Below are 72,089 nucleotides of genomic sequence, written 5' to 3' on the forward strand. Positions count from 1 at the left end.
TTAAATTAATGCAAAAGAAAAGGAGCTTAATTGCCTCATCGAGAAACATTAATGATTTTGCTTTTCCAATCAAAGTAAGCTTCTATAGGTGAAATTGACTTTTCAGAGAGCTCTTTATTATCTACAGCTTTCATCTGTTTTTCAAAATTCAGCTGTTTGCTGGATATGGGTCTCCACCTACCTAGATTAAGAAGAAATTAAAAATTATAGGAAATCATTTTGAGTAGTATAGCAAACGGTGATTAAGACCATTTTCCCTCTCTCTCTCTCTCTCCCTTTTCCTTTGAAAGAAAAAGCCTGATATGTCCCAGTGTATCAGAAACCTGATTAAAGACTTTTTAAACCGTTTAAGTAGGAGAAAGCTAAAGGTTCCTAAATCATGTTCTTAATCTATAAAGTATCTTCTTGATATGTTTCTCTCTCATTTGGAATGAAATGCTTTAGCTGTGTTTGAACTACATTAAATACAAGGTTGATAATAATTTAACTTTATACACAATATTAAGCTCCCAATATTAAACCCCCAAAGAGAGAATAATTGAAACACATAGTAATTAGTCAAAAGTAGCAGGAAGTTATTGGCAGGTGTCAAGAGTGTCGGCCTGCTCTTCTACCATGCGGCTAGACCTTGCTGTCATGTCTGATGCAACCACCTGGGAGTGTGTTACCTGGAAGCCCCTTGGCCCTGCCAGTCAAGGCAAGGCTCAGTCCTCATCAATTGGGAAAGAGATAACTGCTGGGTTTGGTGGAAAGATCCTGCCTCTTCTGGGGTTAGGGTGGGACACCCAGGGGCTGAGCTGGCGATTGGCTAAGGGAAATCTGCCTTGGGCTGCCTGGGCTGGGCCTTAAAAGGGGCAGAGGCAGAGGCATAGTTGTCTCCCTTTGTTATGGTGGGGTTTGGACCTGCTTGATGGCTGGACTGTATCCTGGGAGGCCCTTACTTTGGTATGTACAAGGATAGGTTAGCCAGCTTTTGTTCTTTTGCTTGGGTGTGTTGTTAAAAGGCTCTCTCTTTGTATTAAGGTTTCTTGTTCAAGTAGTTCAGCTTTATACCCCTCTGTACAATCTACTACCTCCATTCTCCCCTTTCCCTCCATCCCTTTCATCTTAATAAACATTTGTTCAACTTAAGGTTGGCGTGGTTCCTTCTGAGTAACCTCAGTGCCAAGTTCGGTGCCTCTTAGCCTAGGAGAGTGGCTACTGGGTGCCTTCTGGAGACCTGAGGCTGGGGTTGGCCTACTCTACCTTGCAGGAGGGTTGGAATCAGTTCCAGTGCTCCTTCACAGCAGGCCTGAACATATGAGACTCCGCAGAGTCAACTGGTCTATCTAACACATCATTTTGTGCTCTGACTGAGAAAAGCTCCCCAGGGTATCCAGTGGCAGTCTTTCCCAGCCCTTTCAACCAGACATGCCTAGAAATGAACCTGGGTCCCTCTGTAGGTGAAAGATGAGCTCTACTGGGCTGTAGACACTGGGTAAAATTGGATTTATTGCAGGTGCAAGAAGTAGGTTTTCTCAGCAAGCTATTCAATTTATTTATTTAATTTATTTATACCAGGGATGTGGAAACTTTTTTTGGCCCTGAGGGCCATATGTGACACTGGGTCAGGGGCCACATGTGCATGCACACACACACGTGTGCACTTGCATATGTGCACACACACACAAACACACACACGGATATGCGTGCACACACACAGAGAGAGACACTAGTGATCTGTATGAGGATCTCTGAGGGGAGAGGTGGAGACTACTGGCAGTAGGAAATGCAGAAGTGGTGGAAAACTCATGCCATCTTTGTGGGGGGGGGCATAGCAAAGGCTTTGGGGGCTGCATGCAGCTCCCAAGTCACAGGCTGTGCATTCCTAATTTATACAAATATTTATATCCCACTTTTGCAATCCAGCTGGGATCATGGGGAGGTGCCGGATGTATGACCTGGCACCAGCATCTGGGCAGGGAACACATGGTTGCCACAACTTGTGGGATTACAGTGGCACTTCTGTTTCTGAGCAATTTGTAAGACTCACTGCAGCTAGATCTCCACAACCCCCACATGGCTACATCATCCATACACCAACCACTTACTCTAAGAGATCATCATCCATATGAGATCACACTTACTCTATGAGAACATCGTCCCTCATTACTCCACTTACTCTATGAGATCATCATCCATATGAGATCACACTTACTCTATGAGATCATCATCCATATGAGATCACACTTATTCTATGTGATCATCATCCATACAACAACCACTTACTCTATGAGATCACAGCAAGTCTCCCGGAAGCTGCACCACGCCCGGGGGCAACAATGGTGGGAGGTGGCAAGAAGTGCATGAACTGTGCCCTCTTCTCTGTCTCTTTACAATTTTCAAGTAGCGGCAGTTGCTGGTGAGTCGGTCAACTCGGAAGTAAAAGGTCGCTGCTGCTGAGCAGCAACTGGGAAGGAGGAGGGCTTTGTGCCCTTATTGTTGAGCATTGTGAGGAGGCATGGAGGCTGCTAGGCCAGCAACATTCAGGCATGTGGCTGCTGTCTGGCTTGGAGCATCTACTCTAGGCTGCTGATGTCATGAGCTGTACCCATGCCTTGCTAAGCACTGCTAGCTAGTCAGGAGTAGACATACGGGCTGCCGGGTCAGCATTGTGCAAGTGCACAGTGCTGACGTTGCAACCTGCATGTCTCCACCACCTCCCAATGTCCATGATTACGGTTGTTGGGTCCCCTCAGTCACTACTTAACAGCATTGGCTTCTTACATCCCAGTGCACCTCATCACTGACCACTGTGCCACCAGAAGAAACTGTGTAATGAGCATTTCTTGCAGGAAGATGTTACTTCCATGTTGTACATCATCTATTATTTTGCATATCCTTCCTCTGTTCATATCCTTGTATAGGAGAGATTGCCCTCCAGAGGTTACACAGGACTACAATACAAAGGTTTTGCTTGTCCTTCTTCTGTGTAATTGCCAGGTCCAAATACAATCTTAGTATGTTGACGAATAATAATTTAATGAGAATGATGTGGATTGTTCTGAAACAAAAAATGACAGTGTTCTGAATTTTGGAGTAAGATGGAGGAGGAGGAGGAGAAGGAGGAGGAGGAAGAAATGCAGGACAAGATATAAACAGGATACAGGAGGGGATATAATACAGCAATTGACCCAACCTGGCAGCAGTCTTTATTCAACATAATGCGCTCGCCATACAAAATGGACTGTATTTGCAGAGGTAAGGGCTCTTCTCATAGAACAGTAGATAGCTGAGGAACAGAGAAGCTGTGTCTGCTGTTTTTCCTGAGGCAAAGTTAAACAAAATCTAATACAATTTGATTTGGGTGAAGGGCAGTTTATAAATGTTTTAAATGAAACAAACAAATATATCATCTCTTTTAAGGCAAAAAGCTTCCAAAGCGATATTAACAACAGGGGGGTTGCATTTTTGTTCCCCTGGCAGTTGTTCAGAATTGAATGGATTTCAGTTACTTTAAGATACAATTTGACACATGGGAGATAATCTTCACCTTTCAAATGCAATTAACACTCTCTGAGTGAATACTGCAGAGTGTGAAATGGGATTTAGTAAAACAAATGAGGTTTTTTTTAATAGCAGAAGAGCTATTGAATTAAGTATAAGTTCAGTATTGTTCTCATTATATGTGCTTTCACGAAGTCCTCAGCATTCTGTATAGCTAGACATACATCTGTCATATATGACAGCATTATAAAACTAAGACTGAGTGACAGTAGCATTGGCTGGCGTGGTGGTGCAATGGTAAAACAAAATTCCACTGCCACTGAGTGGTAACTGAAAGGGAGTGGGGTGGAGGGGATGCCATCATTGGCAGATGCTGAGTGCCAGTATTGGAGATGGAGGTTAAGTGAGTACCACGCAGGCATGTGGCTGCTGATCAGACAACATTGCCTTGTATGGGCTGCTGATATCATTGGCCCATGCCTGCATACCATACCACACCCATCTGTTGACCACTGGTGGAAAGGTAAACATTGAAGGGCAGGCATTCATCCTAAGAGTCCCCATTGCAATGTGCCCAGTTCTGGGTGCCACATGGACAAGCTGGAACGTGTCCAGAAGAGGGTGACCAGAACGGTGAGAGGACTAGAAACCAAGTTTTATGAGGAATAGTTGGAAGAGAGAATATAAAGGGAAGATAGAAGTCTGCCTGTCACACTTTAAAATAAGACAAGGAGGGGGAAGGCTAGCCCCATCCCCCAAATCTGTGTCTCTACCAGCTCCAGTCCTGATCTTCATGCACTGAGGCCAAAAGTCAGAAAGGGGATTCTTCTCATGTTTGGCTGAACATGCTTAGAATCCTTCATGTAATCCAGAATCCTAATCACATGGAAGATTCTAAACTTGTTCAGGGAAATATGTGAAAATCCCCCTTCAGACATTCAGTCCCAACATGAAAGATTGGGGAGCATTGGGGACAGAATTGGAATTGGGACTGAGCAGTGAGGTGGCCAAGTTTGCTAATGACACCAAATTATTTAGGGTGGTTAAAACAAACACAGACTATGAAGTGCTCCAAAAGGATCTCTCCAAACTGGGAGAATGGGCCTCAAACTGGCAAATGCAGTTCAATGTAAGCAAGTGTAAAGTGATGCACACTGGGGCAAAAACTCCCAACTTCATGTATATGCTGATGGGATCTGAACTAGCAGTGACTGAGAAAGAAAAAGATCTTGAGGTTGTAGGAGACAGTTCAATAAAAATATCGGCCCTTCTGTGAAAAAGGCAAATTCCATGTTAGGCACAATTAGGAAAGGCATTGAAAATAAAACTATCAATATCGTACTGTCCTTATACAAATTTATGGTTCAACCACACTTGGAATACTTTGTACAGTTCTGGTCACTGTACCTAAAAAAAGGATATTGTAGAGTTGGGAAAAATGCAGAGAAGAGCAACTAAAATTATCAAGGAGCTGGAGCAACTCCCCTATGAGGGAAGGATACAATAGCTGGGACTGGAAGGCAAGTAAGGGAAGACATAATAGAAGTGTACAAAGTATGCATGGTGTCGAGGAAGTGGATAGGGAGACATTTTTCTCCCCCTCTCATAATACTAGGGCCTGGGGTCATGTCATGCAGGTGATTGGTGGGAGATTCAGGACAGATAAAAGGAAGCACTTCTTCACACAGTGCATAGTTAAACTATGGAACTCACTACCACAGGATGTAGTGATGGCCACCAACTTGGATGGCTTTAAAGGGGGGTAGACAAATTCTTAGAGGAGAAGGCTATCAATGGCTACTAGTCCTGATGGCTATATGCTACCTCCAGTATCGGAGGCAGAGGTACACCAGTTGCTGGGAACACAACTGGGAGGGTGCTATTGCACTCATGTCCTGGTTGTGGGTTTCCCACAGACAGCTGGTTGGCCACTGTGTGAACAGAATGTTGGACTAGATGGATCTTTGTTCTGATCCAGCATAGCTCTTATTATGTTCTATATTATTAGCTAGCACTCATAGCCCTACTCCCCCTGTGGAGGAAGATGTCTGATCGCTCCCTTCAAATATCTGAAGGGCTGTCATGCAGAAGCTGGCACAGGCCTAAAACCAATGGGTGGAGATTACAAGGATGCAGATTTCAGAGAAGCTTCCTAATGGTACAAGCCGTTTGACAGTGGAATGACTGCCTTTGGAGGCGCTAGGATCTCCTTAGCTGGAGATATTTAAGTAAAGGCTGGACAGCAATCTTTTACAGATGCTATAGCAGCACCTACATTGCAGATCCTGCATTGAGTTGGACTGGTTGACCTCCAAGGTCCCTTCCACTTCTGAAGGTCTATGATGTTATGATACCTGACCTCACTCAGAGACACATGAGTGATGGGAAGAGCTTGCACAGGGAATAAAAAAGAAAGCTGTATTCCATATAGTGAAATCTTTTCTTTCAGTGTTGGTACTTTGCCAAAGCCCTCCGGGCTCTTAATTAAAAATCTGTGCAAAGGAATGAGCAGCACTGCATTTAAAAGTATTAAATGCACAGTAGTTCTATAAAACATGCAAAGAAATCATTTTTACTGTATTCCCATTAATGCCAGCACACACTCATCATGATTGATGCCGTTGTATAAATACTACAGGAATTAATGAGTAGGACATTAATTTTTGAGTGTTACCAAAATTTTTATAGAGGTCTGATGTATTTAACTCCCCTAAATTGTACATTCCAGTATACAGGAGATTTTTTTTTAAATGTTCTACACAGTACAACTATAAGTAATGTATTCATAAGATTTGCCAGCATTACCCATATTTCAGAATCCTTTTCTGCCACACATATACATATCCCCCACACTAGCATTACAAATCCTTTCCACAATTTTACAATAAACTTTAGACAGATGCACAAGATCTTAAACATACCCCTTCCTCTATTATTCAGGGCCAGAACAGATACTACTTTAAATCGGTGTCTAGCAGCTATGTCTTTTGTTCATGTTTGCTTAAGGGTAGGTTCAGGGGGGCTGATCTGGATCTTAAAAGCTCCCCCCCCCCGATAGGGACATGATCAAGTAAAAAATGAATGAAAGAAAAAAGCATAGGTGCTAGACACAGATTTAAAGTAATGTTTCTTTTGGCTCAGCTGCACAGATGGAGCTTCCAATCTGGGCGGGTTTCTCTTTTCAGAAGTTCTGTCCAAACTATGGAGATGTGTTGCACTGGGGAGGTTTTGTATGTGCAAAGACAAAAATTGGGATCGGGATTAATATTTCAACTGAAATTGCTGAATAGCAAGGAAATCGCAAGCTTTTCATTTAAAAGGTTGACTGGTAGAATCAAACCTCTTTCTTTAAAATTGTGCTGAGGGGAAACTATATGTCCATCTAATCACTATGTAGTTATGCATGATAGTTTCACTTAATTCTGAGTAAGTGTGCATAGTTACAATTTGCCTTAAAAATTGCCCCACACCTCAATGGAGGCTTTTCCCCCGTTTTTTTTTTTTTTTAACTCCCTCTACCACAGAGATGAGGGTGGAATTCCAGGAAAAAAATGGGTGTGGGAAGGTTTAACGCACCCCTCCAAGGTGCAATGGACATGATCCAAACTGTGGCTATGTGTGCTTACTCGAGAGTAAGTAAAACCATCATGCATAGCTACACTGAGCGTGATTAGATGAATGTTTACTTTGGCCCTGATTCTCTTATCCTAGAATAGGGATGGCAGAGAATTCCGCCACGGATCTCGGTGAGGCCGAATGCCAGTGCATTCGACCCCCCGAACTCCGTGGTGGAACGGCCTGCCACCCCCCCACAGATCCCCCCTGGGACGAGACCTACCTGGGGTGGATCTTCCAGGCGGCGGTGGCGACGGAGGCTGCGGCGGCGGCTGCGGCGGCTGCAGTGGCTGGTCTTCCGACCGGCTGCCGCTGCCATCTGCAGTCTTGTAAAAACAACAACAACAAAAAACGATGTGATAGGCTACGTAAAGATTTACGTAGCCTATCATGGGTGGGTTAAAAAACAACAACAACCACGTACGCAAATGGCGGCGGCTATGGCCGCCGCCATTTGCGTTCCTTATTTTTGGCCGTCTTAGTCTATGTAAATATTTACGTAGACTATGACGGCGAAAATAAAGGGGAATGCAAATAGCATAGCGGGTGCTATTTGCGTCCCTTTTTGATTCACCGTTTTAGCCTACGTAAATATTTACGTAGGCTAAAACGGCGAATCAAAAAGGGATGCAAATAGTGCCCGCTACGCTATTTGCATTCCCCTTGATTTTCGCCATCATAGCCTATGTAAATATTCATGTAGATTAAGATGGCCAAAAATAAGGAACACAATTGGCGGTGGCCGTAGCCACCGCCATTTGCGTATGCGGGTTTATTGTTGTTGTTTTTTCCCCCAGAGCCCTCCGCAGCCAGAAATCCGGCTGCGGACGGCTCTGGCCTGGCTGGGCCTGACCAGCTGCTCTGCGGAGCTGCTGCGAAGCACAGCCGGCCATGGAGGATTCCAGGGGGGAGGAACGGATCGCCTCCTCCCCCGTCGAGGATTCTGGGGGGAGAGACGGAACGCCTCCTCCCCTACCATCAACATAATCCGCCAAAAGGTAAGTGACTTTCATACATCCCTATCCTAGAAGTAAAACTTTTCTTGGCTGCTTTGCCAGTATCTCTGGTTTCAGTGCTGGAAGCCTGATGATGACCATACACAGAAGTTACCTTTTGAATTTAGTGTATCTCCACAGGGGCCTCAGAGTTACCTGCATACAAAGGAGCATATTCGCAATTCAAATTCCTCCCCCGAACATGTTCCTATAGGAGAGCTGCATCTTTCATTTTTTCATCAGAGGCCTGTGTAAAAAGGGATTGCTTTCCAGAAACAGTTGAAGATGTGCCCATCTGATCATTCGTATTAAACAGCCGGATGAGTAGGGACTTTCATTTGAATTTAGAAGCGTTGCTCCCTGCTGTAGGAATTGTGGCATCTGTCTGCATTACACAAGCTGAAAAACAGGCATTTTAGGTTTTTTTAAATGTGTTCTCTTGGGAAGACCACAGATGAGTCAAAACCCACTATTTGGGAATTATTTGTAATATCAGCGCAAATTGGGCTTGCATTTTGTGGTATGGCAAAAGAGAAAGAATTGGATTTTGTGTTTGCTTATCAAGCAGTTATGTCTTTCTGAATCAGGGCTTCACCATATTTCAAGTTCTCTCCCACTGGAACTTCTTCCTTACTTCCTCACTAAGGCTGAGCTGAAAGTGGGGGCTAAATGTCATGAACTTTTCAAAATACTTTCGGCAATTTTTCAGGGATCACTGTGAAATGGGATAACACTGTTTACCTATTCATTATGAAGCATTGCCCTCATCCTAAACAGGCATTGATTGCCTTCAGTGACGTCAGCATATAGACAAATTGATTAGCTATGTTTCATCATGACCTCTTCACATTTAATGCCTGATCCCTGATTGGCTGGGATCACTTTAGGAAAGAAAGATACACCCTGATCAGAAAAAAATGGCACTGAAACTGAAGCAAATTGGAAAAGAAATGGCAGAGAACAGCAATTTAAGGACTTTTCTGGGATATATTCCTGCCCTTGATAGAACTAGTTTTCACCCCAAAATCAAACAAATGAGCATTAGTCTTGGTTCTACTTCTGAGTAGGAATGAGAGTGCCTATGTAGCTCACCTCCAAAATTAACAGGGCTTTTCAAATATCTTAGCTGAATGCTTGAAGTTTGCAAGAATACGTGCAAGCTTTTTTTGTTTTTGTTTTTAAAGAGTGTTTTATATGAATACTAGGGAAAAAACCCCAGTTACTATTGTCTCCTAACTCTCGCTTCTCTGCCAGTCTTCTCATCTTCCCATACCTTGGGGAATGGGCAGTGGAGGCCTCAATTTGACAAGATGTGATGGTGCCGCTCCTTGGATGCAAATGACATGGGATCATAGACATGTAGTCAAATGGTAGAGGTTCAGGTGGAGCCCAGCTCAAAATGGACATGACTCAAAATGGGGCTAGAAGTGCACACTGATGGAAAGTGCACATTTTGACCAACCCCCTTTCAAAGGGGTTCATAACATGGAGCTTTTATCCTGCTATTGAGAAAGCTCTCTCTTGGAAGTTTGAGGGCTCTTTAGATGACACTGTTACCCTTCAGGCTGTCTCCCTCCATTTCCTCCAGCCTATCTCATGTTTTACCCAAACACAAAAATGTGGTATTTTTTCCAGCCCACGGAACAGGAGCATCATGACCTCCCCGTGAAATTCGCAATAGCTGAAGAAACCGCTGTGTCTGCCTGCTGTGGGCATTTGTTTTCAGTTGTTGGAGGCACGGTCAGGATGAGATTTGACAGGTGCGAGGGCAAGAATCGCCTGCCAATTGCGTCTCCCACCTCTGCATTTCTCAACTGGAGGAAGAAGAGGGTGAAATGCCTCCCTGCAATGAAGGTAGACACATCTGATCTCCCACCCCACCAAGCTCAGAAGCAACGTCCTGTGTTGATTCAGACCACCCTTATGTTCAATGGGGCTTACTCCCAAGTAAGTGTGCCGAGGGTTGCAGACTTACAGGGTGATCTTATATCTCCTCAGAAGTAAGTCCCACTGAGTTCAATGTGGTTTACACCCACATAAGTGTGTCAAGGGTTGCAGACTTACAGTACAATCTTACCTTTTATGTCTACTCAGAAGTAAGTCAGAGGTTTCCTGGGGGCTGCGAGAAAACAGTACAGCAGAACTTAAGCTATGAAAACAAGACTCCCCGCCCTCCTTTGCACACATGCCAGGGAGGAAGGCACTCCCTCAGTTCAAACTACATGGCTGCTGTGTAAAGAAGCCCCCCCTAATCCCACAAAGAAACCAAAAGCAGGAAGCTCCGGACAGGATGTGGGTTTTTGCGGGGGTTTTACTTAATGTAGAAACACCTAAAGTCTTGCCTTTAAAGAACTATTCCTAGCAACCTCTTGAACATCTGAACAAAGTCATATGTGACACTGAACAACCTGCTTTGCATGGCATGGCATGGCTTGCCATGGGTTATTTATCTAGGTTATTCCAGTTGCCATTTGCAAACATTACCACGACACTATATACTGTACTACTCTACACAATTCTTCCATGCAACTTGTCCTAATGAGAAAGTCCAATTTATATAACCAGCTCACATCTTTTACCACCAAACATTCTTCCAACCCAGCTTCTATTTTTTATTATTATCATCCTCTCCCTTTTAATGCGCCTTTTTCTATACAACACCTTCTAAAAATGTGCATGTTGAACAGCATGCGCTAATTATATTCTGGAACTCTGGTTTTACTACTTCAGCATATTGTGTGGACATTTTTACAGGTAAGCGTATGTCATACCTTTAATTTCTCTTTTACATGCTCTCTGTTTTAGCTAAATCTGCTTTCTGCCTATGCATTTTAAATTTTTGTGACCAGTGTGTGTTTCTTTACATTTGTCTATAATAAGTTTTATTGAGCAAGTCAGTAAACCCAGTTATGCACTATGATTCCAGTCCTTTTGATTTTTACTTGCTGCTTGCTCTGACTTTATAGCACATCTTAAATTTATATTATCCACAAATGGAAGTTGCTGAAGATGCTTCCCCACCTCTCTCTCCTTCTCTTTCTCTTTCTCCTCCCTCACTTCCCAACTCTTTAATGTGCTGTATGAAAACCAGGGGAAGGAGAAACTTGATCTCACCTACTTAGACTGATGGACTAGTCCTGATGATCAGAGCAAACACATCTCATATTTTAACCTTTATGAGACAGCTATGCAATAACAGATACAAAGGCAGTAACACAAATCTGAGGCATATATAATGTCTGGGGGTAAACTGGCTGTGGAGGCAGGCAAGTGGAGAAATAACCATGCTACTGTTCCCATCAATGTTTTTAAAAGGCTGCCACTTAATTTCTAGAAAAAGAGAGATCAGAACTTCAGTTTGTCTGAAAACATCCTCTGATCTGTAAGCCAGTCCTCTATTCTTCAAAGTGGAGAATACAGGAATGGCTTTCCCTGTTCAGTCATGAGGGGGACATAGATAGCAATGGACAAATCTTCAGTTTTGCTTTCTGCCACATTTGAATTTTTCATATCTCAAGCTCTTTCCATCCAATATCTGAAGAAATGAGTAGTTTTTGGTAAATTCTCATCAAAACATAATTACCCCCCCCAATTTCTCGCCCAACTGCACCAGCAAAATTCAATAGGTATAGATATTCCCAGCAGAGAGAGGACCATGGGGGTGTCCCCATGAGAAATTTGCTGCAAGCTGGCTGCATTTGGAACTCATTTGGGGCACATGACCTCGTGGCCATCCCGCAGCCAGCCTGGAGCTTTTAGCGGAAAAAACTGTTTTTCTGAGACTAGTTTTAGTCCAATTCTTTTCCCTAGTTCAGCTTGCCTGAGCTTCTGTGGCAGTGTGTACCAACCCTCCACATTTACTTCAATGTGATAGCCCTGCTGAGGGGTATGTCTCTCACCTAGGGATGTCAGGTAATTCCACCATGGATTCCAGAATCTGTGGCGGAATGGCCTCCCGCCCCCCGCAGAATCTCCCCGGGATGAAACGTACCTGGGGCGGATGCGGCAGCAGTGGCGGCAGCTCCAGCTGGTCTCCCAGCTGGCCGCGGCTGGGCTGCTGCGGCCACCATTTGCATCCTTGCAGCCGTGATAGGCTACGTAAGTATTTACATAGCCTATCACGGTAAAGGCAGCCAAGCAAATGGAGTAGCGGGTGCCATTTGTGTTCCTGCTCTTTGCCGTGATAGGCTATGTAAATACTTACGTAGCCTATCATGACTGATTGCAAAGACCCAAATGATGGCTGCTACGATGGCTGCCATTTGCGGCCGCAGCAGCCCGGCCGTGGCCGGAACTCCAGCTGTGGCCGGCCCTGGCCGGCGACTCCGCGGAGACGCTGCAGAGCAGAGCCGGCCGGGGAGGATTCCAGGGGAGGGATGGAGCACCTCCCCCCACCGCGGATGCCCCAGTGCGGAGCCAGGTAAGGGATTCGTACATCCCTACTCTCACCTGCCCATGACTTCACTGACCCCAGTCAAGGAGTCTTTTCCCCAATGTTTCCCCTTCCTGTTTCCCTGATTTTTCTGCCATTTTGCAGCTTGCGTTCAAGGAGTACTGCCTTATGGTACTTACTTCTCTTGCCTACCACTGGTCTCACACCCCCACCACCCAAAAAAAGATTAGGTGTGCTGTGCTTCAGAGCCTCTACCTTTTTTGAAAAAACCTGCCTGTTAAAGCTCAGTGTCAAGATACTGCATTAGCACTCTATCGCGAACCCAAAGTAAGTGTTCCAGTGCTAAATACCAGAATTGTCTGTGACTGGAAAGTACATAGCATCATCGTTGCCTGCACTGGTTTATCGAAGGAACTAATTGCCATCTGAATGTTTAAGTCATCTTTTTGTGAACTCACCTGGTGGCCATTCCTCCAAATTTTTAATTTGCCTTCAGTCAATACTGCATTAAAACACAACTTCAAGATAGCATGAATTCTAATTTTAAATTCCCTATGAATCGAGAATGTGTTAAAGTGCAACATCGAAGTAGTGCATTAGTGCTCTATTGCAACCCCGACGTAAGCGCTCTGGTTCCAGCTACCACCATGGCCTGGACTTTAAAGTAGTTTTAAGTGACCATTTGGACCTTGGAAGTCACTACGGTGGGAGCCTGCTAATGTTTGCTTAGCACAGGGCCCAAGAGTTCTCTAAGGTAGTTCATGTGGGAGCATGCAATTCTGAGCAGGGAAAACCCATCTATGGTTAAATGGGTAGGGTTGAATGCTGGCACTTGGGTTTTGAGCCATAAAATCACAATTGCGCACTAGTGATTTTCCCTCCAAGGCCATTTTGGGGGTTGTTTTCTGATTTCTTATATTGTCTCTCCTTTCTCTCTCCAGGGCTTCTGCCACTATTCTTGACCAGGGTTGCATGGCTTCAGTAAAGTTTGCTAGCACAGGGCATGGGGTATCCTGGAAGTATGAGGAAATCATGGATCTCCTCAACATATGGGGGGAGCAGAAGATCCAGGAGCAGCTTTGCTCCAGCCACAGTAACAGAGATTCCTATGTGAAGATTTCCCACCAAATGACCCTCAGGGGTCACAGCCGAAGCACAGTGGAGTGCAGGACAAAGACCAAAGCACTGCAGCTGGAATATAGACGGGTGGTCGCTCACAACTCCCACTCTGGGAATAATGTGGCAATGTGCCCCTTCTACAAGGAGCTCCATAGCATCCTTAGGGGGGATGCTACAATACAACTGAAGAGGGTGAGCAGGAGTATTCATCCACAGAACTCCTGCTGGCCCTGCTGCTCCTCCTCCGGCACTTCCACCTGTCCAGGCAGGATCAGAGGAGGTCTTCAGTCACACGACATTCAGACTATTAATGTGGCAAGAATCCATGGTACCACTGGATGGAAATATGGGTGAGTCTTCTTCCCAATCATTTCTCCCCCCCACCCCCACTCACTTCTGCCGCAGCCTACCACAGCTCATTTCTTTCTTCACTTAGATGTAGAAATTGCAGACTCTGGAGAAGGGGAGACCCAGCCAAATCAGCCACAAGGTGAGTGGATGGACTCAAGAGCCACCATACTGTTCACTGCCTATGCTTGCACAATCTGCTGGACTGGAAGGCACTGCTTTTCCTGAGGCATGTGTCCCTTTGTGGCAACACCACACAGCCTAACTATAACTGCCTTTATATCACGCAGCTGGTACAGCCTCTTCTGCCTCTACAGATGTGGGTGAAACCACAGAGGATGCTGGCCCACAGACTACCGAGGGGTCCAGCCTGCTGAGAGAGCACTGCCCAGGTAGGATCCCAGCCAGGTACACCACAGAAGAAATGCCTCAAAGTGAGAGCACTTGGTTCTGTATTCCCCTTACCTAGGAACGGTCTGCTATGCAGTCTGCCTTGCTGGACCTTCTGCATAGACCGAGGACATGGGGAGTGGGGAGTTACCCTGAGGGAAAATGTGACTGACAAGACTGAATTTGAAGCAGATTGCTAGGATGTGGTGAAATTGGGGTGGGGGCTCTGGAGGACTGGGTTCACCACGAAGTTTTCTAATTCAGATTTCATCTTGCCCATTTTGGAAGAGATGATGATGATGATCATAATGATTTTCCTCTTTTTGTTTCTGAGAACTCCTCTTGGAGTTGTTGGCTGTAACTCTAAACCCACTTACAGGGGAGGAAGTAACCCAGTGGGGCTTACTTCTGAGTAGGGATGCATAGGATTGCAATGTTCCCCATTTCTAGTCCCGTGACTGCCTGAGCTCTGGAGGACTGGGGATTTTAATTTCTTCAGGGAAATCTGAAGAATTATTTGGAAACAATTCCTCAGATCTCCCTGAGTTATTGCCAATGGCTGGTGATGTTTATTTTATTTCCTTTCTTCCTGGCTGTTATTCCCTGGTCAGTTGCATTTCTGTTCACAAAGATGTCTTCAAATTCAGATTTCAGCTTCCTGTGTTGGCTGCAATTCTAAACCCACTTACAGGGGAGGAAGTACCCCAATGGGGCTTACTTCTCAGTAGGGATGCATAGGATTGCAATGTTCCCTATTTCTACCTCTTCCACCCCCATTTAGCAGCATCCAGGCAATCTGCTGCAGAGTTATTGCTCCCCCACCCCATTTTTCCCCATGTGTGCACTTTTGCCTATTGCCTACTCCCTTTCTCCTCCCTGCTGCTCACAATGAGAACCCCCCCCAACCCAACCCACTGACATCAGACCCACCAGTCTACGCTGCTGAATACATTTGAGAATAAGGACTTGCAGTGCAATCCTTTGCCAATAGGCAAAAATGTTTTTATGCGGATAACTCTTTGGCATGTAAGCTGGTCAGAGTCTTCTCAACAATGTTTGAGCTATATGTCTTTTTAAATTATAGTTCTTACTTCTAAAGTTGCATCTAACTTAGCCTATGCATATTGTATGGAACACTGGGTTCTCTTTTGGGTGCTGTGTAAATATCCCCCATACTACTGGGGGGGGGGAGAAAGTGGCTTTCTCAGGGAGGGGCCCCCACTCAGATCATCTTTCCCAGAAGCCTCCCCAGAAACAGAGCCTTCATAGACCATGGTCTGGGGGGGGGGGTTACCCCAAGGGAAGTGCCATTGCCTGCCCATGAACCCAAGGCTCGCCTTCTCCATAGACCAGTGTCCCAGGGGCAGGGGGGCTTAACATGAGGGAAAGGACTATATGGAAAGACACTTACACTGTTTATTTCTTTGCCTCTTGCAAAACCTGGCATCCCGAACTACATAGCCACGGTGTCCCCTGCCACATGCCTGGCAATGGCCTGGAATCAGAGGACAGGTCGCTCTGCCTCTAACAACCTGGTTCAGCTGCTGTGACACACCACTTCTGAGAACAACAGGTTGCTCCATGCTTTTGGGTGGGACACCGAGCTATATGAATGAGGTGTTGAGGGTGCAACAGCAGATGAGGCTGAGTGCAGGAGACATGCACTTCTGGCAGAAATCAGCAGGCAACTGGACCTGCTTGAGACACTAGTGGGGACACTAGTGGGGGAGCTTGGGAAGGGAGGGGGCAGGCACGATTGGGCTGAGCCTCCCACCAACACAGAGGATGTGACTCCTGACCTGTCAGGAGCGCTCTGGCGGCTTCTCCCAGTAGATGCCAACAGCCAACTCAAGACACAGATGCAAGGATTTCTTTTCAATAGGGATGGGGCAGAATTTCTCCCCGAAACTTCGGGGGGCCGAGTGCCAACGCATTCGGTCCTCCGAAGGTTCAGGGAGAAATTCTCCGCCCCCCTGCCCCCCCCCCGGGATGGGACTTACCTTTTACAAATGTCGCTCCTGGCGGCGGGTCCCGGCGGCGGTTCGGCAGGTCTTCGTCAGGGGCAGGGGCAGCAGCCGATCTTTCGACCGGCTGCCGCCGCCGCCATTACAAGAAATGTAAAAAAAAAAAAAAACGCCCCTGTGATAGGCTACATAATGATTAACATAGCCTATCACGGCTAGATTTGCAAAGTCAGCCGTGATAGGCTACGTTAATTGTCACGTAGCCTATCACGGGTGACTTAAAAAAAAAAAAAAAAGCGCGTATGCTAATGGCGGCCCCCATAGGGAGCCGCCATTCGTGTTCCTTATTTGGTCCCTGTAGTCTACGTAAAGATTTAAATATGCAAATAGCGTTGCCCTTATTTTCGCCGTAGTCTACGTAAATCTTTACGTAGACTACAGGGACCAAATAAGGAACGCGAATGGTGGCTCCCTATGGGGGCCGCCATTTGCGTACATGCTTTTTTTTTTTTTTAAAGTCACCCGTGATAGGCTACGTGACAATTAATGTAGCCTATCACGGCTGACTTTGCAGATCTAGCCATGATAGGCTACGTAAATCATTACGTAGCCTATCACGGGGCTTTTTTTTTTTCTTTTGAAGTTCGCGGCCGGGGAGATGGGGTGCTTCTCCCCGGCCTGAATTTCGGCCAGGTGAGGCGGGAAGCCTCCCCCCCGGCCTGAATTTCGGGGGGAGAAGCGAAGTGCCTCCCCCCCACCACGAAGCAAGCTGCGAGACCAGGTAAGTGACTTTCGTACATCCCTACTTTTCAAAGCTTTAACCCTTTTACAACTTAATGACTTTCAGATGCTAATCACCAGCGACTAAGCAAGGAACAGCAGGGTAGCCAAAGTTTCAAGTAGTCAGTTGATCCCTGTTTGAAGGAGAGTCACTTGAAGACACAGAACATATGGGCTAGGGAGAGATCCACCCTCTTTCCCTTGGGTCCATGTGAGGCGGCCGTTGCTTGCGCGCCAAATGGGCGCTACGCCTCCTTTCCGCACCCTCCATCGCTCGTCACTCCCTGCATCTGTGTCGAGCGTCTAAGAAGCCCCCCTCCTGCATTCCCTCACTACCCAGGTTGCTCTCTATCTCTGGAATCTCTGCCAGGTGCTGAGCCTGTGAGGGATGAGCTAGCCCCTCTCCCATGGATAGCTGTTCCTCCTCAGAATCTGAACTGCTCTGAGACTCTCTGGGCTCAGTTTCCACCCTGACATGACCAGTGCTTCAAGGAGGTAGAAAAAGAAGCATTCCCTCTCACACAAGTAGCAGGTCTCTAGCCCCACATGCTGCCACTGCTGCTATCCAGCCAAAGCAGGCTTCCACCCCCAAGAAGTCCCCCCTACCCCACCAGAGGGAACAGAGTCGGGTGAAGAAACCCAATAAGTTTTCCCCATAACCCCCCACCAATGCTACCCTCTTGGCAGTTCCCAAATCCACGCTGTCCCAGACCATCCCCGAGCACACAGCAAGAAATGCCCAGAGGTTATGATTTCTGTTGAAATAAAGATGTTTTATTAGTTTAAAATTGAAAATGGATATAAAAAATAAATAGGATATTGGGGACTGGTGACACTATATACATTTGGGTAGATGTATGGGGGTGCAGGGGAGGGTGGGGGTATTTACATTGGTGGGTGCATATAAGTTTGTGTAGAAGATGGGGGCAGAGGGGCAGAGGAAGGTGGGGGTATTTACATTGGTGGGAGGTGGGGTGGGATCCAGGTCAGGGAGGGAGCCAGCTGGCCATGCTGGTCCCGGCACCTCCAGGCCACGTTGGTCTCTCACCTGTGCCTGCAGCTGCTCCAGGGTTCCCACCCAGTCTGTAACAGCGGTCACTAAGTTAAAGGAGGGGGGCTGGTTAGTGCTTGGCATCCTTGACATTTCTTAAGATAGTGCAACTTCAGCTATTGCACCCATGTCCAGCCTGGATCTGCAGCACAGTCTGAAGGATCTGCTGCAGCAGCGCTGCACTGGCAACCATAGGAGGATAGGCTTCCCACCCACAGGCTGGTGCAGGGCGCTCTCCTCCACCTCCCCAGGCTGTCTGACCTTCCTGTGCAGGTGGCAGTGGCAGCTGGGCATTGGGTGGCAGCAGCGGTGGCTGCGCCTAGACCGCAGGCTGGGGCACAGCCTGGCAATCCCCTCCAGGTTGTTGCGAGGCTGTTGGGAGACACAACGTAGTTACATATCTGCCCAACCTTTGGTGTTGCCCAAAGAAGGTCACCAGCACTGCCTGGATCCCCAATCCTGGATCCCCAAGTTCAATGTAAGCAAGTCTAAAGTGATGCACATTGGGGCCAAAAATCCCAACTTCAAGTGTTGCCTGATGGGATCTGATCTGAGCTAGTGGTGACTGACCAGGAAAGAGATCTTGGGGTTGTGGTGGACAGCTCAAGGAAGATGTCGACCCAGTGTGCAGCCACTGTAAAAAAGGCAAACTCCATGTTAGGGATAATTAGAAAAGGGATTGAGAATAAAACTGCCAACATCATACTGCCCCTATACAAATCTATGGTCAACCACACTTGGAATACTGTGTACAGTTCTGGTCACCACACCTAAAGAAAGATATTGTAGAGCTGGAGAAGGTGCAGAAAAGGGCAACTAAAATTATCAAGGTGTTGAAGCATCTCCCCTATGAGAGAAGGTTACAATAGCTGGAATTGTTTAGCTTGGAAAAAAGGAGAGTAAGGGGAGACACGATAGAGGTCTACAAAATTATTCATGGTGTGGAGAATGTGGATAGGGAGACAGCCCTCTCTCAAAATACTAGAACCCGGTGTCATCCCATGAAGCTGATTGGTGGGAGATTCAGGACAGATAAAAGGAAGTACTTCTTCACACAGCGCATAGTTAAACTATGGAATTTGCTACCACAGGAAGTAGTGAAGTGATGGCCACCAGTTTGGATGGCTTTAAAAAGGGGTTAGACAAATTCCTGGAGGAAAAGGCTATCAATGGCTACTAGTCTTGATGGCTCTGTGCTACCTCCAGTACTGTCACGATTTCTTTAGCCCCCACTTCAATTCATTGCCCAAACATACACAGTCGAGAGGCTTCAGTCTACAGTTTTTAATCCATTACTTCACAGTGTCATACAGATGCAAATTCTCAGAGAAACTCCATCTACAAGGAATGTCTTCAGGGGATCCAAATGAAATTTATGAGAGTTGCCCGCCGTTTGAAGAGGGAGGCGGTCTTGCTAGCCTAACTTAAGGGGGGGAGGTCTCTCCCTTGTCATGAGGCTTCTAAGTGCAGCTTCTCATGCAAGACCAATTCAGTAGACCGTCTAAGTTCCACCCCTGCCTTCTCTCTCTTTGCTCTGCATCTGTGCCTGGTATCTATTAGATCAACCTCCTGTTTGCTGCTTCTCACGGGGGGGTGGGGTGAGGAGGGACCCTCAAGCTCAGCCATCTGTATGTTTGTAACCTGAGAAGCAGGCCTACTCGTATCTGGACTAGTCTGGGAAAACACCTCCCCCATGTCTGATGGTTCTTCTTCAGAATCTGAACTGCTATCCCACTCCCTGTGCTCAGAAACACCCCTGACAAGTGCCAGAGGCAGTGAGCCTATATTAGGGGTGTACGAAACCCCGCTTACCTGGCTCCACCAGGTTTTGCTGGGGGGGGAGGTGCTCCGTCCCTCCCCCTGGAATCCTGGCTGGCTGGCTCCGCTCTGCGGGGATTCCGTGGAGCCGCCAGGAGCTGGACATCCAGCCGCTGGCTAGCAGGGATGCAAATGGTGGCGGCTGTAGCCGCCGCTGTTTGCGTCCCTGAATTCAGCTGTGGTAGGCTACGTAAAGACTTACGTAGCCTATCACATCTGGGTTAAAAAAAAAAATGCGTACGCAAATGGCGGCTATGGCCACCGCCATTTGCGTTCCTTATTTTTGGCCGTCTTAGTCTATGTAAATATTTACGTAGACTAAGACGGCGAAAATAAGGGGGAACGCAAATAGCTTCCGCTACACAATTTGCGTTCCCCCTTATTTTCGCCGTCTTAGTCTACGTAAATATTTACGTAGACTAAGATGGCCAAAAATAAGGAACGCAAATGGCGGCGGCCACAGCCACTGCCATTTTTAACCCAGACGTGATAGGCTACATAAGTCTTTATGTAGCCTATCACAAATGGGGGGGAACAGACTGCAAATGGCGGCGGTGGCAGCAGCTGGTCAGAAGACCAGCCGCCGCCGCCACTGCAGCCGCCGCCGCCGTCCGGAACATCCGCCCCAGGTAAGTCTCATCCCGGGGGGGATCTGCGGGGTGGCGGGGGGGTGGCAGGCCGTTCTGTCATGGAGTTCAGGGGGCCGAATGCACTGGCATTTGGCCTCACCGAGATCCGTGGCGGAATTTTCTGACATCCCTAGCCTATATACACCAGCTGCTGGGGAACATGGGTGGGAGGGCGCTGTTGCACTCATGCCCTGCTTGTGGGTCCCTGATCGACAGCTTGTTGGCCACTGTGTGAACAGAATGCTGGACTAGATGGGGCCTTGGTCTGATCCAGCAGGGCTCTTCTTATGTTTTTATGTTCTAAGTGGGTGACCCAGAGACATCGCACAGTGCAAAGAACCCCTCACTCGTACACCAATGCACTCACCTGGTGGTGTAGGCTCCAGCATGCCCTCATCCTCTCCCTGTGGCTCAAGGCAAGCTGGAGAAGGAAAGGGGGCAATCATCAATCCTAATTTCTCTGGCACTGGCCCCTTGCCAAGTACAGCTGTGAGCAATGACCCATTGCACACAGCACTGACACCCAGTCTAACTCTGTTTGACACGGTGACTGCTAGTGATGAAGTTTTGGGATGGTCTAGGGATTGATCCCATTTCCCAGACTCCTCCCCACACAGAGGAGTGGTTCTATGCTAAATGCACCACACACTGATAAAAATGCATGTTCCCACATCTCTATCTCTTATACAACCAGCAAATACTAGTATTCATAGCTTTTAGTAAAGACCTGGGTGGCTAAGAGAGGGGTCTAAGCACCAAGTCTATATGCAAAATATGAATACATTTGAGGTATTTTTGGCCATGCCCAATATTAATAAAGAATGCATTATGGATACCAGAGTGAGTCTTGAGAGGAAGCAGAGCAAATAGCATGCTGTTCTCCCTTGCCTGGAGTAAAACTCCTGAGAAACCTTTATTAGGGTGGGCATGTGTCAGGTTGAAACTTAAAAGAACACAGAACCTTAAGTAGGGAGAGTGGGGCCTTGGGATTACCTATCAACTGTTAGCCTAGTGAAGAGAGGAAGTGTCTACTTCCCACCCAGCCTGTGGATTTCAGGGCTGGGCTGTCCAGCCAGCACCCCGCTCCCTGAAGAAGGATGGCTGGGTGGCACAAGGTGGATGCTCGCTGTGGGGCTCCAGGGCCTGGTAGAAGGCTCCCCTTAACACTTTAAACTTTGATCTGCACTGGAGAGCACTCTACTGGTAGCCAGCAGCACACATGTCCTGAGCGATCCAGCAGGAGATGTGGATGGTCTGCAGGCAGGAGCTGGGCACCAACCGGTGGACCCATTCACTCTCCTGGATCAGCCTCAGGAGCATGTGTACTTCTGGCACCAGCCAGCATCATGCCCCCTGTGCCTGTGAGCCATCTTGCCCTGCAGCTAAGGGAGAAGATCCTGACTTCCTGGTAATGCAGGGACATAGGGCTACAATGTCACATCTATGGTTCAGCAACTTAAAGGGACACCGTGTATTTTGTGTGTGGGGGGGTGGGAGGTTGGGGGTTGTGCTTTCCCTAAGTATTCACTATGTTGGGCTGGGGTAACTTCTTCCTAAGCAGTGACACCACTGCAAAACGTTCCAAAGCACTAAAAGCATGGCAAAAGGTCTTGGGGAGGGTGCAATTTGCAGCTTGGGCTCCCAGTGAAGAGCGTTAATGTGAGAGAGCGACTTTGAGGTTTTCCAGGGACAGGGTTTGAGAGGAAAAGTTGGGTTCCAAGGCATTCCGATCTACTCCAGTAGACCAGAAGCCCTATACTCCCCCCGCCCCCGCCCCCGTAACTCTCTTGGGAATTTTTTTTCTGGGGTTAAAGCTCCGCAGTCATGAGGGCTTTTTTTTTGCAATCTTGTGTGAACAACTTCATGCTCTATACTGACAGTCTCAATCAGGAACATTTACTCAGAGTTGTTCAGATTGCTGCTCCAAGATTGTGAAGGTGCTATTTCGCTATTGTGCATTTTCGCGATCTCACGGGAACCACTTTCATACTCCATAGGGAAATATCTCTCTTCAGATTTCCATAGCTGCACCCCTTTTTGTTCTCTCCCTCCCTTCCTCTCTCTCTTCCTTTGTTTTGCAAAGGGAAGAGTAACCTACCCTAATTGCTCCCCACCCCATTTCCCCCCATGTGTGTACTTCAGCCTACTGCTTCAACCCCCATTTCTCCCATTCTCCCCCCATAGCCCCCCCCTCCCAGGAAACTATACAGGGTGTTTCAAAAAGATGGACCCGATTTGAAATTGCTATATCTCTGCAACCATGAACCGCCCATGAATGAAACTTTCCACTTGAAAGGGTGGGGCATAGAGTTTCAAATGATTACTGCTAGATGCCTCTTTCAGTGCACAAACAGTCCGTAGCCTCAGTCATTCGCAAGATGGCGACCCCACAACACAAGATGTTTTGCATTCTGCAGTTCATCAAGACTGAACCCGTAATGGCAGTGCAGCATGCGTTTCAACGGCGTTTTGGCATTGATCCGCCAATGCCAAAGAGCATTCGTCGTTGGTACCCACAGGCTGTTTATGTAAGGGGAAGAGCACAGGGCGACCATGCATTTCAGAGGAAAACGTGAGAAGAATTCAAGAGAGTTTTCAGCATAGCCCGTGCAAGTCCACTAGCCGTGCCAGCCGAGAACTTGCGATCTCTCATACGACTGTCTGGCGTGTGTTAAGGCGACGTTTAATCATGAGGCCATACCGGCTGCAGTTGGTACAGGCTCTTCATGCAGGTGACAAAGGAAAGCGTGTAGAATTTTGTGATGCGATGTTACAGAACATGGAGGATGACAGCTTCTTACCGCATTTGATTTTTAGTGATGATGAAGTAACGTTTCATCTAAGCGGTAAAGTTAACCGTCACAATGTGCGAAAATGGGGATTATGGAATCCACACGAAACGATAGAGAATTAGCGTAATTCCCCGAAAGTGAACATGTTTTGTGCCGTTTCTCAAAAAGGTTTATGGCCCTTTCTTTTTCGAGGGAAACACAGTTACGGGGCAAATGTATCTTGAAATGCTGCAGAACTGGCTCTTTCCACAACTTAATGAAGATTCCGATGACTTCATTTTTCAGCAAGATGGAGCACCGCCACACTGGCACCTGCAGGTTCGCCGTTTTCTAAATGACACGCTGCCTCAACGTTGCATAGGCCGCACGGGACCCCAAGACTTGGCGCTACACTCTTGGCCCCCAAGATCTCCGGGCATTACACCCTGCGACTTTTTCTTGTGGGGATACATCAAAGAACATGTTTTTGTGCCACCATTAGCAACTAATCTGGATGACCTCAAAAACAGAATCACAGCAGCGGTGACTTCAGTGGAAGAAGACGCTTTGAGAGGCATTTGGGGACAAATTCAACTATTGTCTCGATATTGTCCATACAGCAGGTGGAGGGCACGTAGAGCATTTATAAAATGGTTAGTAAAACTTGATAACTCATTAAACCGTTTGTAACTTTTGGTGTAATTATAACATGTTGCCATCGTGAAATATACTGCTTTGAAATTGGGTCCATCATTTTGAAACACATCAAGTGCTGGTTGTGACTTTGATTGAATACCATTCCAGGGATACTAAGTAAGCCTGGCAGGAGCACCTCCCTGAGCAGTTAATGGCTGACCCCAGAACTCCAGAGCAAGTCTGTAATTGCCTCCCATATCCACTCACCCTCTTCAGTGTGCTGCCTCTCCCCTTTTTCCAGCAGGGCACCCGAAGTGGCCAGTTCAATTGGTCCTTGCTCTTCCACATCCTTCTAAATGGCATGCCACTCTCACAGATGTTGCGGAGAATAACACAGGTGGCAATGACAGAGGTGCCTCAATCTCTAGCCTTGCTGTCAGGCAGGCACCACCATCAGCTCTTCAGTTTTCTGAAGGCCCTCTCCACCACACTGCGAACCCGCCCAAGGTAGTAGTGGGAATGACCTTTCCGCCAGTCCAGGTGGCGTCCATGCAGCTTCATGAACCATCTCCTGATGGGGTAGGTGCTGTCAGCCACAATCAGGGGTGGGACCTTTACACCATTCACTGTGATGCTGGCATTCCCCAGAATGAAGACGCCAGCCTCCATTGTTTCAAACAGGGCTGAGTTCTGGAACACAAAGGCATCGTGATTCTTCCCACTCCATCCAACCTCTATGTCAATGAAGCTGCCTGTGTGGTCAGTCACTCCTTGGAGGAGGATGGAGTAGAAATGCTTTTGGTTTTTGAAATCATCCCCCTGTCATCTCACTGAAATGATGGGCATGTGGTAACCATCCACAGCTGTGATACTTTGAGGGAACCCCAACTTTCCGAACCCCTCCATGATCTGAAAGAGAGGAAGTGAATGAGTGGTTGGTTGCTCTCCGGTGCAACAGCAGCAATTCCCTATATTGCCATTGTGACCCCCCCAGCCCCTTTCCCGATGAACACATTCTGAAGAAGTAGCCCACTCCCTACTCCAAAGTAAGCACTCTGTGGTCCCACTGAAACTGCAGGCTTCCCTTGCTCCCCCACTTGATGCACAGTGCTTCAGCAGGCCTACCTGGGCTGCATTCCTGTGCTTCACCATCCTTCTCAGCAGGAGTAGGGATGTACGAAAATCACTTACCTTTTGGGGATTATGCTGATGGTGGGGGGGGCATTCTGTCCCTCCCACCGGAATCCTTGCCGGGGGGGGAGGCGCTCCATTCCTCCCCCCCCCCACGGAATCCTGGCCGGCCGGCTGTGCTCCGCAGCGATTCTGCGGAGCCACCAGCCGGCTCCGCCAGCAGCCGGACATCTGCCCACTGGCTAGCAGGGACGCAAATGGCGGCAGCTGTAGCCACCGCCGTTTGCGTCCCTGCAGTCAGCCGTGATAGGCTACATAAATGTTTACGTAGCCTATCACGGCTGATTTAAAAAAACAAAACAAAAAACACGCGTACGCAAATGGTGGCGGCCATGGCCACCGCCATTTGCGTTCCTTATTTTGGCACGTCTTAGTCTAAGTAAACATTTACGTAGACTAAGACGGTGAAAATAAGGGGAACGCAAATAGCATAGCATCTACGCTATTTGCGTTCCCCTTATTTTCGCTGTCTTAGTCTACGTAAATGTTTACGTAGCCTAAGACGTGCCAAAATAAGGAACACAAATGGCGGCGGCCATGGCTGCTGCCATTTGCGTGCGCGCATTTGTTTGTTTTTTAAGTCAGCCGTGATAGGCTATGTAAACATTTACGTAGCCTATCACGGTGTTTTTTTAAAATCTAGCTGTGATAGGCTACATAAATCTTCATGTAGCCTATCACTTTTTTTGGTTTTTTTGTTTTTTGTTTTTTTTAACCTGGAAATGGTGGTGGCGGCAGCCGGTCGGAAGACCGGCTGTCGCTGACACTGCCGCTGCACTGCCACCGGAGCTGCCACCGGAGCCGCCGCCAGGAAGATCCGCCCAAGGGAAGTCCCGTCCCGGGGGGTGCGGGCCGTTCCACCACTGATTTTGGGGGGCCGAATGCGCTGGCATTCGGCCTCCCCGAGATCCGTGGCAGAACTTTCGTACATCCTTAAGCAGGAGATGTTCGATGGCTAGGCACACTTCAACCACAATTTTTCCTGCAGTGGCTCTTCCAGTGCCAAACTGATGAGCAGCCTCCTTGTATGTGCACAAATTAGCCAGGCACCATATACAGATTGCCATGTGTTTAACCACTAGAATGGTGGTTAAACCATTCCCTCATGCTGGTGGTTTGCCTTTCCAGTGCTGGCTGGAGAGCCCCCGGAATTTTAAAGAGGGTCCCCCAGAAGTTAGCAATCCACTGCTCAGCACCCCAAATTTGGAGAACAATGTTCTCCCACCAATCCTGGCTGGTAGGGAAATGCCGCCACCACTGTCCTGCTTTGGGTCTGGCCATGAGGAATGCAGCAGGCTTCCCCTTTCCATAGACCCATAAGGCTGCTCTCCTCCTATGCCTGCACCTCATATCCCTGAGCATCTTCAAGCAGGACTCCTGATCTTGTAAGAGCAGCAGAAGGAAGAACATAGCCTGAATGTTGGACACCAACATGCAGATTGCAGAGATGCACATCTGCATTGAGGATCCATGTTGGAATGGATGCTCTGCATGTGAACAGGAAGTTTCTCCACATCTGCATAGAGCAGAAGCTACCTGTGGGGCAGTGGGAGTGGTTCCTGGAGAGTCCAGTCAAAGCAGTGACATACTGACAGTGGCTTCATTCTTTAGGACAAACTAGGCACTATACTGAATATGCAGTATTGCACTGAGTTGAAATAGCACATTTGTACCAGTTTTTATTTCACTGATACGCTATAGCGAGATTAAACCAAAGCAATCAACCTGGGACACTTTGAGCTAGGCACTCAAAGACATGGGCCTGGATGGATGACTCTGGTTTCTTCCACATTCACTTTTTTAAAAAAAATCTCAGTTTTTTCCATCACATTTATGAAGAATTTCATGAATTTTGGTATGTTCTTATCAAAAATTGAACTGAACGAAATCCTCACCTATCGCTATGAACTGCTCTAAGATACTTTCATTGATTCTTTGTATGTTCAAGAGTGATGTCCAGCTATTGAAAGCAGATGTCCAAGCTGAACTCTGGCACAAATGGAGTTCTAATTCTAATGTATGAGAAGTGGACCCCTTGACCTATAACACAGAAGCACCCCCTGGAGCTGAAGCGACATTTGTCTCGACAGGGCAAGTCAGAAGAAACCCATGGCCAACTTGACCTTTCAACAAGTCCAGCTAAATGAAACATCTTAAGGTAACATTTCAAGGTTCACTGCTAAGGGTGATATGGAGAGTGTACTTCAGACATTGCCTTGAGAGTACTTGATTTCAGTTCTTGGACAAGTCATCTTTTGCAGGCAGAGTGCTGGTGTTAGGGTGTCAAGATATAGCAGGCATGGGGGAATTGAACTCTGTTGCTAACATCACATATAGTATCCAATATGTGCCTATAGGCAGCTGCCTTATACTAGGTCATATGTATTGTCCATCTAACTCAGTATTGTCTACTGTGACTGGGCAATAGTTCTCTAGGGCATCAGGCAGAGATTTCCCCCCCCCCATCACTCTGGCAACCACTCCACCAAGGACCACAAATCCCAGAGCTGTGGAAAAGAATTGCATTTTTCCAGCAGCAATATACCTGAGTACTGGAAAATATCACACACTCCAAAATCCCAGAAGCCCCTGCCAGGATGGCCAATGGTCAGAAATGCTAGGAGCTGAAGTCCACAACATCTGGAGTTCTGCTTCCTGCCTGCTCATGCCTTAGGGCAAGAGTTCTAGTTCCATGCAAGAAATGTACATCTTTTGTTTTGCTATAGTAAGGTCACCTTGAAAGTCCCAAGTGATGTTAAGATTGGTCTAAATGAAACATACAGGGCATTCTTACACATCCCATTACATAGGTAATTTTTTTTTTAAAAAAGGGATTTAAAGTCAGTTGATTGTCTTCATGCCAGTGCAGCAGATTGGGTTTAAAAACCAACCAACCCCTGATTGTACTTGCAATGGCACAGAGAAAATTGCCTGGCCTGTGTGGTATGCTGTGTGCTATTGCCTACACATGGTGTGATGTAAAGAGACCCCTATGTAGTAGCCTTTAAATGTACAAAAGGGCCTGTGTCCTTATGATGTGATCTTCATTGCACCCACAGATTGTCTCCCACCACTGTGTGAAGCCACGGGTGGTACCCAGACACTCCCAGTGGTGCCCACGTAAGCTCCTGCATAACCATTCTTCTTGAATAAGAAAGGCTCAGTGACTTGTGCTTAAGCATTGTATTGAAGCTATGATAAAGATGTGTAATGAAATCTGCTCTTAGTATTATTATTTTTCAAATAAAAATACTACCCAGTAAAGCTGGGCAGATAAGTCAGAATGATGGAATGAACTACTTGCATGACTAAATGCTACTCTGTGTGAGTGAAGGTTGCCAAATGATTCCCTGAAGGAAAACTTTCAAGAGAAAAAGAGGGATTGCCAAACTATTCAAGCAAGATGCATAATATAAACACCAAAAGCATTTGATCAAAACCCAATTAACTTGTCATATAATCTTTTCTTTAGTTCATTCTCATTATTGATGATGGACCAAATGTTCTGTTTGCAAACAGAAACTGTTTTCCTAGGAGATTTCCATACCTGATTTATTGAACGATACCAGACAGTGGTTATACTACCACAGTTTCCAATGGTGAGTTGTTATGATACAGGGAGGATTAGGGATGTGTGCAATGTACACAGCTTCAGGTAAGATGTGGATGATCTAGGTTAGGGATGTGAAACCCCCAAACCTATTAATAAACCAGATATAGAGATTTGGAATCACCTTCTGCTCCTACCACTGCCTATGTTCTTTAGATGTCCTCCCCCTCTCTACCAACTGCCCACTGCTCTCATCATTACAGGCACTTTTCATCCCTGTCACATGCAATGCTGTTTAGTGTGGCTGGCAAGTAACAGGGAGCAGTAGCAAAGAGGACCAGTGACTGTGTGGGGATTTGGGGAAGGAGAGGTATGGGGTAGGGAGGAGAGAGTACTATAAAACCGTTTTTCTGGGACTTTGATCCCAGCCAAATGTGTTCCACATTGTGAACCTGTTATGACACCATATACCATCATAAAGCCAATTCCAAGTGAGGGTAATGCTTCTTACTCTTACTGTGTGTCTTCTTCTCCCTGTGTTTAATAATGCACATGTACCCAAATGACACATCTCAAGGGTCTTTGGCCTGGAATCATGGTGCACAGTGGCAAAACCTGAGGTGCCCAAGTGAGGAATAAGCACCAGACCTGAACTTGAGCTTATTCTCTCAGGTCAGAGAGATCGAGTTCCCCGCTGACTGGGACGCTGCCTTGGGGGTGTGCATGGGTCTGCTGGTGGAAAAGGGAGGGAGCCAGCACCTGAGCAGCAGTGGTAGCACTGCCCTACGGCGTGGTAGCCCTGAGTCTGTCAGCAGGCTGATTGGCTCAGGCATGGTGGGACTGGTGGGAGGTGAACCAGAGTGGGAATGCCTTCTGGCTGTCCTCCCATAAAGTAAGCCTTAGGCAGGACCTTTGCCGTTGCTGACTTCCCCACCCACACCTGGTAGCAGATCAGCCTCGGATGGCCTTCCCTCTGTCCCATCAGCCAGGACAGCTAGGCTGGTGAGGACAAGGGAGAGGGCCTTCTCTGTAGTGGCCCCCACTCTGTGGAACTCCCTCCCTAGGGAACTCCGCCATGCCCCCTCTTTAATGAGCTTCTGCCACGCATTGAAAACTTGGTTTCAGGCAGGCATTTGGGGTGGGTGAGGGAAATTTTTAGAAAATGATGTTTTAATGTGTAATTTTATTGTTTTTAAACTGTTTGTATTATTGTACATCACCCAGAGTGGCCGGGTGACCGGTTAAGAAAGCTAATGAATAAATAAATAAATAAAAATATTGCAGTGGACAGAAGTGAGTTGCTGGTTATCAGGGCTGGCAAGGAGTTTTACCTCCCCTCCAATTGTCAACCAAGGGGTGGGGGGCAGGGTCCTCCCCGCACTGCAAGATTTATGAAGATTAGTCCCTGTGCAAATAAGTCGATCTGTGTATGCATGGCCATTTTGGTAGACTTGTATTGTTTAAGTCACAACTGTGTGGAGCGTGATAGACATTGGGCTGGATCAATTTGGGAGGGGGAGCAAGATTGCGCTCCCGGCTCCCTCGTGGTGGGATCCCCTTATGGGAGCTGAGGAATGTGGCACCAAGAACAGGACAGCATGGTGGTTGTGAGCTTGCCACATCCAGGGTGGAGGGAAAGTGGTTCACGTTAGTGGTCTGCACTGTGGTGGGCCTCTGACCTTGCCATCCACCAATGCTCCTGGCAGGCAGGACAAGAAGAAAATTGGACAGCAGCCAGGCCATCTGATGGTGGGATCCATGCCCTCTGCATCTGCCATTCCCATTCAAATGAATAAAGTTGTGGCCAATTTAACAACCCATTTAAGTTGGTGTCTCTGGTTTGTTCCTTTCATTAGGGATGGTGGAGAATTCCGCCATGGATTTCAGTGAGGCCGAATGCACTGGCATTCGGGCCCCCGAAACCCATGGCGGAATGACCTCCCACCCCCTGCCACCCCGCGGAATCCCCCCAGGACGAAGCTTACCTGGGGCAGAGGCAGCTCTGGCAGCAGTTCTGGCGGCAGCGGCAGCTGGTCTCTTGGCCGGCTGCTGCGGCCGCAAATGGCGGCCGTCGTAGCGGCCACCATTTGCATCCTTCCAGGCTGCCATGATAGGCTATATAAGTATTTACGTTGCCTATCACGGCAAAAAAAAAAAAGGAATGCAAATGACGGCGGCTACAGTGGCCGCCATTTGCGTTCCCTTTTTTTGTGTGGCCGTGATAGCCTACGTAAATATTTACGTAGGCTATTATGGCAAAAGAGAGGGGTGCAAATGGCGTAGTGGCAGCCATTTGCACCCATCTCTTTTGCCGTAATAGGCTACGTAAATATTTACATAGCCTGTCACGGCAAAATACAGGGACGCAAATGGCGGTGGCTACAGCAGCTGCCATTTGTGTCCCTGCAGGCTGCCCAGCGGCCGGATGTCTGGCTGCGGGCAGCCCCGGCCGGCGGCTCCACAGAATTGCCACAGAGTGAAGCTGGCCAGAAAGAAGTTTGGGGGGAGGGATGGAGTGCCTCCCCCCCCCACGAATGTCACCCTTCGAAAAGGTAAGTGACTTTTGTACATCCCTACCTTTCATATGCCGCCCACACAGTTAGACACTGCACCACAGAAAGAGAAATGGGAGAATGAGAAGGAGCATATGAGTGTTTCGGAAGGAGGGATGCTGCCTTTTTAATAAGGGTAAGCAGTGGAGGCTGGTGGCTCCAGGTTCAGTGGGTTCTGGGTTTCAGTCAGAACCATCCAGAGCTCTAAAGAAGCTATCCAAAGTGCTGACCCATATCCCCCAAATCCAGGAGTTTGCCTTAAGGACCAGAACACTGGTGATGTGTAGTTGGTTCCTTATGAATTATGGGTGCATAGGTGTCCTAGCCCTCAAGGTATGTTCTGTGGAATTCACAGAGAGACAACGATGGGGACAGAAGGCTGGTGGTTCTTCACTAAGCTTCCTTGAGCCCTAACATTCCTAGAATAATCACAATCATATGAAAGGGTACTGTGGGAGGCAAGGGAAAGAGGGGTAGAGTGTACTAAAAGGGGTTGACACAAACTCTCTTGGAGGGGATGCAAAGACTGACCTGCTTTACTGGCAAGACTTCCCTTTTTAAAATGTCAGCTGGTCCCCCCGCCCCCCTAAGAACAAAGGAGATATAGCTTCAACATAAGCTTTCTTGTCATAGGTGCCTTGTGCAACATTGCAAAGTACCAGATGAGTTTTATGTGCATAGCTTGGGTGAAGGTCCCTACCCTTTAAGGATGTTGTTGAGCATCCTAAAATCCCAACCTAAAATCCCACATTTAAAATGGGGCTTTCTGTCTCCATTTTAAATGCAGGATCACAACGGACTCCCTTTACATGTCCTTCCCCCCCTTTCCCCCCTCCTTTCTCCCTTTATCTGAGTCTTCCATATGTTTCATTTATCAAGCTCCTCTTCTTGCAGCTTTTCCTTTTTCATGGAAGGAACTCAAGCAGAACTCAAGTGCTGTAATTTGATAGCTCATTATCTCTGATCTATTTAAAAATGGAATACATACAGGTCATTTAGTGCAGGAGATGCCCTGGAGGTTGATGATGTCATCTAAATGGCCCACAAACTTCTGTGAGTGATCAATCTCAATAGCAGGATAAAAGCTCTGTGTGAAGAAGCCCAATGACTATTAATGCCTTCACTGGTGTGATACCAGGATTTTTCCCCCTTGACAGGGCTCTGGAGTGGCCAATTAAAATAGATGACAATAGATGGCTTGATTGCAATAGGAGCTAGTTACAGACTGAGGCATTTTGTATATATCCAAATGTTCCATGCAGAAACTCCACCCGTTATGTATACCAAAGGAGAACAGCCTATGAACATCTGCTTTATTGCCCTGCATATCCAAGATTTTACTTGACATATCCTACCTTTATAGAGTCAAAGTATTAGGAGTAAACTTAAAACAACAATGAGCCTGAGCTCCTCAGTAACCCTACTCTGACTCTGGATGGGACATATAGCCAATCCGATTTGGAACACTGACAATGTCACGAAGCCAGTTCTAAGTGAGGGCAGTGCTTCCTGCTATCGCTTTAAATGGGCAAACACTTTCATGCATGTTTGCACCTTTTCCTTGAAAAATCACTGAAACTGAGGTACATTTTGCAAAGGGCAAAAGCATTTGAGAAAAGTGTTCCCTGTTTTGAATCACCTCTAGTTGTAAGGCTAAAACACCACTCTGAAATCCATGGAGAAAGTGTGCAAGCTAAATGTAACCAATCTTGAACTTCTGCTTATGGCCCACTGAGGTCTGGCTTATGTGGTTCAATTGATGAGTGACTGGTGTTGTATGGAGGAAACCACTCTGGGCGAGCAGATTGCTTGATTGCCTTCCAGTTCTTACAAGCTCTGTAAATCTATCATTATTTTAATCAGTATCAATATAGTTAGAGAATCCTTCATTTGTACTTAACGCATGGCAAATAAATTGTTAGAAGAAATTATTAATAAACTCCTGTCAGGTAACCTATCATCCACAGTTAGGGAAGATTTCTTCAGCCAGAAGGGAAAATGACCACCGTGAGTGTGGTAACATGGACATTTTTTTACGAGCAGTAACTTAGGAATTATCTAAAACATTTGTCATTGAGTAGTTGTCTCATAATATAGTGCATTTGTGTGCATATACATTCATTTGAGTTGCTTTGATATCTTAGTGAGGTTGTGTTTTACACATAGGCTCATAGCATCGCCAATTAGCATGACATAACTATCTCACACATTCATTTACATTATATTTTGTGATAGACAGTTGTATTGCAGCTTTTCCATTATAATCAGCACTCTTCTTTGAATAGGTGGGAGTGGTGTTTTTGTTCCTGGTCTTTCAAGTTTATATATTCCAGATGTGATCTGCCATGGAAAATTACACTACAGGGAAAGAACTACTACAGGGAAAGACAAGTTAGCTATTGCTTCTGCTGTTGTGTTCACAACAGACAGTGAAATGCTGCATGCTTCCATTTGCCATTCCCCTAAGTGTGTGTGTGTGTGTGCGCGCGCGCGCGCGTGTGTGTTTATGCCACCCTTTCCCAACCTAGTGCCCTCCAGATGTTTTGGACTACAAATCCCATCAATCCAGACAGAAAGGGCAATAGTTTTGGATGATGTAGTCCAAAACATCTGGAGGGTACCAGTTTGGGGAAGACCAGAGCCCATCAGCCATGCATTCTGGCTTGCTGGATGCTTAACAACCCCACCCCACCCCTATTTTTTTTTCTCCAGCTCTGTCTGTCATCTAAAACAGGAGGTTCGGCAAGCCCCTGGTGGGCTGCGTTCAGGTTGCTAGGTAACAAGTTGTGTAGGCCTGTGCTGTGCTAACATGGTTTTTTATGTACTCCCTAGAGATCCCAACAAAGTTCTCCCCCAGCCAGGTTCAGAAAATAACTGAGGAAATTCTCCTGCTGCTTGGATTAGAATTTATTTTTATTACATTCCTTAAATGCCTCATAGTCTTCCTCGACCTGATGACCTCCAGATGTTCCATGGGGTTGGGTAAGAGATGCTTCAGGGTCAAAACCCTAGTTTGGGGTGGGGATCTAAAAATCCTGCCTGGCTCCAAAATTTACTCATGTTGTCCCATTTTTTTCTCTGGAGAACTCAGGTAATTTTCAAGTTACTCTGAACAGAGCTTTTGAAAAGTTGACCATACTCAGTATTTATTTATTTAAGGCATGGGGGGTGCTCAAAGGGCCAGAGCCCAAAGCAGGTGGGTCACCCCTTTTCTCTTTCTGCCATCCTCTTGTTGCTCTCTTTCTGCCATGCACCATTCTCTCTTTTTCTACCATGCCCCTCTCTCTTTCTGCCATGCCCTGTTCTCTCTCTTTCTGCCATTCCCCTTTCTCTCTCTTTCTGCCGTGCCCCTTTCTCTCTCTTTCTGCCGTGCCTCTTTCTCTCTCTTTCTGCTGTGCCCCTTTCTCTCTCTTTCTGCTATCCTCTTTCCTAGGGATGTCAGAGAATTTCGCCACGAATCTTGGGGAGGCCGAATGCCAGCGCATTTGGCTCCCCAAAATCGGTGGCGAAACGGTCTGCCCCCCCGCCCCCCCCCCCGGGACGGGACTTACCTTAGGCGAATCTTCCTGCTGGTGGCGGCTCTGGTGGCGGTTTGGCGGCGGTTTGGCGGCGGCGGCTGTGGCGGCCGGTCTTCTGACCGGCTGCCGCCGCTGCCATTTCCAGTAAAAAACAACAACAACAAAAAAAGTGATAGGCTACGTAAAGATTTACATAGCCTATCAAGGTTAGATTTTTAAAAAATACTGTGATATTTTTTACACAGTAAAAGTAAAAATTTTTACAGCTACAGAAATTTTTAGGTAGCCTATTACGGCTGATTTAAAAGAAAAACACACACGCGTGCACGCAAATGGTGGCGCCCATGGGCGCCGCCATTTGCGTTCCTTATTTTGACATGTCTTAGTCTATGTAAATATTTACGTAGACTAAGACGGTGAAAATAAGGGGAACGCAAACGTAGCAAAAATAAGGGGAACGTAGTGGATGTTACGCTATTTGCGTTCCCCTTATTTTCGCCGTCTTAGTCTACGTAAATGTTTACGTAGACTAAGACGTGTCAAAATAAGGAACACAAATGGCAGTGCCCATGGCTGCCGCCATTTGTGTACGTGCATTTTTTTTCTTTTAAATCAGCCGTGATAGGCTACGTAAATATTTACGTAGCCTATCACGGCTGACTGCAGGGACGCAAATGGCGGTGGCTATGGCCACCGCCATTTGCAGACCCAGCCGGCCAGTATTCAGGGGGGAAGGATGGATCGCCTCCCCCCAGCCAGAATTTTGGGGGGAGAGACGGAGTGCCTCCCCCCCGGCCAGAATTTCGGGGGGAGGGACGGAGCGCCTCCCCCCCACCGCGAATCACCCCCTTCGAAAAGGTAAGTGACTTTCGTACATCCCTACTCTTTCCTCTCTCTTTCTACCATCTCCTTTTCTCTCTCTGCCTCTTCTTTTCCACCCAGCAGGCTGCCAGGGAAGAGGCAGAGGGCTCTTGCCAAGATCACATGCAGAGAGCTTTTGAAATTAGGCCAAGGGCCACATGAAATTGGGCCAAGGGACACATGTGGCGCTAGGGCCACAGGTTGCCCACCCATGCTGTAGGGTGTCAAATGTCTGCGCAATTCTAAAATGGATGAAATTCAGTTCCCTAAAGTCAGCATTCTTAGGATTCTTGGTGGCAATAGTTCTTGTATAAGAGGCAAAACATTCTAGGTTTCGCAGCAAGGGTTAAAAAATGGGTGGCTTTCCCTCCCTGACACAATTATGAAATTTATCACTTTCGCAAGTCTGCAGTTGTTTCAATAAATGTGTTGCTTTTTAAAAGTTAAACAGTCTGGCTCCTCAAAATGTTTCCTTTGTGAAGACAGGTAAGTGAGATTTCCAATTCATCGCCACCTAAAGCTGCGGCCTAGCAGCAACCTGTGCAAATTAGCCCTTCATCTGTACTCACTTTGTCAAAATAAAAGCTAATTTGTTCAAGTCACACAAGTCTAAAAGTAGCAGCTGGAGCAACTAGCGTTAGTGTATAATTATTTATTCCACCTCCTGCACTCTTCTGCTTCATATATTAGATTTTCCCTTCTTGGATAAGACAATGAGATGTGTTGCCTGATGACTATTTTTATAACCAATTACTTTCCAATGTATAATAACTATCAGCCACAGTGGAACATCCTGTCAAAATATGGATCAGGAGCACGGTGAGCTATCAAATATTTTCAGATTATCTGAACAATGATCTCCCCTCCCTGCGTTGAATATTTCATAATTTTCAGCAGCTATAGATTCAGTCCTGGGACCCCCTTCCCCCTTTCATAGTGATGGTGGAAGGCAGCAGGAATATGAGAAGCAGGAAGTGGAAGCAGAAGACAAATGGAGAAAAACCTAAGGCTGATGCCCTGGAACCATTTCTACAAGGCCCAAATTAGTTATTTAGTGTGTGTGTGCGTGTGCGCGCGCGGGGGGGGGGGGCGGTAGCCTCTTCAGATGAAGGTCAAATTCAAAACTGAAGCTGGCTGCTTTGGAATGATTTGGAGTGATTTGTCCAAACAGAAGCAGCACTCCCCAAAGCATCTCAAAGTGAACTGGAGTGTCCAAAGCCTTGGCTGTGCACTGGGGAACTGGAGGATACAGATGGAGTCAGTCAGGCAGACTCTGGGCTTCTTCACACTGAGCTTTTATCCTAGGGATGTACGAAAGTGACTTACCTTTCGTGGATTATGTTGATGGTGGTGGGGGAGGCGTTCCGTCCCTCCCCCCAGAATCCTGGCTGGGGGGGGAGGCGCTCCGTTCCTCCCCCCGGAATCCTTGAACGGCCGCCGCCGGAGCCGCCACTGCCCGGAAGATCCACCCCAGGTGAGTCTCGTCCCGGGGAGGATCCGCAGGGGGTGGCAGGCCATTCCGCCACAGATTTCGGGGGGCCGAATACACTGGCATTCGGCCTCACCGAGATCCGTGGCGGAATTCTCTGACATCCCTATTTTATCCTGCAATTGAGATTCATGGAATCTTCATGGAAGTTTGCGGGCTCTTTACATGACACTGTGATCATTCAAGGCGTCTCCTGCACTACATGCCCTTTTTTCCCCATTTTTAAATAGATCGCAGATAAAGAGCTATCAAATTACCCCATTGTGTTCTGCTTCAGTTTCCTCTGTGAATAGAGGAAAAGCAGCAAGAAGAGGAGTGAGATCAATGGAAGATAATGGAAGACTCAGATACAGGGAGAAGGAGGGGGAAGGGGGTGGGGGACAAGGAAGGACATGAAAAGGGAAGTCGTCGTGATCCTGCATTTAAAATGGAGGCAGAAAGCCCCCTTTTAAATGCAGAATTTCATTTTAGGCTGATGTAGAGATGCCCTCAGACTGTTAAAAATGTTTACGCCATCCCCCCGCCCGCCAAGCTCTCCAGAAAAGGCAAACAGCAGGCATGGGGGAGGGAGAGGAGGGGGTATAGATTTGTGACTTGTATTTTATAACCAGAGAAAAACCTTTATTGGGGCTCTTCTTTTTCTTACTTCCAATCACAATGCCTATGTGTGGGGTGGGTGGGTGGGATTGATATGTACATGGGAAAACTTATCAGTTGGTTTCAAGTAACTTTCAACTGAGCAAGAAACAAAAACAAAGCCCCAAAGTGTTCTTCATTCATCATAACTCCCTGATCCCTACACCTTTCCCTCTGAATTTTACAAAGCTAGGTTACTTACCTAGGGGCATCTCTATGATGCATGCTATTTTCATTTGAATCTGCCCCCCCTTGCAAAAAAACAACAATAGTGGGCAGGGGGAATCATTTCTCCAAAAAACTTTAAAACTCCCATTGCACTAAACCACTGCACCTATCCTTCTAACATTTTACAGGTTACTTATCCAGGGGCACCTCTATGATGTATGCGATTTTCATACATTCCCCCCACCCTCAAAAAAATCTGGGGGAGGGATAAAGTAAATCCACTCCCCCAGAAACATTAAAGACTACTCCCCTTCCACAAAAATCCCTGTACCTATCAGCCTGAAATTTGACAGGTGTCATCCCCTCAGAAGGAGCAACAATACTTGCCAATGTAATCAAATTCTGCTAAGAAATAATAAAAAGATTATAGGTGTTCCCTTTAAAAAACACACACTATAAACGGTAAAGATGCTTAATACACAGATGCCCTACCCGGCACCAGCTTGTCTGGGTGAAAGGAGGGGGCATTGCGGGCAGGTGGGGTGAGAAGACGTAAGGGCCACTGATTGGTGCACTCCAGTCGCACCACTAGTCCCGGAGGAGCAGGCCGAGTTGTCTTAAACTCGACCCCCTCCCTATCTCAGCTCTCTGGCTCGACGCAGCTAGTAAGAGCTAAAGACTCGCCTGGAATCGACGAGGGACTCCTGCCTGGGGATTCCAGCCACCTGGACTCAGTGTGCTTCTGCGCGCCCAGAAGCTTCTCTTCCGTGGCTATCGGGTTGCCAACGCTCGCGGCGGGTCTCGTGCGCCCCGGCGCAGCTCCCTCTGGGACGGCGCCTGCCAGCCGTCGGGAGAGCCAACGTTGCTGGCATTACAGGGAGTGTCGTGGGGCCAGGCTCTGATGGCAGCTGCCTCCGGGGCTCTGGAGTTTTTGGTGATATCGTGCCCGCCCCCCTCCCTCCCCCCTCGCCGGCTCTTCCTTCCTTGGTTGCTCAGCGTACGTGCCGCGGCGGCGCATGTCTGTGAGTCCCTTTCTCCCGCGGCCGGCTTTTCCTGCCTCGGCGGGAGGGCCGGCGGCGACTCCAGGTGTGCGCGCCCAGATGAGGTGCTCGTGATCATTTGTCTGTGGGGGTGCGGGCGGGGGTGGCACGCGCCTGCCCGCCCGCCCACCCGTTGCCAGCCGGCCTGCCGGTCGGCTCGCCGCCCCGCCTGTCGGCCGGCCTGTCCATCCGGCTGCCGCCCGTAGCTCTCCTCTGCGGGTGGGGGCGGGTGGGGGTGGCGCACGCCCGCACACCTGCTTCCTCACTGTTCGGTCGCTCGCTCGCCCTCACCTCGCCTGTTTGCCTCCCCCCCCCGCCTGTTTGCCGGCTGGCCTGCCGGTCGACTCGACGGCTCACCGGCCCACCTGACGGCCGGCCCATTCATCCGGCCGCTGGCCTCCTCCTGGCTCGCCTTCCCACTGGCCTCCGTTGGCTGCGGCTGTGCGCTTGCGCCACCGCAGCCTCGGAGGTCTAAGTATCAGGAGGAGCGGCGGCAGTGCGCGGTGAGTGCGGCGCCGGTCTTTGGCGGTGCCGACTGACCTGCCCGCACACCGGCGCTCACTGCAGCGGTGTGCCTGCCCCCTTGCACCTTCCTCCAGCAGGCGTCTGCACCAGCTGGTCGCTGCCCGGGGCTCGGGACGTCCTCCCCCCAAAAAATAATTAATTAATTACTTGAATTGTGAAGCAGCTGTGGCTGCCTGTTAGGCACCTGCCTTTGTTCCTGGGCCAGGGCGCCCTCGGCTGAGGGCGCCCGCGCTCAAGTGCGGCTCCCCATAAAAAAAAAATGCTGCTGCACCTCTTGAGCGCTGATCTCCTATTTAAACAATAGTAGCGGTGCTCCCATCCTTAACTCACTTTCTGCATCATGCCTCCCAAGAAGGGCCAAGGTGGTAAGAAAGGGAAGGGGAAGGCCCTGCCCCCCCTCCCCAAAAGACCTCTGCCAAGGCCCGATTCTGAGTCTGATGAGGACGCAGACCCGGTACTGGCATCAATTCTTTCTTGTTTGGAAGCTGCTGAGCGTTCCTCAGGGATCCCTCCCCCAGCCAGGCCTAAAAAACCCTCGGTGGTCCAGCCCAAGCGAATGCGACAGCAGACCCAACGCTTCCTGCTCCTTTGTATTTCAGCTCGCCTGGACGCTATTGAGGCATCCACCTCCTCTTCCTCGGCTCTTCCAGAAGGCTCACCACCTTCAGTGGAGCTCCGCTCTTCTGTGGCCTCATCTTCCCCGGGTGCAGAAGCAGCAACATCAGTTTTTCTAGCTGGGGATCAGAGCACGCCCATGATTGATGCAGGTGAGACTGCTTTGGCACCTCAATTTGCCTGGCCGGGCTTGGGGCAAATCAACCCCTGGGGTTGGGTGCCGTGGTTTACCCTTCAGGGTGGCCCAGTCCCTTCTCTCCCACTTGCTTCAGTTACTCCAGCCCCCGCAGTTAGTACTCCTCAGCCCATGGCCTCGGCCTCAACTCCTAGTTCAACCACTCTGGTGGCCAGCCCACCCAGTTCATTGGGGCCTGGCGCCTCATTCCCCTTCCTGTTACCGGCAGGAGATGCCACTACATCAGCCCCGCCACTATTCCAGCCTCATCCATTTAACGCCGCCTCCACCAGTGTTTGGCAGGGGCCCGCTGGTTCGGTTCGGGACCCCCTGGCTTCCCTACCTCCTCCCCTGCTAGCCCCACAGTTGTCCTCGGTTGACCCATGCACCAACCTGGGTCAAGGATCTATGCCCACAGGTGCTACTTCCTCCCCTATTGGTTTTCACTTAACCATTGCCACCAGAGAAAAGATTTTGCGGGGTGAATTTACCGATGTCTTTGCCCTGCTCTTTTGTGAGCCCGAACCCAGTGACAAAGATAGAACCTGTGACCGGGATCCTGAGCGGAGCAAAGTTCGCAAGGTGCCTCGCACCTGGGTGAACTGGTTGCCAGGTTTTTAAATTTATGCTAGCATCCTCCAACAGAGATTCCCTGAGAGGGCTTGGGTTCTAGGGGTGGACGAAAGTCACTTACCTGTCGTCCAAGGCCGTTCGCGGTGGGGGGGAGGCGCTTCGCTGCTCCCCCCGTGAAGTTCAGGCCGGGGGGGAGGCTTCCCGCCTCGCCCGGCCAAAATTCAGGCCGGGGGGGAGGCTTCCTGCCTCGCCCGGCCGAAATTTAGGCCGGGGAGGAGGTGCCTCGCCTCGCCCGGCCGCGAACGCGAAAGTAAAAAAACAAAAAAAACAAACTTCCCCTGATAGGCTACGTGACGATTCACGTAGCCTATCACGGCTGACTTTGCAAATCTAGCCATGATAGGCTACGTGAATCGTCACGTAGCCTATCAGGGGAAGTTTTTTTTTTTTCCTTTCATTGCAATGGTGGCGGTGGCAGCCGGTCGAAAGACCGGCTGCCGCTCCCGCCTCGCTCGAACAGCCGCCGAACCAGCCACCGGGAGGGACATTCGGTAAAGGTAAGTCCCGTCCCGGGGGGGGGTGCGGGGTGCAGGGGGGTGCGGAGGATTTCTCCCCGAAACTTGTTCGGGGGGCCGAACACGTTGGCGCTCGGCCCCCCGAAGTTTCGGGGAGAAATTCTCCGCCATCCCTACTGGGTTCTCACCAAGTACCTCGACATAATATACAAGGCTTACTCCGAATATGAAGGGAGCGCATGGCTGGCCTACGATGAGGCCTTCCGAAGGAGGGCCGCCATTGACCCCTCCATGCGCTGGGATCTGAAGGACCAGGACTTTGGCTCCAATTTATGACCCCTTCCAGGCCAGGCTTCGGTGACAGGTCCGACAGCGGCCATATCCTGGCCAAGCTGTCACCCGCAATAGCCGCCAGGACTATTGCAGGTCCAGGGGTTCAACACCGCTGGCTGTGCTGGGAGTTCAGCTCCAAAGTTTCCTGCTCCCAAAACCCATGCCGCTTCCAGCATGAGTGCTCCCTTTGCGGCGGTCAACACTCCTGGTCCTTTTGCCCAAGAGCCAGAGGTTGGAGAGGTCCCCAAAGGGATGGCCGTGGTGGCAGAAAACAGGGCGGTGGACAGCCTCCCCCTCCCAAAGGGCCCCAGCCCAGTTAAGATTCTTCCTCTCCTTCAACTTCTAGGGCATTACCCAAATCGGCGGGCAGTGATCTGCTTGGAACACGGCTTCACACTGGGTTTCAGGATCCCCTTTAGGGGTCTGCGCAAGCCGTATTTGACCGGTAACCACCGGTCGGTACTTAGTATGCGGCGCTTAGTGCAGGAAAAAATTAACAAAGAAGTTCAGTCAGGTCGGGTCATCGGCCCCTTTTCCTTGCCCCTGCTACCCAACCTGCGGATTTCCCCCTTAGGAATTATCCCCAAGAAATCGCCCGGTGAGTTCAGGTTAATTCATGACCTTTCTTTCCCCAAGGGCCAGTCGGTTAACGATGAAATCCCAGATTCCCTATGTTCCATGCATTATACATCCTTTGATACTGCGGTAGCCATGATAAGAGCCCTGGGCTGCGGGGCATTGATGGGCAAGTGTGATATCAAATCCGCTTTTCACATTTTGCCTATCAATCCTCTGGATTTTGATTTGCTGGGATTCTCCTTCCAGGACAAAATTTACATCGACTGCACCCTCCCCATGGGATGTTCCATCTCTTGTGCCATGTTTGAAATGTTCAGTACCTTTCTGGAATGGGCCATATGGGATAAGACAGGCTGCGGTGATGTGGTCCATTATTTGGATGACTTCCTGTTTGCTGGACCCGGGGATGGCAGTCAATGCTCTGACCTGACTAGGGCATTCATATCCCTTTCCTCAGATTTAGGTGTCCCTTTGGCACACGAAAAGACAGAGGGCCCATCTGTTACTTTGACATTCTTAGGGATCGAGCTCGATACCCTCACACAGTGTTCTTGTCTCCCTCACGATAAATTGCTGGTACTGAATAATAAGCTCCAGTCCATCTTGCACCTTCGTAAAGTCTCCCTTAGAGCCCTCCAAGAAGTCGTTGGGCATTTGAACTTTGTTTGTAGGGTGGTGGCTCCCGGCCGCGCCTTCCTGCAACGGCTCTGCTGGGTAATGCAGGGTCTTCAATGCCCGCATCATCGCACCAGAGTCACCTCCGCTATGCGCATGGACCTGCGGGTATGGCTTAAATTCCTGAGGGACTTTAATGGCATATCCTTTTGGAGGCGCGAGTTACTTCTACGAGCCGACCTGCATATCCATTCGGATGCGGCAGGCACCTTCAGTTTTGGGCTAATTTGGCAAGACTGGTGGTGCCGGGTCCAGTGGCCAGAGGGCTGGGCTGCCAGCAGTATTTGTTGGGACCTCACCTTCCTAGAATTCTTCCCCATTTACGTGGCTGTACATATTTGGGCAGACTTGATGGCCAACTCTGTTGCCCTTTTTTGGTGCGACAACTTGGCTGCAGTGCACGTCATTAATACATTATCCTTCAGAAACCAAAGGGTCATGGAGTTAGTTAGAGCATTTACCCTCCAATGCCTATGCCACAACATATGGTTCCGCGCCCGCCATGTGCCGAGTCTGGGGAACCCTGTTGCCGATGCTTTGTCATGAAACCAGATCGACAGGTTCCGTGCTTTGGCTCCGTGGGCACATCGGCTACCAGACCCCATGCCAGCTGAATTGTGGGAGACTGGCGCTCTCAAGTCAAACACGCTATCCTGAATTCGTTAGCCCCCACCACTAGAGCTGCCTACAAGAGAGCAGGTAGGGAGTTTTGCACCTTCAGGTGCGGACTTCAGTTTCAGGATGTGTGGCCCTTACCTGTGGACCACTTGTTACAATTCTGCGTACATCTACATAACAAGGGACTGTCTGCTAGGACCATTTCAGGTAGGGATGGCGGAGAATTTCTCCCCGAAACTTCGGGGGGCCGAGCGCCAACGTGTTCGGCCCCCCGAACAAGTTTCGGGGAGAAATTCTCCGCACCCCCCCGGGACGGGACTTACCTTTGGCAAATGTCTCCCCTGGTGGCGGGTCCGGCCGGCGGTTCGGCGGGTGTTCGTCCAGGGCGGAAGCGGCAGCCGGTCATTCGACCGGCTGCCACTGCCGCCATTCCAATAAAAGAAAAAAAAAAACGCCCCCGTGATAGGCTACGTGACGATTAACGTAGCCTATCATGGCTGACTTTGCAGATCTAGCCGTGATAGGCGACGTTAATCGTCACGTAGCCTATCACGGGGGCGTTGTTGTTGTTTTTTTAAAAATTTCTTAGTTCGCGGCCGGGCGAGGTGAGGCGCCTCCTCCCCAGCCTGAATTTCGGCCAGGCGAGGTGGGAAGCCTCCCCCCCCGGCCTGAACTTCGTGCGGGGACCAGCGAAGCGCCTCCCCCCCACCGCGAAAAGCTTCGAGGTCAGGTAAGTGACTTTCGTCCACCCCTAATTTCAGGGAGGCTCGCCTCTTTGGCCTTCTGGGCCAAAGTACGAGGGGTGAAAGACTCCACCTCAGATTTCCGAGTTAGGAGGGCTGTGCAAGGCCAGGCACGGATGTCTCCCGCCCCGCCAGATGCTAGGCATCCTTTGTCGCCAGTTATTCTTATAGGGCTTCAGGCATTGTGGCCCTCCATTTGCTCTTCTCCATACGAAGCCTCCCTCTTTCACGCTGCAGCTTTAACAGCCTTTTTTGGGGCCCTTAGGATTTCAGAACTGGTCTGGGCATCCAAATCTGACACCACTGGGAGGGCCTTGAGGTACTCCGATATCCAGATCCATCCCAGCCTGATTCACCTCCATATTCGATGATCAAAAACCGACCAGTCAGGCAAGGGAGCATTGGTGGCCCTTAACCGGGCCCAAGCCGACAAGTTATGCCCTGTCAGGGCCTTGCAGGCTTTCACTGGGCACCGCGGGATGAGTGAGGGTCCCCTATTTTGCCATGTTGACAGTTCACCACTAACAAAGTTCCAATTTTGGGCAGTCACTAAGTTAGCCTTGACCACACTGGGTCTGGGGCATTATCGTTTTGGGACTCACTCATTCCATATTGGGGCGGCCTCTACGGCAGCTGCCATAGGTTTTTCACCCAAGCAAGCGAAGGCGGTAGGGAGATGGCGCTCCAGGGCCTTCCGCTCTTACATTCGCAAGTTGCCTGATGCTTCATGATGATTCTCTTCACCTTCCCCAATGTTTTATTTAGATGGGATTCGACCAACGCCGGTACGGGTGCTCATTTGTGGGCACAGTATGGTTTTTTGGGCTGCCCGCAGAGCTTCTACGTCGGCCTTCAGAACCCGGCTGCAGTTTCCCCAACAGGTGGCGATACAATGGCTCGGCCAATGGGGTATGCGATGGGAGGGACGCTCTTCTCCCCACACTCTTTCATCGATGTTTGGTCAGTTTCCCTCCACAGGTCCTGGTGTTGCACCTAGGAGGGAACGACCTGGGCTGCAAGCCTGGAAAGGGCTTGATCGAGCAGGCGTTGGTCGATCTGCGGATGATCCGACATCGCTGGCCAGGGGTGACCATATTATGGTCCTCAATGCTCCGGAGAATCATGTGGAGGGCGCAGAGCAATGCGGCCATGGAACGGGCCTGGCTCAAGGTGAACAGAGAACTGGCATGTGGGTTGTCAGATCATGGTGACAGTTGCATCAACCACCAAGGAATCCGTTGGACTAGGAGGGAGCTTTACAGGCAGGATGGCGTCCACCTGTCAGACATAGGGAACGACTTATTTTTGTCTGATCTGCAAAGGGGCCTGCGGGAAGTTCTGCGCAGGTGGGGGGAGTTTCACAAGCAATAGGCTTGTGACTCCTGTGGTGGCTAGGACGGGCAAAACAGGAAAGGGAGTAGGGATGGTGTGCATGCAGAGGCACCTTATGGTGACAGGTGACGCCTGAAGCCCCCCGAACGGGTTGTGCGGCTTGGCGGGGGGATAAGGGTTGCCTGGGAGACCAACCCTACTCACTCACCCAGGTTTTGTGCGGCACCGGGTTGGGGGTGACACCGGAAGGTCTACCTCCCCCAGAAGGGGCAGTCTGGAGGGATGGCGAGATCACCGCCACCCCTCAGACTGGGTGTGTTTTCACCCAAGAAGTGTCAGCTAGCCGCTGACACAGTTAGATGCCTGTCCTAGTTACCGCTTTGCAAATATTTCAATAAATGTGGCCCAATTTTCAACCCAAGCTTGTTGTCTGCATCTTCTTTGACCCATCTCTGCTCGCAAACAGAGCCCTTTGCATCTCTTTGTCTGAAATATGGCAGGTTTCATCAGAAAGGGCTACTATTAGGGGTGGACGAAAGTCACTTACCTTTTCTCGCAGCTTGTTCGCGGTGGGGGGGAGCGCTTCGCTGCTCCCCCCGCGAAGTTCAGGCCGGGGGGGGAGGCTTCCCGCCTCGCCCGGCCAAAATTCAGGCCGGGGGGGAGGCTTCCCGCCTCGCCCGGCCGAAATTCAGGCCGGGGAGGAGGCGCCTCACCCGGCCGCGAACGCGAAAGTAAAAAAAACAAAAACAAAACGCCCCCTGATAGGCTACGTGACGATTCACGTAGCCTATCACGGCTAGATCTGCAAAGTCAGCCGTGATAGGCTACGTGAATCGTCACTTTTTTTTTTTTTAAGTCACCCGTGATAGGCTACGTGATGATTCACGTAGCCTATCACGGCTGACTTTGCAAATCTAGCCATGATAGGCTACGTGAATCGTCACGTAGCCTATCAGGGGACTTTTTTTTTTTTTTCCTTTTATTGCAATGGCGTCGGCGGCAGCCAGTCGAAAGACCGGCTGCCGCTCCCGCCCCGCTCGAACACCCGACGAACCACCAGCCGGACCCGCCGCCGGGAGGGACATTCAGGGAAGGTAAGTCCCGTCCCGGGGGGGTGCGGGGTGCGGGGGGGGGTGCGGGGTGCGGGGGGGGGTGCGGAGGATTTCTCCCCGAAACTTGTTCGGGGGGCCGAACACGTTGGTGCTCGGCCCCCCGAAGTTTCGGGGAGAAATTCTCCGCCATCCCTAGCTACTATACCTGCAAATTTAATTCAATCCCCTTAAAAACATAAAAAACATTATCACAATTTGTTCGTTTGCCCATGTAAGTTAATGGGAAGACCTACAAAGCCTCAGATTTTTTGAAGGGAGGCTCTGCTTTGGACCTGAGGCAAAGTGGGTTCAAGCTGAATCAGCCCACTTTACAAAGTGCAAAAGTAGGGTCTATACTGACCGGTTGTATTCAGTAGATGCTCCTATTAGTTAGGTCCATATTAGACACATCCAAAGAGATGGGAGGGGGCAAGCACTCCCTAGACCAGCATCCCACTCCCACGAGCCCCCATTTTTTTTCTTTCAGAAATCTAGCAAAGCCTGGCACTCCAGAAATGCACTTCTGTACTTCCTCCCCACCATTTTTCCCCCCCTCTTGGGTGTCACAACCACTGATCTGAACTTTGATCAGAGCTCCGTGAACAGGATTTCCTTTAAAAATAAAAATAATAAAAGCAGTTGGGGGTGGAGGGGTTTTCTAATTGGAACTGTTGTACTGGAGGAGGGGGGTTCAACTCTTTCTCTAGCTTATTTTCCTGACTGAAATCAGTCTGAAGTTATTTGTGTGGCGTGTGCACATGCACACACATGTAAATGCCAGGTTGCCACTATAGCAGCACCAGCTCCATTCTCTGGTGTGAAGGCCTAGAGAGTACTTTTCTCTTCCTCTCACCACCACTGCCAGGGCAGCAGCAGCAAGTAAGAAAAAAAAAATATATTGGGGGGTTGGGGTTGGAGACTCAGGGTTGTGTGGGTGGGAAGAATTTAGTTCATCTAGCCGCCAAAGAATAACTTCAGGGATCATGACCTATCATCCCTCAGCTATCACCACCAGCAGCCATTCCAGCAACTGGAGAGAGGGAAATGAAAGGGGAAGCAGGGCCATTCGATCAGCCTGGCTGAAAGGCTGCTTCATTTTCTCTTTGCCCCTCATCCCTTTTCCCTTGTGTGCTGTATCTTTTTAGATTGTAACTCTGCAAGCAGGGACTGTCTTCTTTTACTGATTGTAAGCAAGCTGCCCTGAGAGCCTTTTCAGCTAAGAAGTAAGGTGTTAAAATATGTTAAATTATAAATAAATAAATAAATAAATAAATAAATAAATAAAGTTCACCTCATATTTTTGGCATACTATGAGTTCTTGGGGTTTATGCTCCGAACAAAGGACTTGTAAAGTTTAGCAACATCTCTAGCATGAAGGGGGAAGTGAGTGTGTTGATGGTGGTCTGTCACCATATGACTCAGGTGCCACCAAGCATTTGAAAGGATCAGGCATCCTTTCAAAATGTTCATTAAACGCACAAGGGGTAGGTCAAGGATGATCATGCTAGCTCTGCCCCCTGCCCATCCCCATCTCTCCTCATGTTCTGAGCAATCATCTGCAGTGGTTCAGGTTGAATGTCTGCATCTCCCATCTGTCAGTTAGGGTTCCCCATCGCCCAAGGAGCCTCCATGGATACAAAAGGCTCCCTGCTGCAGAAGTTCACTCTGAACACAAAGGGGGTGACAAGGCTGCAGATGAAGTAGGGGTGACGCTAGCATACTCATTGCTGTTCCTCTTCAGGTGTTTATTGAACACTTTGAAAACAGCCTCCCCTAACCTGGTGTCTTCCGGATATTTTGAGTTCAGTTCCCATCAGCCCCAGCCAGCATGGGGAATGGTCAGGAATGCTGGGAGCTGTAGTCTAAAACCCTTGTAGAGGGCACCAAGTTGGGGAAGGCTGCTTGGAAAGAATGCCTGAATAGGGCTCAGGTGATTGTACAGCCTTGAAATCCATGTTTTAAAAAAGGTAGGAAACACATATTTATAAGCTTTTAGCCCTAATCAGCTTATGCAAATAATGGGACTGCAACAAGGTATTTTTGTGTACTCAATGTGACTGTCTTCAACTCATCAAGAACTATACTTGATACTTTTTAACTGTTGGCTTTACGTTTATGGTGGTTTTAGTGCCTTTTTGTTTGGCCCACCAGTCACCTTAAGTGGTGCAGGAAGGTGGGGTGCACATTTGGACATAAACAAGCCACTTCTGCTGTTCTCATATCTTTGTGAAGTCAATGGCAGTCCAGCCCAGTCAGTACAGAGATGTTTGGCCACTGCAAAATAACTATGTCATTGATTTCATCGGGCTTTTGCTAAATAAATTAGTTAATATACGCCAGGCTCGTTTATTATTTTTTACATTATTTTTCTGTATGATACAAAGCAAGGCATTCTGTATGGAACTTGAATAATTGTCAGCACTGCTGTTCATAGAAATGTGCAATAAATATACAGGCCCCCCAATTGCTCATAAACTAAACATCTGCTGCTTTGCTGTATTCAAAGTAAAGTTCTTGCAGAGGCACCAAAAACAGCTGTTGCTGTTCAATGAAGTCTTGATGTTGCAAAGAAATTTACTGCCTTTTTCCTGCCCTTATTGGCTCTTTGCAAGCTTATGGTATACATTCTCCCTTTCAATAATTTACATAATAGATTGGTTAATGTTAATACACATTGTAAATGCAACCAAAAACATTACGTTGACTGACAAACAAGCCAATGAAGAGCATGGTCCTACCTTGCCTTCAGCAGGAATATTTATTACAGGAAAGGCTGTAACCTTGAGACTTAGAAATAGGACAAAATTTAATGAATTTGAAACTATTTGTTGGCCCCAAGAACCTGGAACGTTCACTGAATCTGTCAAATAAATGCCATTGAGACTAGTTGCATCTTCTTGATTTATTTATTTCATTTCGTTTCATTTCTATCCTGCCCAATAGCCGAAGCTCTCTGGGCGGTTTTAATGTCTTCTGATTGCTTATACTGTTATCTATATAAGAAAACTAATAAACATATGATAAATGAACATATAAATGGCAAATCAATCATTCACCTGCTTCAGAGGCGGGCATGTGGCTCCTGCCACCACCACACCACTAAAATTTGCAGCAGCAGCAAAAACAAAAAGTGCAAGTGCTCATCATGATGACTGTCCCATAGCGCCCCCACCCCCCATCCAAAATTCCAGGCAGTTGCATTGTTCCATGTCAACAAACCGGTCTTTCTCTCCACTAGGAGCAGGTCTTTTGTAAAGTGAGTGGGTCTTACTTGCCCATTCAAGACCAAGCCACCCCAAAATACTTTGCATTATAACTGGGGACAACGTATTGCTGCTGCTGGAAAAAAATCCTTTCCCCCCCAGCTACTGTGAAGATTGCAGGTAGGCTTGGAGAGAGCAGGGGAGTTGGAAGGGAGTGGCAGATGATGTCATTGTCAATGCTAATCAAAAAGTGCTGGCGCTGTATCCCTGGGAGCCCTGGCTCCACTATACCAATGGATCTGCCACCAAGACATTTTGCAAAAGTGCCCCAAAGTGTACGGAGACAAAGGTGTGCACATCCCAGACAAAGACATTTGACTACATGATACACAGCTTAGTGACTCCTGCTGCAGTTTCAATTGATGTAGGTAGTGGACTTAGGGAAGCTATCATTTTCCTTCAGTGCCATGTGGACATCAGGTAGGGGCTATATTGTGGAGGGAATACATAGAGGTGGGTTCCCCACAAATTCCTATTGGTGGCCCTTTTAGAGTACTTAGGGTACTTAGAGTACTTATATCAGCTTAGGCTGGTATACCAACTATGCCCTTATCTGGACAAAGATAGCCTAGCTACAGTTATCCATGCTCTGATAACTTCTCGTCTAGATCACTGCAATGCGTTATACGTGGGGCTGCCTTTGCAAATGGTCCGGAAACTTTAGCTGGTCCAAAATAGGGCAGCAAGATTGTTAACAGGGACTGGCCTGCGAGCTCATATTATGCCAGTACTTTTCCAGCTGCACTGGCTGCCAGTCCATTTCCGGGCCCAATTCAAAGTGCTGGTGTTAACATTCAAAGCCCTTAACGGCTTGGGGCCAGGTTACCTGAAGGATCGCCTCCTCCCATATGTGCCTGCCCGGACCTTAAGATCATCTTCAGCGGCCCTTCTCCGTGATCCCCTGCCAAAGGAAGTGAGGGGGTGGCTACTAGGAGGAGGGCTTTTTCTGCTGTGGCACCCCGGCTCTGGAATGAGCTCCCTAGTGAGGTTCGCCTGGCACCTACATTGTATTCCTTTTGGTGCCAGGTGAAGACCTTTTTATTTTCCCAGGCATTTTAGCATTTTAGCTTTCTAAACTTTTAGCTCTGCTGTTTTAAATCTGTATTTTAAACTCCTGCACTGCTGCTAGGTTTTATTGTGGTTGTATTGTTATATTGTGGTTTTAATGTTCTATATATTTTAAATTGTTTTATTGTGTGTTGTTTGGTTTTAATTTTTGTAAACTGACCAGAGAGCTTCGGCTATTGGGTGGTATAGAAATGAAATAAATAAATAAATAAATAAATAAATAAATAGATAGATAGGGTACATCAGGGATTTGGGCTCAAAGCCCATCCAATCTGATGCCTGTGGACATGCATGGTAGGCTCTTCTGGTCTCCTGCTGTAGACTACTCTTCTTCTCAAGTTTACCCAGTAGGCAGGCTGGATCATTCTCCCTCTGTCAGTAATATCATGGTTCTCCTGCCTGATCTATCCCAAATGTAGGGAAGGTGTAAGCAATAAATATTGGGGCTTACTTTTAATCCAGCTTGTTTCAAGTCTCCCATTTTTTTTCTCCCACATTTTAAAACTATTTCCACAAAGGATTTGTGTCTCTCAGGGGAATATTAAATGTGGGCAACCACAATGGGCATAATCCAGAGCAAATGAGGCGCACTTCAGTTTTGAAGAAGTCAATGGTATTTAAGCACTCCATTTGCTCCTGGATTGCATCCAACAAAACAAGAGCACGATTAATCATTATATTCATTATAGAAGTCTGCCAGTGGTTGTTGTGGAACTAAATGGCCTACTACAGTACTTGACTGGATCAGCCAGTCCAGTCAAATGCAGGCTTTTGTGGTCTCTCACATGCCTGCTTAATCAACAAAGAAACACCACTTCAAGCTATAATGATGTCCAATTAAGAAGCTGCCTCCAAATATATTTGAATTTCCTCTACATTATGAAGGTTGAAGTGAAGACAATTCATCTCTCTGGCATCTAATCGATTTCCTTTTCATCTGCTTTTCTGAGGAATGCTTTTGACATTGATTGTGTTCCTTGTTTGGTACCCTCCCAAGACATGTTGCTGCCTGAAGTGGAGCCCAAATACTCCATGCCCCACCCCAGCTAGGGCCAGCACACAACAGTCAGCGCCATGTAGGGGTTAGAGCAGCCTTCTGCAACCTGGTGCTCTCAAGATGAGATGGACTGCAACTCCCATCATTCCCAGCCATGCTGGCTAGGAATGATGGAAGTTGCAGTCCAACACATCTGGAGAGTACTAGGTTGGGGAAGACTGAATATGAGTTTTAGACTAGGACCAGAGAGAACCAGGTTCAAATGGCCACTCAGCCATGAAGCTCACTGGATGATCTTGGACAACTCGCTGACTCTCTCAGTCTCACCTACCTCACAAGGTTGTTGTGAAGATGACATGGAGGAAGGGAGGAAATTTTGTAGAATAAGTAGGCAAATCACAGAAAAATCAAGGTGGCTTTTTTTTTTTTTTTGCTGTACTCGTTGTGCATGTTCTGGCCACTAAACACAGCTCAGACAGAGGTACGTAAATGTCCCCAAAGGCTGATTGGTAAGGGTCTAGGGAACTATGCAGTTGTTGAGGTAGCCCACAAGTTCCATCTCATGAATGTTCCTGTGTCTTGGGAGCAAAGCAACTGTGCATTCCCTACATTTTTTTTTGACAAAGCTCAACCTGATTGAGCTAGGATTTAGGCAATGTCCCATTACATACCTCATTTAAGCCTACCCCTAACCCAGGGTTGTTGAACCTCTTTCAGCCAGAGGGCAAAATTCAGTTTCAGAATAAACTCTTGAGGGGCGCATTCCATGGGAGGCAAGGCCAAAGGCAAAGGGGGCCTGGCCAATATACCAAAAATACCAGCATATTGTAGCTTGAAGCTCTTAACTAAACTTTAGGAAAGGCATTTCAACATTTTAGAATAAGGGACAAACTGCATAAAGGCCAGGAAACCACAAAATGACTGGTGGCTAGGGGAAAGGGATGTGGTCAGAGGAAGGGGTGTGGCATTCTGGGGCTCCAGGTGTCAGATCCCCACCCTTGCCCTAGTCCATGTGACCATAGTTGATATGGGGGATTAGGTGGGCCTGTGTTACCAGTCTCATGGGCTGTATTGAGGGCTTGAAGAAAGTACATACATGTGCTCTATCTAGGCTTTAATTCAATTGCATGTTGCTGGAGGCTTAAACCCCCACCTTTGGGAAATTTTGCATACTTCCGTCTAAAATCCAGAACTTGGATGAAAAAAAAAAATAGATGAAATTTTGTAGGGAACTCAAAAGCATACTGGAAAAAAAAAATACACAGATGGTGTTTGACAGTAATCATCTCTAGTTTGAAATGTATTTTTAGACATTCTTAATGTTGTTTTGAAGTAGATGCTTCTCAAATCCATCCTGTCCTGCTTAATACGTTCTGACACGTAACTTGAAAAAAATGTTTGAATGGGACTTTCTTTTTTTTTAAGAACTGACCTTCCATTAGGTTATTTTCAAAGAATTTCAGATGCTTATTAAATTTGGCACATGTTAAGAATGATATTAAAACAGACACAAAAACTAACACTGATGCCTGAGGTGTCATGGTATTTTCATGTCCACGTGTGTGAGTTTCTTGCAATGCCTTGGCTTTGCAATAGTAATAGACTATTAATTTACTCTCACCTCTCAGTTGAATTATCTTGATTACTGTAGCAATGGCTTCCATTATTAACAATTAACCTTAATTAGGCACTTCCAAGTGAATTTTGCAGCCTGACCATTTGCAGAAGAAGAAGTGGGAAAAAAAACATATTCATGTCTTGAAAATATGTCATGTCTGAAAGTTAGGTTTGTCTGAAAGCAAGCTGAGGGGAATCTTCCTTTCTTTTCTTTTTTCTTTTCTTTTCTTTTTTCTATGTCTCAAATTCCAACATCATGAATGCCTGCGGCACTATCTAGTATTTTATGTTTTGCTGAAAAATAAGTAGGGTGGCCATGTGTGCTATTTTGCAGAGGACAGTCCTCTCTTTGAAGGTATCCTCTGTTTGAAGGGCTGTCCAAGTCTGGCTTAAAGATAAAGAACCATAAAAAGGAAGTGCACAGTATTCTACTATGGTGAGAGGTATTCCATTTCTATTTAAATTACATTAGTTATTTCTAAATTTGCATCTATATATATACATTAGCATATGAACATTTTATGCAAATCGGTGCCCTCTTTAATCCTTTTTTGTCGCAGATGTGTTACCTCTTTTTTGGCAATGCATCTGAGGCCACCTTAATGCAAATGAACATACACGAGGCCCCATTCACACATCATGAGGATTATAGTAATGGTGAAAGTACAGGAATGTGTGAAGAAGGCCTCAGAATTAATGCCTTTCTCTTTAGAACTCCGCTATCTCTTTGCTCAGTGACTTAGGGCCCAAACAGGTGTCATTTTCAATCTGTATCTAGCAGCTACATCTTTTTCTTTCTTTCTAGAATAGGCACAGAGGGCAGATCCATATTGGGACCCATGGGGCTTTTAATATTGGCTTTTAATATTGGGGGCCCTACCCTTGCATAAGAAATGAAAAAAGATGCAACTGCTAGGTAAAGATTTAAAATAATGCCTGGTTTTGCCCTTAGCTTCTCTATTACAGGATATATAGCTGTACTCTCAAATATCAAGTGTCACCCAAGTACACTGGTTTGCATTCCCCCCTGAAGTGCCCCGTCCATCAGGAGTACAGAGGAGATATACCCCTTGTAACCTTTATCTTCCTACTTCCTGAGTTGTTTAAAAGTGTTAATAGTCAATCTCTCCAGGGTTGCCTTGCCTGCATGCTGTATACATTACGCTCTTCTAGTCATTCCTGACTGGACTAGATTCTCCTCCATCAACCCCCTCCCCAGATTCCCCAGATTTAAAAAATGGGCCTTTTCCATATAAAATTTGTTATCCTTTTGACACCTTGGAATGTCATGGCTATTTGGTGGGCTGGGGTGGAAGAGCACAATGCTACTTGGAAACGTGGCATGTGTGCTCTCCACAGGCCTTGTCCCCAGAAGAACTGCTGGAACTCCAGCCACATGGCCACTTCTATTGGCGACTCAGCCACTTCCGCCGGTGGGGGAGGGACGCAGCCTGCGGTGGGCTCCAGGGGGCCAATATGTCTCACCAAAGTTGCCCACCGCTGGTCTAGAGCAAATAATGGTTCAATCAAGTAGTTGTTTATGAGCATGGGCTCAAACAATGTAAGATCTATTTTTAGGGCACATTGACTTGGCACCCCATATTTTCATTTCAAATCCTGGAATCTATGGACCCATGAAACTGTGGCAGTTTTTATTATGTGTTTTATTGTTGTGCAATAAACTGCCATGGAAAGGCTCCTGCCCTGAAAGGTGGCCAAGAAACATTTTAAGTAAATAATAACACTGAAATAATGTTATCCTACTTTTTTGACCAAAGTCTCTCAAGACGGCTCACAACACAAGCTAAAAAAGTTTACAATATACTTGAAGAATAATGAATAAAATAAAATATAACGAGAAGAGAACAAACATAAACCAGGGGGCAGGGAGAAAAAGTAACCTAAACCAAGGACGGGGGATTTTCTGCTGCTGGCCTTATCTGGCCCACAGAAGCTTGGGCTCACTCCACATGGCCCACCCCTTCATGTCATTCAGCCCGCAGAAGGCTGGGTGGTGGGCCATTCAACCCTCCACCTGAAACTAGTTCCCCACCCCTGACATGAACACTAATAATGAGGGGGTGAATCACCGCTACACAGAAGTCCTGTCCCACGTCCCAGCTGATTGGATGAGATCTGCAATGACAAATGCATTGGGCAGGGCTAGACTTGCCGCCTCAAGCCCAGAGTACACATTAAATACTAACATGTATAACAGTAGCCAACGGTCATTTTTAAAATATTTATTTATTTATTTATTTCTAATACCTCTGTACCACTTAATATAATAAAATCTCGAAGTAGAAATGTATGGAAAACTGATTCTGGTGAGGGGTGATTGATAAAGGGGAAATGTCAGGGGAGCAACACATAAATTGCCCCACTCCCCAGTGGCTTTCCATTGCAAGAGTTCACGTGCATGTTTTGTTACCAGAGTGCTACAGGCCTGAGGAAATCAGTCAGCATCAGATATAGTGGAATGGCACCTTAGAAATCTTAGGTGATTTAGATTTTAGGTGATTTTAGATTTAAGATTTCTAGAAATCTTAGAAATCTGCTACAAAAGACTGCAAACAAGGTGACACTTAACTTCAGCAGGAAAAGAAAAACAGTAACAGGAAGTGCGAGAAAGGTGTTTGGATCAGAAAGAAAATCAAACAAGCTCTAACCAGCAGCAGTACTAGCAGATGCAGTGTTAACCCATTAATTCATCACTTCTTGCCATGATCCAGATCCTATTTTGGTCCTCTTCCAATGGCCTCATTGTGGTCTTTTGCTTTTTCCCCAGTGTCACATCTGTGTTGCAGATGAATGCTTACTCGTGAAATCCTATATGGCAGGGGTGTTAAAAGAGTAAAATCCCATTTCAATATTCAATTGCAAGAACACTCCTCAAGGCAAATTCTTTAAAGTGAGGAATGTTTACTAAAAGCTGTTAATATAAGTGGCTACAGTTAATAAAGAGGAGGAAAAAAAAACCCAAGTTCATCCAATTTGCAGCTCAATTTCTAGCTGACAGTGCTATTAACATTAGGAAATGGAATGTGGCAGCAGTGTTATAACGGGCATTGACTTCTGCCTTTGAGTAGCAACATAGTTTTCTATTTTTCTTATTGAAGGCAACAAATGACTGCCCAATCTGAATTTTGCAGACAACTGGATGCATCATGCCCAGGATAATGCTTGATTTAGAAATAATATGCCACTTTGTGTCAAAGGGAGGGCATTTTTTTAAGTCTGAAGAGCAAAGGTCTGCCAGGGAACTGTAATCCTATTCCTCTTGGGTCAGTGAACACTGCACCTATCATTTGTCATTATCGAGCAGGGATGCTTGAGGAATTCAATCTTTTGCGAATTCTGATACTAACTGACCTGACTGATCCTCACCTTGTGGACTAAAGTGTGGATCACAACTTTAGTTATCCCCTGGCTTTTGTAATTCCTGTATGTTCCAATACACTTCTTGGCTCACAAAAGTATCAAAATACATTTAAAACATACATTTTGAGTAAAAATGTGTTTAGAAAGGGTTACCTTGAAAGAAAATAAATTTAAAATAAACGTAAATGTTTAAAATACATTTAAATATGTTCAGAAGTATGCATTTTGAAAGAAAATGCATTTAAAATAAATTTAAATGTTTCAAAAATACATTTCAATATGTTCAGAATTATGTATTTTGAAAGAAAATACATTTAAAATATATATTTTTAGTATTTAAATGCAAATTTGTGAGTTTTTTTTAATGCAGATTAATATGGAAACTGATGGAATGGACCTATGGATGAACATATGCAAAAATAGCACAGACTGGATATAGAGTGATGTGTGTGCATCCCTACTAACCATGCCCAGTGCCCCAACCAGTGCTTTCTTTTACCCTGAAGTAGTTTATTCATTTGTATCATTCTGTCAAGTGGTAAAGACGATACAGATGTGTGATAAAATCTAGCCCCATTCAGACATTATGCAAAGTATTGAAACTCACCAGATGAGCAGGAACATGGCCCTGCTGAGTAGCCCAGCCTTCCAATGTCGCAACTCCCTTGTTTACAACAGCTTCACGGGCTATCAATCTGTTTCAGGGCAGAATTCAAAGTGCTGGCTATGGCCTAGAAAGCCCTATACAGCTTGGGACCAGGCTACCTGAAAGACCGCCTTCTCCCTACAAGCCTGCCCAGTCCTTAAGATCTTCTGGGAAGACCCTTCTTTCAAGACCGCTGCCTTCAGAGGTGTGTTTGCTGGGACCCGAGAGAGGGCCTTTTTGGTGGCCACTCCCAGGCTATAGAACTCCCTCACAAGGGAGGCTAAATTTGCTCCCTCTCTGCTGTCCATCCACCAGCAGGCAAAGACCATTTTATATTTAAGAAAGCCTTTAGTCTGTTAAGTGGGTCTGTTGGGTTGGGTGCTGTTTTTAATAGTATTTCCCCCCTGCAATTTTAATGTTTTTATTGTATTGTAATGTATTGTTTTAACTAATTTTAATTGTTTATGTGAGCTGCCTTGAGTGCCATTTTTTTTGGTTAAATAAATAAATGCATAAATAAATAAATGTCATAACATAGCTCTGCCCATAGGTGTCCATGCATACCACACCGGTAGACATGTAGGCTTCCATGTGATTTGGAGCCTTGGGGTACTGATTCTGAATCATGTGGAAGCCTACGCCTGTACATGTGAAGGCTTCCTTGGTGCAGGCTTTCATGCTGTATGCATGGACACCTATGACAGAGCTATGTTATGATGCAATAGCTGGTGGCGTGCCCCTGTTCCTGCCTCTGTGATGTGTTTCACCTGAGCAGGACTTCTGTGATAGAAGAATGCATGGTGAAAGGATTGTTTGTATTGTTTGTCATTTAGCTGACAATCCTACACATACTTACCTGGAAATAAGTCCCATTGAACTCAATGGTCTTACTTCTGGTAGACATGCATAGGCTTGCACTGTTAGCTGTGTGATCACTGAGTTGTGACTCTGGAGGTAGAAAGGCTGGTAACACTGCTTGGCCTGTTTCCTTGTTCAAGTCATGTGATGTGAATTGCATTCACAAATACTAACATCCTGTCATTATGTCTCCAGTGGCTATTGTTATTTTTATATCACCCTGCACTGTGAAGAAACAGTCAATGTCTTTGACCAATTTTCTGAATGAATTTACTTAATATGTGACCCAAAGTCAGCTTATTGCAAAGGTAAAATCTTGCTGCAAAGCACGGCATTTTGCTTCCAGTAATGTGATTCTTTAAAAGCCCAATTTCAGTTTTGAAAAAGAGCATTTTCTCAACCTCATTAGGTAACACAAGCTTGAAAACATAAGCCTTAAAAGGGTGAAATAATTGTCTGCAAAAGACACTGATAACAGAAGAGATCTGAGAGGAACAACTTTCTTCCCTGTCCTAAGTTTTACAGCTGATCAACATACCACAACTTCAGTTCTCTATAGGTAGGGATGGCAGAGAATTCAGTCACGGAATCCGTGGTAGAACGGCCTCCTGCCCCCCCCCCCGTGGAATCCCCCGGGATGGAACTTACCTGGGCTGGATGCAGAGGATTTGGCGGCGGCGGCGGTTCCGGTGGCAGTGGCTCTGGTGGCTGGTCTCCTGGCCGGCTGCAGCTGGGCTGCTGCGGCCACCATTGGCATCTTTGCAGTGGTGATAGCCTATCACAGCTAACGTAGCCTATCACAGCTAACCCCCCCTCCCAAAAAAACCAGCATACGCAAATGGCGGCGGCTATGGTGGCCGCCATTTGCGTTCCCTATTTTTCGCCATTCTAGCCTAAGAAAATATTTACGTAGGCTATTACGGCAAAAAAAAGGGGAACACAAATAGCGTAGTGGGTGCTATTTGCATTCTTTTTTTTCTGCCACAATAGCCTACATAAATATTTACGTAGGCTAGAATGGCGAAAAATAGGGAACGCAAATGGCGGCTGCTGTAGCCGCCGCCATTTGCATAGGGATGGGGGAGAATTTCTCCCCGAAACTTCGGGGGGCCGAGTGCCAACGTATTCGGCCCCCTGAAGTAGTTTCGGGGAGAAATTCTCCGCCTCCTCCGCCCCCCGCCCCCCCCGGGATGGGACTTACCTTTCCCGAATGTCCCTCCTGGCGGCGGGTCCTGGCGGCGGTTCGGCAGGTCTTCGACAGGGGCAGAGGCGGCAGTCGGTCTTTCGACCGGCTGCCGCCGCCGCCATTCCAATAAAAGTAAAAAAAAAAACGCCCCCGTGATGGGCTGCGTGACGATTAACGTAGCCTATCACGGCTAGATTTGCGAAGTCAGCTGTGATAGGCTATGTAAATCGTCACGTAGCCTATCATGGGTGACTTAAAAAAAAAAAGCGCGTACGGCTAATGGCAGCCCCCATAGGGAGCCGCCATTCACGTTCCTTATTTGGTCGCTGTAGTCTACGTAAAGATTTACGTAGACTACAGGGACCAAATAAGGAACGCAAATGGCGGCTCCCTATGGGGGCCGCCATTTGCGTACGCACTTTTTTTTTTTTTTTAAGTCACCCGTGATAGGCTACGTGACAATTAACGTAGCCTATCACGGCTGACTTTGCAGATCTAGCCGTGATAGGCTACGTTAATTGTCACGTAGCCTATCACGGGGGCGTGTTTTTTTAAAAAACTTTTTATTTCGCAGCCGGGCGAGGTGAGGTGCCTCCTCCCTGGCCTGAATTTCGGCCGGGCGAGGCGGGAAGCCTCCCCCCCCCGGCCTGAACTTCAGGGGGAGCAGCAAAGCGCCTCCCCCCCACCGCGAAGCAAGCTGCGAGACCAGTTAAGTGGCTTTCGTGCACCCCTACATTTGCATATGCTGGGTTTTTGGGGGGAGGGGTTAGCCATGATAGGCTACGTAAATTCTTACATAGCCTATCATGGCAGCCTGGCTGGATGCAAAGGGCGGCCACTACGGCAGCCGCCCTTTGCCTCTGCAGAGGCCCGTCCACAGACGGAAATCTGGCTGCGGATGGCCCTGGCCAGCTGCTCCATGGAGCTGCTGCGGAGGCGGAGTGGAGCTGGCCAGGCAGGATTCTGGGTGGGAGGACCGGATTGCCTCCCCACCCCGTCTAGGATTCCGGGGGGAGGGACAGAGTGCCTCCCCCTCCACCGCGAATCACATCCGTGAACAGGTGAGTGAGTTTCGTACATCCCTATCTATAGGGATGTACGAAAGTCACTTACCTTTTCGAAGGGTGACATTTGCGGTGAGGGAGAGGCACTCCATCCCTTCCCCTGAAATTCTCTCCGGCCAGTTCCGCTCCATGGAAATTCCACGGAGCTGCCAGCTGGGTCTGTCCACAGCCAGACATCTGGCCACTGGGCAGCTTGCAGTGATACAAATGGTGGCTGCCGTAGCTGACACCATTTGTGTCCCTGTATTTTGCCGTGATAGGCTACGTAAATATTTACATAGCCTATCACAGCAAAAAACAACAACAGCAGACGCAAATGACGGTGGCTATGGCGGCCGCCATTTGCGTTCCCTTTTTTTTGCTGTTTTAGCCTACGTAAATATTTACGTAGGTTATTACGGCGAAAAAAAAAGGGAAGCGGCCACTATTCCATTTGCGCTCCTTCCCCCCCCCCGCTGTAATAGCCTATGCAAATATTTACGTAGGCTAAAACGGCAAAAAAAAAGGGAATGCAAATGGCAGCCTTTGTAGCCACCATTTGCATCCACTGTTTTTTTTTTTTTTGCCGTGATAGGCTATGTAAATACTTATGTAGCCTATCATGGCCTCCGCAGGGATGCAAATGGCGTCCCTGTGTTAGCCGTGATAGACTACGTCATTATTTACATAGCCTATCATGGCTATAATGAGGAAGCGAATGGCTTTGGAAGTCAGCGCGGACGGCAGCAGGTAAGTGCTCCATTTCATGCACCTTTTGTGGGGTGGGGGGGCGGGGGGCTTCGTTCCGCCATGGATTTCAGGGGGCCGAATGCACTGGCATTTGGCCTCACCGAGATCCATGGCGGAATTCTCTGACATCCCTAGTTCTCTACTCTTTCCTATCCATTACTGCACTGCTTCTTACAACAGAATACGGAAGCACACAGGAAGCACTCTCTCAAACAAAATGTGTCATAACTTTGTCTGATGCTGGCACAATTTGGTTTTAATAATTACATTGCATTGATTTCAGAAATCGCATATAGCTTTGCAGAAGTCATGTACATTCTGGGGGCATTGTGATCCAATGAATAGGATTTGGGGTTTGAATGTGGAATACCCAGGTTCAAATTCTTCTTCATGAAGCTCCTTGGTAGTTTTGGGCCTGTCACTAGCTCTCAGGGTACATTCACAGAACCACTGGGTGGTCAATGGTCATTGTATGCATTGGCTGACTGCCTGTGGAAACTGGCCATCTGCTAGTGCTAGAAACAGGCTTGTGCTTTCACTCAGCTCACTACCAACAACAACCCACTTTTAAAGCTGATACTCGTGAGCATTATGTGTTCATTCCATGTTCATATACCTTCAGGAAGGGGTTGTTTCCTAAAACTAAATGAGAGCCACTGAGAAGTCCAGCCTGGTCTGGTCTGCATAGCTTGCACTTTTACATTGCAAAGTGCTTCAAACATTATTGTGTTTGCCAGTATGACCCAAGTCCTCTGAGGGATGGCACTGCAATGTTAGGTCAGATATTAATATTACATCTTAATATTTTAATATGTGCCTGGGAAGTCCTTCATGCAGCTCAGGGGGTCGGGGAGGTGCCACCGTAACTGTGGTCATGAGCAGGGGGAGGTATGGCGTTGGGGGATTAACAGGCCAGCTGAGGAGAAGAAGGGCTAGACACCTTACAGCTGTCCCTTCTTCTGGTTCTTCCCCCAACCAGATGGTTCCTGGCAGCCTTACCGGCTTGCCGGCGGGTCTGGTACTGCTGCTGTTGAATGCCAGGTCGGCCCAAAATGAAATTTCCCTCATCCATGATTTGATTGTGGATGAGGGGGCTGACCTGGTATGTATTACTGAGATGTGGGTGGGGGAACTGGGAGTGGTCAGTCTCTCCCAGCTGTGCCCTCCTGGGTATTCAGTGCAGCACCAACACCAACTCGAGGGTTGGGGGGGGGTTGCCGTGGTCTATAGGAATTCAATCTCCCTCTCTAGGCTTTCTGCTCATTCAAATGCAGATCTTGAGTGTTTGTACCTTGTGTTGGGTACCTGGGACTAGGGATGTCAGAGAATTCCGCCATGGATTCCAGTGAGGCTGGATTCTTTAGAATCCAGCCCCCGGGATCTGTGGTGGAATGGCCTCCCGTCCCCCATCTCCCCGCAGAATCCCCCTGGGATGGAACTTACCTGGGGCGGATGCGGCGGCAGCTCCAGCTGGTCTCTCGGCCGGCTGCGGCCAGGCTGCTGCGGCCACCATTTGTGTTCTTGCAGCCGTGATAGGCTACGTAAGTATTTACGTAGCCTATCATGGCATAGAGAAGGGATGAAAATGGTGGCCGCTACGCCATTTGCACCCCTGCTCTTAGCCATGATAGGCTACGTAAGTATTTACCATTTATGTGGCTGCCTTTACTGTGATAGGCTACATAAATACTTCTGTAGCCTATCACAGCTGCTTGCAAGGACGCAAATGATGGCCGCTATGATGGCCGCCATTTGTGGCCACAGCAGCCCAGCTGCGGCTGGAACTCCGGCTGCGGCTGGTCCCGGCCAGCGGCTCTGCAGAGCAGAGGGGAACTGGTCAGGGAGGATTCAGGGGGGGAGGGACAGAGCGCCTCCACCCCCACTGTGGATGCCCCAGCATGGAGCCAGGTGAGTATTTCGTACATCCCTACCCAGGACAGATTAGGGATTCTGTTGGCATACCACCCATCCCGCTGCCCATCAGACACCCTGCCTGAGCTGATGGAGGTGGTCTTGGACTTGGTGTTGAGGACCCCTAGGATGATGGTCCTGGGGGATCTCAACTTCCATGCCAAGGCTGCTGTATCCGGGGTGGCTCAGGACTTCATGGCCACCATGATAACCATGGGGCTGTCCCAACATGTGGCCCAACGCATGTAAAAGGACACATGGTTGATCTGGTTTTCTCAACTGGGCAGGAGGATGGTGATCTGAAAGTGGAGGAATTAACATCTGTCCTGTTGTCATGGTCAGATCACTTCCTGTTGAGGTTTAGACTCTTGGCAGCCTTCCCCCTCTGCAAGGATGGGGGACCTATTAAAATGGTCCACCCCCTGAGGCTAATGGATTCTGATGGATTCAAGAGGGCTCTGGGGGATTTTCCTGCTGGTATGGCTGGCCCTCCTGTCGAAACCCAGGTAGCTCTGTGGAATGCAGAGATGACTCAGGTGGTTGACATGATCGTACCCAAGCACCCTCTCCCTCTGAGCAGAGCCTGGCCAGCTCCTTGGTACACACCTGATCTGAGGGCAATGAAGCAAGAGGAGAGACAGCTAGAATGCAGGTGGAGGAAAACTCATGCTGCTGAGTCTGACCAAACACAGGTAAGAGTTCACCATCGAGCCTACTCTGTGGTGGTGAGGGTGGCAAAGAGACAGTTCTTTTCCACTAGCATTGCATCTTGTCAGTGTCATCCAGTGGAGCTTTTCTGAGTGGTTAGTGGCTTGCTACATTCTGGGCCAGGGAGAGAGACTGTGGAACCCTCAGTTGCATGCTGTGACGAGTTTGCATGGAACTTTGAAGATAAAGTCGCTCAGATTCACCATGAAATGGACACCACGATTAATGCAGTTCCATTGGTAGAGGCGTTCAGAGCCCCATCTGGTCCAGTTCTATTGGATGAGTTTCACTTATTGAGGCCTGAGGATGTGGACAAGGTGCTTGGCCAAGTCCGATTGACCACTTGGGTGCTTGATAGGAGTGCACGAAAGCCACTTACCTGGTCTCGCAGCTTTTCGCGGTGGGGGGGGCACTTCACTGCTCCCCTCCCGAAGTTCAGGCCGGGGGGGGAGGCTTCCCGCCTCGCCCGGCCGAAATTCAGGCTGGGGGGGAGGCTTCCCACCTCGCCCGGCCGAAATTCAGGCTGGGGAGGAGGCGCCTCGCCTCACCCGGCCACAAAATAAAAAGTTTTTTAAAAAACAGGCCCCCATGATAGGCTACGTGACGATTAACGTAGCCTATCACGGCTGACTTTGCAAATCTAGCCGTGATAGGCTACATTAATCATCACGTAGCCTATCACGGGGGCGTTTTTTTTTTTTTTAACTTTTATTGGAATGGCGGCGGCGGCAGCCGGTCGAAAGACCGGCTGCCGCCCCCGCCCCTGACGAAGACCCGACGAACCGCCGCTGGGACCTGCCGCCGGGAGGGACATTCGGGAAAGGTAAGTCCCGTCCCAGGGGGGGGGTGCAGGGGGCAGGGGGTGCGGAGAATTTCTCCCCAAAACTTCTTCGGGGGGCCGAACATGTTGGCGCTTGGCCCCCCGAAGTTTCGGGGAGAAATTCTCCGCCATCCCTAGTGCTTGACCCTGGCCCTTCATGGCTTATTAAATCAAATAAGGAGGGGATGTTCAGCTGGGTCCAGGAGGTTGTAAATTCCTCCTTGAGAGAGGGAGTGGTGCTGGCCTCTTTAAAAGAGGTGGTAATCAGACTACTCCTGAAAAAGCTTAACCTGGTCCTGGAGGATGTTAACAATTATAGGCCAGTGGCCAACATCCCCTTCCTGGGCAAGGTGCTTGAGCGGGTGGTTGTAGGACAGCTCCAGGCACTCTTGAATGAAATGGATTATCTAGATCCATTTCAATCAGGCTTCAGGCCTGGTTTTGGAATGGAAACTGCCTTGGTCGCCCTGAGGGATGACCTCTGCCAGGAGAGGGACAGGGGGAGTGAGACCCTGTTGATTCTCCTGGACCTCTCAGCGGCTTTCGATACCATCGACCATGGTATCCTTCTGGATAGGTTGTCTGGGTTGGGAGTAGGAGGCACTGCACTGCAGTGGTTCCACTCCTACTTGGATGGCCGACTCCAGAAGGTGGAACTGAGGGATTATTGCTCTGTGCCATGGCAACTGTGCCATGGGGTTCCACAGGGCTCTATTTTATCCCCCATGCTGTTTAACATCTGCATGAAACCGCTCAGGGAAGTTATCCAGAGGTGTGGGCTGAGGTGCCATCAATATGTGGATGACACCCAGCTCTACCTCTCTTTCTCATCAAACCCAGGTGAGGCAGTGGCTGTTCTGAATCAGTGCCTGGGCACAGTCATGGACTGGATGAGGGCCAATAAACTGAAACTCAGTCCAGACAAGATGGAGGTACTGTTAGTGGGTGGTTCATCTGCCCGTCTAGGTGATATTCAACCTGTTCTGGAGGGGGTTGCACTCCCCCTAAAGGATCACTTTGGTAGTTTGTGGGTGCTCTTGGATGCAGAACTGTCACTTGAGGCACAGGTGAACTCAGTGGCACAGAGTAATTTTTATCAGCTTAGGCTGGTATACCAACTATGCCCTTATCTGAACAGAGATAGCCTAGCTACAGTTATCCATGCTCTGATAACTTCTTGACTGGATTACCACAATGCGTTATATGTGGGGCTGCCTTTGAAAATGATCCGGAAACTTCAGCTGGTCCAAAATAGGGCAGCAAGTCTTTTAACTGGGACTGGCCAACAAGCTCATATTATGCCAGTACTTTTCCAGCTGCACTGGCTGCCAGTCCATTTCCGGGCCCGATTCAAAGTGCTGGTGTTAACATTCAAAGCCCTTAATGGCTTGGGGCCAGGTTTTCTGAAGGATCGCCTCCTCCCATATGTGCCTGCCCGGACCTTAAATCATAATCAGCGGCCCTTCTCCGTGAGCCTCTGCCAAAGGAAGTGAGATGGGTGGCTACTAGGAGGAAGGCTTTCTCTGCTGTGGCACTCCGGCTGTGGAATGAGCTCCCTAGTGAGGTTCACCTGGCACCTACATTGCATTCTTTCCAGCGCCAGGTGAAGACCTTTTTATTTTCCCAGGTATTTTAACAGTTTAGCTCTTTAGACTTTTAGCTTTGCTGTTTTAAATCTGTATTTTAAATCCCTGCATTGCTGCTAGGTTTTATTCTGGTTTTATTCTGGTTGTATTGTTTACTGTGGTTTTAATGTTTTTTTATATTTTGTATTTTTTTATTGTGTGCTCTTTGGTTTTAATTTTTGTGAACTGCCCAGAGAGCTCCAGCTATTGGGCGGTATAGAAAATAAATAAATAAATAAATAAATAAATAAATAAGATTGTCGTTGCTACCAGGAAGCCAAAAGGGCATGACCACCTCTTTTCATGTGGCTGTCTTCAGTGTGAAAATCTTTCCTAACCACTTCTTTCTAAAATCCTGTTAGATCATTACAGGTCTTCACTATGAGTAGAATGAATGCAAAAATGTTGAGTATTCCACCATACACCCCACCACACATGCATTGAAATATATGTCTACAACATGCATCCACATTAATATGCATGCATATTCATGAATATGTATGCATGAATATATGTGCACATTAATATGTGTGCATTTTCATGGCATATGAGGAAATGAGTCTTTATGACTGAACAGGGCTTCACCCTCTTTTTTGAGGCATTCACTTGAAAAGGCATCATTGTCAGCAATGGGTTGAATTTAGTTAATTCAAGAAGTACCCAGAATGGGGCTAAACAAAGGGTTCAATAGCTTGGTTCTGGGGAATGAACAGAAACCTTCCTTAGCTTCCTAGCTTCATGACTGAGTTTGGGCTGGCTGATTCAGTGTGCCAAAAAACAGACCTCCATGGGACAAATAGGTAGAAATTCTCAGAACAAAATAGATCACAAGGGATACCTAGATGGTACCTTAATCTGCTGATCTACCTAGAAGTGAGGATAGTTCAGGACTGGAGTATCTTTTCTGCCATGGCTTTAGCTTAGCCAGTTTGTGGCTTGCTTGACTAGGGTAAAGATTTAGGGGTTAGGAAGCCATTTGCACTTATCTGAAGTTCCCGTTGTTTTCCTACTCACATAAGGACAACTCCTATTGATTGAGTTACATTAGAGGACACATGGAGGTCATAAACATCAATTATACAATGAAGGCAGATAACAAGCATATAACATTAGAATCCTTTGGCTCCTAGCTGCCATGTCTCTTACCCATGCAGTCTTTCTAAGAGCAAAAGACACATTAGACAATGTGCTAGGTTGATCCCAATAAAATTCATGTGTAAATTGCCTTCATGGCAAAGCTTTTCAGTAACATTTACCTGGGAATATGTCCCACTGAGTTCAGTGGGGCTTAATTCTGAATAGACATTAAGGATTCCATTGTAAGATATCTTTAACTGAGACACAGCTCTAGTTTTATTTCATGCTCAGAATGTGACTGTTATATTGAGGACCAAGAAGACAGGAACGTGAGAGAGGACTTTCTTGATGGTTGCTCACAAATTCTGGAACTCCCTGTCAAAGGAAGCAAGGTTAGCTTCCACCACCATCGTCCTTCTGCTGGCAGGCAAAAATGTTTTTGTTCAGGCAAGGTTTTGGCTGTTAAGCTGTTTGTTCGTTGAACTACTTTTTAACTAGTGGGTGTTGTTTATTTCTTATTTCATTTTAACAGATGTGTTTTTAATGTGTTTTTAACTGATACATTTTAATTGATGTGGTTATGTTTTAATTATGTTACATTTTATCTGTATTTTATTATTGTTAGCTGCCTTGAGCACTATTTATAGTGGACATGGGTGCTATAAAATAAATAAGTAAATAAATAATTTTCTCAAGGCTAGAATGATGAGCAACACTATGTTTTCTTGTTCCTTTTGTCTCAGGGTATTTTCTTGGCTCCTGATTAATTCAGTTTGTTTTAGGATGCTCTTATTTCAAATGTCAATTACACCTCAGCACTAGAGATGGATAATTTCTGTGCATCCTTGTGTCAGATTGGCTCAGAAGTAACACAGCGAAGAGGAGAGACGTAGTCCCAGGATGTAAAAAATAAAGTTTTATTCCTTGGAGTACCCTATCATGTTTCAGCCCTCTACCATATATTTCTGGGCCTTCTTCAAGGATAAAAATCTTTAAATGTAGCTTGCACAGACCACTGGAAAAAAAATGTCTCCAATCCTGCAGCTATTGGGCATATATTTGTCCAGAGATCTCTGAAGGCTACCTTTAAAAATGTTAACCTCTGAAGAAGGCCCAGAAATATATGGTGGAAGGCTGGAACGTGATGAGGTATTCCAAGGAATAAAACTATTTTTTACATCCTGGGACTTTGTCTCTCCTTTTCACTGTGTGATTTTGAATATTCTCCAGTTTTGTCTGACAATGGCTCAGACATAATCCAAGCTATTTCCCCAAATTAGGTGGTCTCCTAGTGTGGAGTGTTTCTGCTAACAACATAAGACACATCTGTTTGCCCAGGTGTGTTCCTGTCCACATCCATTGGTCAGGATCAGGAACACACTGTTACCCTTGGTTATTTTAATGAGACAATGTATTTATTTATAAATTTATTTTAGTAAATTTATGAATCGCCCATCTGGGCGATGTACAACAGTACAATTTAGAACAGTAAAATTACACATTAAAACATCGTTTAAAAATACCCTAACCCACCCCCAATGCCTGCCTGAACAACTAAGTTTTCAATGCATGGCAGAAGCTCATTAAAGCTCATTAATTGTTTTATTATTGTTTTCTTGTTGTATTAATTGGTTTTTATTGTATTTTATCATGGGTTTTTTGGAGAACTGCTTTGGAATTATTATTATTATTATTATTTTACAATGGAAAGTGGCATTAAAATGGTCTGAAGTAAATAAATAAAAATAGGAAATAACTTGGATTGTTTTCCAGCTAATTGGAATTTAGCTCCCTAACCCGCAGACATAGAATTCCCAAACTCTGGCTAAAATCCAAGTCAGAGAAACGTGTTGGGTCTTTTGCCTCTTCCTCTATATCCATAATACAGTAAGCTTTGCTAGCATCTCTGCTTAGCACTAGTATAGCTAATAGATCCCATCCAGATGTAACCCTTGAGGCACCAGGTTCTTGCCTAGCTCTTCTCTCGACTTTCCAGGTCCTACCTGCTCTGGCCTGGCCAAGAGGGCTCATAAACCTACATGCATCTGATCTGATTATTTTGTCTTTGGCATCACTACTGCTTTGTTGGAACATAAAAGGTAAGTTTTGGGTGGAGGGGGGTAAAATGGAGTAGTGTGTTCCATGTAGAGAATAGATCATTAACTTCAAATACATCTTGAAAAGATTATTTAGATCAAAAAGATAAAATGGCTGAACACACCAAAGAAACCTTCTTGATTTAAATGAATGGTGGCTACAGTAGTTTGGAGTCCTCCCTTTGATTATTGCCTCAGACAGGTCAAAATCTCTATAGACTAGGCTGACGTATTTGCTCCTCTATCCCCTTTACTTTTGAACACATACCAGCAGTTGAATTAGACATACATTTTGCACTCTTGTGTGCTGATTGGAACAACACTTGCTCATGTAGGATTTTATTTTTTTTTAAAAAAAGCTAATTGGACCTCATTCTGGTTCCCATTCTCTGCTCTCCATGCAAGGAGAGATAATTTAAACCATTTTTTTCCAAGAGTCACTTAGAGGTAGCACTGCTAATGGGTTTTTTTTTTTTGGGGGGGGAGACATCTTTTGTCTGCAACAACTGCATAACTTTCAAAATGGAAGACAAGTAGCTTTTCCTAGTGATGCAGCTGGGGATGCATTTAAGGGGAATGCTTTACCAGGTTTCCACAAACACACTCACCATGGCGATCATGGTGCCAGTTTCGACAAGCGTGGCAAGTAACTCCCTGCCACCTAGCCTTTCCCGAGGGGAAGACCATGCTGGGCCAGTGTTGAGTGCTGTTGGGCTCTGCTGCCTGGAGGCACTCCATGCACCTCAGGGGAGCAACACCCAACAGCACATCCTCCCACTCGACCTTCCCCTCAGGAAACGCCAGATGGGTTGAGTCACTGGACAGTGATTCCCAAAGGTGCTCTGTGCACTTTTGGGCAATGCCACCTGAGAAAAATCCCTTCATGGATCACTGCCTTGTTGTGGAGAAGGGGCTTGCATAACTCAGTGAAACCATAAGCTATGCCGTGCAGGGCCACCCAAGATGGACAGGTCATGGGGGAGAGTTAGGGGTGCACGAAAGTCACTTACCTGGTCTCGCAGCGTGCTTCGCGGTGGGGGGGAGGCGCTTCGCTGCTCCCCCCGAAGTTCAGGCCGGGGGGGGAGGCTTCCCTCCGTGCCTAGCCGAAATTCAGGCCGGGGGGGGAGGCTTCCCACCTCGCCCAGCCGAAATTCAGGCCGGGGAGAAGCGCCCCGTCTCCCCGGCCGCGAACTTCAAAAGAAAAGAAAAAAAAATGCCCCTGTGATAGGCTACGTAACGATTAACGTAGCCTATCACGGCTAGATCTGCAAAGTCAGCCGTGATAGGCTACATTAATTGTCATGTAGCCTATCACGGGTGACTTTGAAAGAAAAAAAAAAGCGCGTACACGAATGGCGGCCCCCATAGGGAGCCGCCATTTGCGTTCCTTATTTGGTCGCTGTAGTCTACGTAAAGATTTACGTAGACTATGGCGAAAATAAGGGCAACGCTATTTACGTAGCCTATCACGGCTGATTTAAAAGAAAGAAAAAAAGCGCGCGTACGCAAATGGCGGCGCCCATGGGCGCCGCCATTTGCGTTCTTTATTTTGACACGTCTTAGTCTACGTAAACATTTACGTAGACTAAGATGGCGAAAATAAGGGGAACGCAAACGTAGCGAAAATAAGAGGAACGTAGTAGACGCTACGCTATTTGCGTTCCCCTTATTTTCACCGTCTTAGTCTACATAAATGTTTAAGGTAGACTAAGACGTGTCAAAATAAGGAGTGCAAATGGTGGCGCCCATGGCCGCCGCCATTTGCGTACACGCATTTTTTTTCTTTTAAATCAGCCATGATAGGCTACGTAAATATTTATGTAGCCTATCACGGCTGACTGCAGGGACGCAAATGGCAGCGGCTATGGCTGCTGCCATTTGCAGACCCGGCCGGCCAGGATTTGGGGGGGGGATGGAGCGCCTCCCTCCCGGCCAGAATTTCGGGGGGAGGGACAGAGTGCCTTCCCCCACCGCGAATCACCCCCTTTGAAAAGGTAAGTGACTTTCGTACATCCCTACTCTTTCCTCTCTCTTTCTCCCATCTCCTTTTCTCTCTCTGCCTCTTCTTTTCCACCCAGCAGGCTGCCAGGGAAGAGGAAGGGGGCTCTTGCCAAGATCACATGCAGAGAGCTTTTGAAATTAGGCCAAGGGCCACATGAAAGTGGGCCAAGGGACACATGTGGCGCTAGGGCCACAGGTTGCCCACCCATGCTGTAGGGTGTCAAATGTCTGCGCAATTCTAAAATGGATGAAATTCAGTTCCCTAGAG

The 72,089-nt window shown here is 47.6% G+C and overlaps 1 pseudogene; it reads left to right on the top strand.

Moving 5' to 3' along the window:
- Positions 1–22,966: 22,966 nt before the first annotated feature.
- On the top strand, positions 22,967–24,351 carry LOC146352459 (uncharacterized; annotated as a pseudogene).
- The last annotated feature ends 47,738 nt before the right edge of the window (positions 24,352–72,089 follow it).

Source organism: Heloderma suspectum, chromosome 2 (genome assembly GCF_057233095.1).
Source record: "Heloderma suspectum isolate Gila_16-S chromosome 2, 16-S_ref, whole genome shotgun sequence".
NCBI classification, from domain to species: domain Eukaryota; kingdom Metazoa; phylum Chordata; class Lepidosauria; order Squamata; family Helodermatidae; genus Heloderma; species Heloderma suspectum.